The following is a 72,089-nucleotide window of genomic DNA, read 5'->3' on the forward strand; positions in this document are numbered from 1 at the left end:
CTATGAACTATAGCATGCTAGGCTTCTCTGACCATGGGATTTTCCAGGCAAGAATACTGGAGTGGTTGCCATGTCCTCCTCCAGGGGATCTTCCCAACCCAGGGATCAAAGTGAAAGTGAAGTTGTTCTGTTGTGTCCAGCTCTTTGCGACCCCATGGACTGTAGCCTACCAGGCTTCTCCGTCCATGGGATTTCCCAGGTAAGAATACCAGAGTGGGTTGCCATTTCCTTCTCCACCCAGGGATCAAACCTGCATCTTTTGGGTCTCTTGTATTGGCAGCCAGATTCTTTACCACAAGCGCCACCTGGGAAAGCCATTTAGTTACCTAAATCTAAAACCTATTGGGGTCTTTATGATTAACTTTTGGAAGCCCAGAATGTCATATTCTTTTACATTTGGCCTAGTCTGACTCTCACATAGCTATAAAAACCCCAGAAAGGGATAGGTATGGGCATGACATGTAAGGACAGTCAGCTGAGGTCACTTGAAACATTGCCCTGCCCCCCATCACCTTGCCTTTTCCATGTAACCTTCAGCTGATTTAATCCACAAACACTTATTAAACATCTCCCATGTGCTGAGCTCTGGTGATGTGCCCATTAATACAGCACAGCCCTATTTTTAAAGGGGTTAACTGCCTGATGGGTGAAAGTCCCCTCTCATCAGGCTGGCATGTGGTCACTCTGCACTGATGCATAGCAGCCAGCTTGTGTCCTGATTGGCACTGCCTGGACTGCACTGGTCCTTGTGATTTATTTTGAATATCATTCCCCAGTACACAGATAACCGTGGTTGATGTATAGAGAGAAGGAACTTGGGATGATAAGAGTGAAAAGGAAGAAGGCCTTGAACCTGGGGTGAGGGGAAGAAGAAGACCTCTACGCTGAGTCTCAGAGGAAGAGCAGGAGGCTGCTGGCCCATGCAGGGTATGTTGCATGTATGAACTTGGAAAAAAAAATCAGAGAATCAATAATGATTTGGAATTAGGTATCTACACAAATGTCAGCGAGGGTTTGGAACATGAATGTGAATCCTAGTAGTAGCGGTGACAGAGGGAGGGGAACTCTAGAACTGGAGGTAACTTCCCCTCTGTGCACAGATGACTGGACTAGGGGTCTCTCGGCCACATGCCCATGGAGGCCTGTCTCAGTGATTGTCTCCTATCCCCAGACTCTCATCTCTAAACCAAACCACTTGAGACTGAAAGTTTGAATGAGGCCACTTTCTGCTGCCACCCTTTCAAACTGCCACTCGGTTTGAAATTCTAAACTAGCTACCGTGTTCCCTGCTCAAATACATGGATGAGTAGGTAGTGAGATTTTTTTCATTACATTTGCTGATTTATTCATTGATAGATATAGCCGACCACTTTTTAAGTTAAAAACTCTTTTACCTTATACTTAAATACTATCCAATATTTATATTTCATATTGATAAAATGGCCTAATCATATATTGGGAAGCATAACTGTTCACTCAAGAGAAATCTCTCTAACTTATGGTTGAATAATTTCTTGTGATAAATTCATGAAAAGCATTTACTGATAAAGAGGTTATAATTATTTACTGTTTATTTGTTTTAAAATATGGAATTTTGTAGAGACATGTGAAAAATTTACAAAATACAACAGGCCCTCCCCCAGATAAAACGCAACTCACCTGTTTTTAAGGCAGGTGTGGGCAAGAGGAGGAAGAGGTGGTGTTGGTGAGGTGTTACCTGGTTAGTTCTGGGAGGCACTTGGAAGGATAATTGGGGCACAAAATCGTTTTAGTGGCACAGTGACCACAGTTCCCAGCCCCCGGCCTGTGCTGGCCTATTTTCTGTGAGCGAGACCAGAATTCACTCCTCAGGCTGACAGGGCTTCCCCTGTGATATTTAACAGGACTAGAAATGAATTTCATGGCAGTTTTTCTTAACTCTTCACTTTAAAATATGCCATAGATCAGCTTTCAGCTAGATGGATTGACTTATTAATATAAACAAAGTTGTCAAGAGGAGGAATGGATTTCTATGTGCAGTAGATGAGCCTCGGAAAAATATCTTAATTCTAAGGAAAGAGGAGAAAAAGCAGGGGAGGGGGTTTGCACAAATGGAAATGTCAATGTTCACCACAGCTCACCCACTGCTTCACATCAGGCAAGCTCCAAGCTGTGCTCTGATTCTGAAAGGTGGAGAGAGCCACAGGAAACACTGGGACTCCTGATCACTGAATGTGTGCCGATTTCTTTGCTGAATATTTCCCTCACAGTGCTTTAATCATCATGACAGTCCTCACGAGAAACCCAGCATTATCATCATCCCCGTCGTAGAAGGATTAGACTGAAGTTTAATGAATAAACTGATCAAAGCTACAAGTGATGGACGCAGTGTCAGGATTTGAATCCAAGCAGATCAATTCCAGAGCTCAAGCTCTACCTGAAGATAGGCAAAGAAAGTGTACAGGGCCTCTGACTGGCAACCAGTGAGACAGGCAACCAGCTAGGACCGTGCCTGTGAGGACTTTGTATTCCTGTTGGTAAACATCATCTTAAAGTGTTCAAATACCATTTTAGCATGGAGACCAGCTTGAATAATAAAGTCAAAAGAAGAAAACAAAAAATAATTATAGAGAAATTTAACAGGTTCTTTCAAGTTATTAATAAGAATATCAAGACCTCTTACTCTCTAAATGGAGCAAAAAAAAAATGGTGACTTATGCCTGGACTGAGAAGGGAAGCCATTTGCAAGTAAAGAATCAAATCTATGATCTAAAATAAGAAAATAGCAGAAAAGTGATTTCAAGAGGCAGTTGCAGGATGTGGCACTAAAAAGCAAAAACCAAATCATTACAGTAAATGCATGCTTTGGATTGCAGCCATTTGCAAAGTGGAGCCCTGCGGGTGTCAGTCTTCGGAGCGTAAATGGCATTGTTTCCAATCATCCAGACTTGACCGTGACATGCAAATGGTGAATGGTAGAAAGTGGGGCAAAGACTTTCTGCTTTCAAGGGATTTAGGAAGCATGGTGAGCCTGGGGTAACTGAGTCCATTTGATGGTTTCTGAAGCAGGCCAAGAATAGAAGTCAACCAAAATGGACAGTAACTATAGATTGTAGAGGTGAAGGTAGCAAAACTTAAGAATAATAAAATGTCAGATCAAAATAAAGGTCTTACTGATCTGATCATCTTAAAGATTACAAGTTGGAGTTGGGGCTAATTCACCTGGGAGCTCAGATCATTCCCTGTGTGTGAGGCCTGATAAGACCTGAAGGGAAGATGTTATAGATAGAGAATAAACAACTCCGCATGTAGGTGTGGTCTGATATAGGCTGGGGCTGGGGAGACCATGGGTCCTTAAGGCTAATTTACTGAGTCCAGTCTTTCATAAAAACTCACAGCAAAATGTGAAAAATACCGTTCAGTCACTGGGTTGTGTTTGCTGCTTCTTATTCATTCTGGGGAAACTGGCTTTGTGACTGCTCAAGTATCATGCCTGATTTATTGCATGTTTTCATTAGGATCATCTATAAGTCCTTGTCTACCCAATAGGATTATGACTGTCAACTGCTGGACCATAGCAGTGTCTCTTTGGAAGAGTGCTTGATACTCTGGGAGTGCACCGCCCAGGATCAAGTACATAGAAGGGGATGACTTAGGATGAGAAGCTAACTTCTGGAAGCACTGTAACTTACTTTCCAGGGGAAACATTGTGATTGGCAAGAAATGACTCAGTGTAGTTTGTTGTTTCTCAAGTCAAGGGAAGCTGTCTTTCTTGGGATCTCAGGAGACACAGCCAGGGAATTGTTTCTGGTATCTGGGACAATAAGGCCTCCTTAGGGTTTTCTTAGTTCTTTCTGCTGGTGGCAAGGCAGCATGTTATCTGTTGATAGGAATGGGCAAGGAGACCCTTTGGGATGGAGTTTAGGAGATGAGGGGGCAGAACTTAAAGGAGGGAATCTAGAAGAAAGTAAGGGCAGTGAAATATGAGAACTTACACCTGTCTGTTGATGGTCTCTCTTCCTTTAGTTATGTCACAAAGCCCAGCAAAAATACCACTGAAGTTACAGAAAAGATGCTCCTACTATTTGGTGCGGGTCCTGGATTGCTCATCGGGGCTAACCCTCAGGGCAGTGCAGGCATGCAGACTGGGCACAACTTCTTTGGTCCACACAGTGCTCTACAAAGGTTTCTAAATTTTTACTTTTAAATATTTGCAAAGTAAATTAGCTTCCTAAATTCTCACTTCTCTTGGGAAAAAAAAAAAAGATGAATTAAGCAACACTTGGCCCAAGCATAGCTAAAGAGCAGCTGCCGCCTTTAACAGGGTCTCCTTCCCCCACCAGCCCCTACATTCCTGTGGCATTGCTCCCACTCAGCTTCATTCAGGCTCTTTATAGGTGAGTTTAATGTGTTCTGAGAAACCAAAGAGGAGCATGCATCTTGGAGGGGTGGGGAGGGGAAGAGACAGGTGGAAGCCCATGCTCTGGGACCCTTTGTTGTTTGGGGTATGAGCTGGTATCCATAAGAGAGGCAAAATATTATGTAGCCAAATTTCTTTAATTAACATGACAACTGTCCAATGTAATACCTAGTCTTTAGGAGTTTAAAAAGAAATTCAGTTCAAAATACAGTAGGGCACAAAAGGAGGCCCTATTCCTCACTGTTTTTGAGGCTGGGATAGGGCGGAATGGGTTTGTTTTACAGAAAGAAGGATTTTTAACTAAATAATTAGAAGAAAATTGCTAAGAGTATAATGCATTACAACTCTGTTTTTTGGTTAACTGTCTCTGTTGCTGCTTTGAAAATTCAGAGGTGTGGCACCTGGGAGTTTCTCTGTTCTGGTTGGACCCCCATGGTTGAAAAAGACTGGGGTGAGTTTTTAAATGTGTTATCTCATTCTGGACTTTCCCCCTCCTCTTTAAAGCAGGACATCTGTCCTTATGAGGGAAATGAATGTGTTTTCATTTCCTCAAATCCTTTCCCTCTGAAACTATGCAATATAAAAATTCACTCAAGGAAAACATTGGTTGAAGCCTTCAGAGTAAGTCCTCCTTTTGTATCAGCTATAAATGGAATCTGAATCAAACTAGTAGAGTATCTGAAATTGACTTTTGGATTATAATAAAAGAGGAAAAATTATTTCATTGATGTCTCTGGTCCACATTGGTAACATTTTCAGTTTTAACCAAAAAGGAAAGAAAAAGTGTTCTAGGTTAGACAGAAGGTTAATTAAAAGTACTGTATGGAATATAAAAATGCAAAATATTCAGGAATGTTAACCTAAGGGCAAACTTTGCCAAAGAAAGTAGAGTGACTTGGGAGAGATAGAAAGCAGAATCTTATTCATTTTGCATAAATCCAACATTCATTTATGGAAATGAAAGATTAGCATATAACTCACATATGAACCTGTCACTCCTTACTGTAAAGCTTTTGATGACTCCCATTTGCTGTAGAACAAAGTCCAAGCTGCTTAACATAGACTTTAAGGCCCTCTATTATCTGGCTCCAACCTATTTCCCTAGCCTGACATTTCCCATCCTTCCCTCCCCCGTTCAGGGATCTTGTGTTCCAGTCTCTTGGACTAATTGCTACTCCCACTCCTTTGGACCTGCTGCTATTACTTACTCCACTGGGAATGTTGTTTCTACTTTGACCTTCCATCAGTCTCAGAAGCTCATCAGTTTCCCCAGAAAGCCTTCCCTAGTTTCCCCAGTAGGAGTTACTCTCTTGCCTCTCTCAAGTCCTACAGCACGTAGCTTAGATTTCTGTTGTAGTTTTTTTCCTTTTCTGTTTTATGTTATTTATGTGCATGGTTGTCTCCCTCACTATACTCTCTAGATCATGCCCACATTTTATTTCTCACAGGGCCAGCGACAGGGTTTTGTGACTTTTGTTGTTTGATTATTGCCTATTGACCTGCACTTCCAATGTTTATTTTTAAATAGTATTTGATTGGGTTATGATAACATTCCAACATATTCCATGTATAAGTTCTAACCAAACACCTTTAATACCAAATTCATCAGCTTCTCCAAAATGCTCTATTCATACCAGTGGCTTCAAAATATTAAAAAATCATTCCATTTTCTAATTTGGGGGTCATTTTTGACTCAGTTGTTTTCTTCTTCTTTTTTTTTTTAAATTCATAATGTAGAATGACACCAGATTCTACTGGGTATTCTTTGAGATTATTTCCATTTTCTCATTTCTGCTGCTCTTTACTCTTAGTTCAGGACTGGGTCATTTCGCAGTTAATTAAGTTCCAGAGAACTTTGCTGAATTACTCTTCCAACAACAAATCATTCTGAAGACAACTGCCAGGAAACTCTTAAATCATGTATACTGAAATCTCCCAGGGTCCAAGTTTGCTACCACATAAAATCTAAACGTCTCTGCCCTGCTCTGGTTCTACAATAACTATCAAAACATAGTGGTTAAGAACACAGCTCTAGAATCTGACAGAGTTAGGTTTGTCCCTTCACTTGTGAGGTCTGTAAACTAGGGCATTTCAGAACTCCCCAAAGTCTGTTTCCTCTTCTCTAAGCTGAAGATAAGTGTACCTACCTCATAAAGTTGTCTTGGGTTTGGCAAGAGATGATGCCTATAAAGCCTTTAACAGAGTGCAGAGTAAGAGCAAGAGTGCAAAGGATATGCACAACAATCATTGCATTTCCCGTGACTCTATGGGATGCTAGCTCAGCTCTGCTCAACTGTGCCTCCTTACTATGAAGGGGGTGAAGAGCAGGCAGCAGAGCCACCCTGAAGTGAAAGCTGCTCAGTCGTGTCCGACTCTTTGTAACCCCATGGACTATACAGTCCGTGGAATTCTCCAGGCCAGAATACGTGAGTGGGTAGCCTTTCCCTTCTCCAGGGGATCCTCCCAATCCAGGGATTGAACCCAGGTCTCCCACATTAACAACAGATTCTTTACCAGCTGAGTCACCAGGGAAGCCCAAGAATACTAGCCTATCCCTTCTCCAGCAGATCTTCCCGACCCAGGAATTGAACTGGGGTCTTCCATATTGCAGGTGGATTCTTTACCAACTGACAAGGATCCTAATGGAGACTGAGCTAACTCTACATATGTGGTAGGAGTCTATGTATAGTGCTAAGAAAAGGAAGTTAGGGATGGCTAAATGGAGGTGGCCAAGAAGCAACAGTTAAAAACCAGACATGGAACAATGGACTGGTTCCAAATTGGGAAAGAAGTACATCAAGGCTGTATATTGTCAAGGCTGTATATGCAGAGTACATCTTGAGAAATTCCAGGCTGGATGAAGCACAAGCTGGAATCAAGATTGCTGGGAGAAATATCAATAACCTCAGATATGCAGATGACACCACTCTTATGGCAGAAAGCAAAGAGGAACTAAAGAGCCTCTTGATGAAGGTGAAAGAGGAGAGTGGAAAAAGCTGGCTTAAAATTCAATATTCAAAAAACTAAGATCATGACATCTGGTCCCATCACTTTGTGGCAAATAGATGGGGGAAACAATGGAAACAGTGACAGACTTTATTTACTTGGGCTCCAAAATCACTGTGGATGGTGACTGCACCCATGAAATTAAAAGATGCTTGCTCCTTGGAAGAAAAGCTATGACAAACCTAGACAGCATATTACAAAGCAGAGACATCATACTGCCAACAAAGGTCCATATAGTCAAAGTTATGATTTTTCCAGTAGTCATGTATGGATTTGAGAGTCAGACCATAAAGAAAGCTGAGTGCCAAAGAACTGATGCTTTTTAACTGTGGTGTTGGAGAAGACTCTTGAGAGTCCCTTTTGGACAGCAAGAAGCTCAAACCAGTCAATCCTAAAGGAAATCAACCCTGAATATGCATTGGAAGGACTGATGCTGAAGCTGAAGCTCCAATACTTTGGCCACCTGGTGTGAAGAGCTGACTCATTGGAAAAACCCTGATGCTGGGAAAGATTGAAGGCAGGAGGAGACGGGGACAACAGAGGATGAGATGGTTGGATGGCATCACCGACTTGATGGACATGGGTTTGGGTGGACTCCAGGAGTTGGTGATGGACAGGGAAGTCTGGCATGCTGCAGTCCATGGGGTCACAAAGAGTGGGACACAGCTGAGCAACTGAACAACAACAACAACAGAAGGGAGGTGAACAACTGGTGAAAGATCCTGCTGCCAGTAGTGAGTGGTTTGAATTCCATAAACTGGGCAGTGATTGGTCATCCTATGTCAGGCAATATTCTGAGTAGAGATGGAAATGAAGTTGTTTTTTGTGATTTATTGATTTCGACATAGAAAGCAGAAAACACAAGGCCAAAGGTTTCTCCTACTGATGGCGATGAGTGTTCTTGTACTACTGGGGTTTGGAGGCGGGTTTCTGTTCGTACCTCTGACCCAATGTTGGGATGCTACTCACTGGAGTCCTATGGTAGAGCTGCACATGCTCCCTGGGGAGGGCACGGAGGACAAGAGCAGCCCACGTGGGCATCTCATGCGTGACCCCAACATGGCAACCATGCTCTTCTGCATAGTCAGTGGTGACTATTGGCAGAAACTAGGTACCTGTAACTGGTCTGGGGGCCATTAGACACCAACAAGGGTGGTTGGCCTTGTTCTAAAGGACCCAGTTCCAGCCACTTCTTACCAGTTCGAGAGTCATTTGTCTGTCCAGTGAGGACGCTATGTGTACTTTGCAATTTTGTTTCAGGGTAGAGTGAGAGCATTTGTTTATATAATTAGAATTTTAAATGCTTTTTGAATATTTTTTAACTTGTGTTTGAGTGTTTACAGGTAATTGGTTAAAACAAAACAAAACAAAAATTCACAATTTTATGTGAAGGATGGTTTAGTCATCAGCTGAGATGGTGTGGGCTTCTCTGGTGGCCTCCATGATAAAGAACCTGCCTGCCAATGCAGGAGTTTGATCCCTGGGTGGGGACGATCCTCTGGAGAAGGGAATGGCTACCCACTCCAGTATTCTTGCCTGGAGAATCCCTTGGGCAGGTTATAGTCTATGGGTTCGCTAAGAGTTGGACATGACTCAGTGACTAATACTTCAGAGATCACATATTTACACAGTATACAGTATATTTTTCCTGTTTGCTTCAGAATGTGTGGTGAATTGGCCAATCATATTGTTTTTAAGGCTGGAACAGACAATGGCACCCCAGGATCTCCTGCACTGTGCAGAAAAAACCTGCAATCATATCAACTAAGGAAACCTTTAGTCCTGCGGGCTTCCTGACATAGTCATGGCCGGCAGCAGGGAAGAGGGGAAGGACCGCTAACTGCTTCCAGGGCTCTGGAGGGTTCCAGGTGTTTCACTAGCCACCCAGGTGGCTTTGGCCAAGTCCCTCAGCTGCTGTGACCTCAGTGTCCTTCTCTATAAAATGAAGTGAGGAGAATTCATCTTACTTGGCAGATTGAACATATGTGTTTGGCTACATGTGCTCTGAAAACACCACTACACTTTGCAGTAGCTAAGTAAAAAGACACTAAAGTTGAGGGCAGAGAGAGGAGGAGAGGACACAGCACTAACATTGAAAGCAGGAATGGTGTGAATGAGGGGTAAGTGAGCCGACTCGAGGAAACGGAAACCTCAGCCTTCCTGCAAAGACACGCAAGGCTCAGTACTCTGAGAGCCCAGGCACTTCTAAAACAGGGGGGCACTCTCGGATCGGAAGCAGAAAAATTGGCTAAAGATGTGGATCAAAAGCAGGCAATCAAAGATACCCTCGCTGCCCTGCCCCATATCTTCAGCTGGGAAAGCTGAAATGACCCACCTCTTGTTCATAGGGCCTTTCATCTTTGAGCAGGCTGGGTTCAGGATTTTCCCTTTGGCTGAGTGGGTTTCTAAGAGAAACCTGAAATCAAAGCCTGAAGGGACACTTGAGGCCTGGACTGAGAATTGACACAGTGTCTCTTCTGTACATTCATCTAGGCAAAGCAAGGCATAAGGCCAGTTCAGATTCAAGGGGGACAGAGAGAGATTCTACCTCTTGATGGACAGGGCTGCAAAGCCATGTGAGCTCCAATGGGGTATGTATAAAAGAGAAAAAGCTGTGGCCAGTTTTGCAAACAGGCTACCATAAGACGCAGTAAGTATGGGATTCCTGAAAACACCCATAGGTTTCAGGTTTGCACTGTAAAAATAAAAGGCCATATGGGAGAGAAAAAAAAAAAAAAAGGAATGGGGCAGAGAACTCAAAACTTATACAAAACATTAATAAAAACAGTAATTGATACTCAGGGAAATAACTTGGACTCTGAAGCCAGGCAGCGTATTTGTGGCTGGGGCCTCTTGTGGCTGGTACGTAATATGAAGTTGGAGAAATAATTGAGTGGGAATGTTGGCAACTCTTTCATGATAGCAGGGCTGCTAGTAACTTACGCAGTGTAGATAGAAGTGGCATTTTAAGTCACTTTGGCTGCTCTTAAGGTCCCGACAGGGAGTACAACCTGCCTGGAGTCAAAAGCCACACAGGGCTGAGGTGCAGCCTCTTTGGGGTGGGAGCCCAGGTGGAAATGCTTGTTTTTAATTTTCAGAATACAGGCACAGCAGTTCCTGTGGCCAATGCAGCAAGCGATAAGAAAGCTTTTGCTTTTTTTCTGCTGAAATTTGGAATTCCATTCCACAATCTATTCTCTTGTGCTTAGGAAATATTGCATGTGAATCAGTGTGACTTTTGCATTATACTGATCATTCTTCTATGTGCCAAATGCATAGGGGCCATCTGTGTGGCAGAACCATACCTTGTAGGGGAATGGACTCTACTGAGGGGTTAAGTAAATGTCTACATTGTTCACAGAGAGATTCTTAGCCTCTTTTCCCAACTTGCCTTCAAAACCAGGCTTCCGGCCAGGCTCGCATCACCTGGACATGCGGGTAGAGTGTAAAATGAGCCCTGGAGGGAAGATCTCCGACCCTTATCAGTCCATCCGCAGTGCAGTCCATCAGGTTAAGCATGAAGGGCCCCCAGTCAGTTTTTTATTGCCTCACTTTAAAGTTTTTTTTTATCTAAAACATTTTTATGTTTTAGTGGCTCAGTGTCTTTATATGTTACAAGATGATCACCAAGTGTCTCACTTCTAAAGAATGAGTGACAGCCAAGAATACCAGTCATCTGAAAACAGCTTCTAAAAACAGACCCTGACAAGACAATGGGGACAAAAGGGCCATGGGAGAGGCCAAAAAAAATAAACAAGAAACAGAGAAAACCCTGCAAAAAGCAAAACTATGAATAATATCCTCAAGGAGATAAAAGGTGATATTGCATCTGTAAATCAAGAACAGGATGACGTAAAAAGAAATACTAAAAGCACCAAAAAGAACGTTGAGCATTTAAAAACAAGATTGCACAAATAAAAATTTCAGTAGCACAATTGGAATGTAAAGTTGAGGAAATCTCCCAGAAAGTACAATAAAATGATAAAGAGGCAGAAAAGTAGGAGAAAAGAAATTCAGACAAAAAATAAAATGATTAATCCAAATGTAGAAAATCCAGCTTTTTTTTTTTCCATAAAGGAAAAGAAAATGGTTTCTAGAACTGAAACATGTAAAATTCCAGATTGAAATCTTAAAGTTACAAATAGATGGGAGAACCTATCTCATAACTCATGTCATTGTAAGGCTTAAAAATACTGGCATAGAGAAAATGTCATAAAAGTTTTAGGAGGGGAAAAAAACACAGATCATAATCAAATAAATGAGAATTGGAGTGTCATCAGGCCTCTCAATAGAGAATGAGAAATTCTGGCAGAAATTGATATCCAAGTTAGAGTTTCATACCCAGCCAATCTCATAATTAATCTGAGGAAACAATTAAGCTTTTTTCCAAACATGTAAGATTTCAAAATTTTATCTCCCATTTTACCTCTTCTTAGTTCATACTGGCATATATGCTCAAGGAAAGCTGGAGGATATATTTCCGGAAAGAGGAAAACAAGGGATCCAGAAAATCAGAAACTAAACTGAGGAGACAAAACAAAAATGTCTCCAGGATGGCAGTGAAGGGAAATCCAGATACAATAACAATGGAACAGGCTTGGAGAGCAACACATCCAGAGGGAATGGGGGCTCAGAAGGCTCCAGACAGGCCTTATTAAAGGGATGGATGACGCTTTTAGAATTCCTGATGTACGTGATGCATTGAGAAAAGATTTATTTGTTTGATAGAGATTGGAGAGACAGGAACATAGAATAGTAAAGAAAAGAGACTGTTATTAACACTAAAATAACATGTAGGTAGAAATGTGGGTGATACTGAGATGGCCATAGTGTTGTAAATACTGAATAATGATTCCATAAGAAATAATGATATAATGATACTGGAGTTTGGGGAACAGGGAATTCATGAACATATGGAGGCATCAAGAGTGCTAAATCTTCCTCTTCCTTAATAGGAAGACACAGATAATATCTAAATCTGGAACATCAAGAAATAGCTATATAAATATGTTATTTAAAAATAAGGAGACAAAACCCAAAACAAATGTCTAGAAGAATTATTCATTACCTCTGAGGAGAAGGACTTGGTGGTAGAAAGAGGTGATACAGGGAGATCCATTTTTTTTTAAACTTTTACTTTGCATTGGAGTATAGCGATGAACAATGTTAGATAGTTTCAGGTGCACAACACAATGATTCATTCATGCATATGCATGTATCCATTCTCCCCCAACTCCCCTCATACTCAGACTGCCACAGAACATTGAGCAGAGTTCCATGTGCTGTACGGTAGGTCCCCTGTTGGTTATCCATTTAAAATATAGCAGTGTGTACATGTTAATCCCAAACTCCCTAACTGTCTCTTCCTCCCAGCTGTCCCCTCAGTACCGATAAGTTCATTCTTTAAGTCTGTGAGTCTGTTTCTGTTTTGTAAATAAGTCCACTTGTATAATTTCCTTTTAGATTATGTCGAAAGGGATGTCATATGATGTTTGTCTTTCTCTGTATGACTTACTGCACTCAGTGTGACCATCTCGAGGCCAACCCATGTTGCTGCAAGTGGCATTACTTCATTCTTTTTTAATGGCTGAGTAATATTCCATTGCATATCTATGTACCACAACTTTCTTATCCATTCCTCTGTCGATGGACATTTAGGAAAATCTATTTTTTAAAAGGTGGCTCAGACAGTAGAAAGTTACAAACCTCTAAAATATGCATATATAACTTTGATAAAAGAAGCAAAAGGTTAAAAAGTATTGGACCCTCACTAGAAGCAACTTTCTAAACTTGCATCCAGAGATAATCTTTACTGTTATTTTCATGTATTTTTCCTATATATTTTGTAATATATAATTTATTTTTTATTTTCCTTGCATATTAATGTATCACAAACATTTCTCCCTGTTTCATATAAAACACAAACAATAAATAATTAGATGAAGAAGAGCTTCCAGTAGATATTCTGGGGTATCTTCATAAGATGAAATAATGAGCTAGGCTAGACACAAGAACCACATTTCTTGGACTTGAGTGGGGGATATTCCAATTTCAAATTATTCTATTTATCAAATCATGTTTCCTTTTTTAGAGGCAGGGAAGGGTAGTTTAGTGTATGTGATCTTTGGAGGAATAAGCATCCTTATCCTCATCCTTGGATACACGCGCTCACCTTCAGGAAAACTGACTCTGTGACATACAAGTTGCCTCAGTTCAGTTTTACTGTATTTGACAACAACAATGACATCTTATATATGCATACTGTCCTTTAAGAGCTGCCTTTACTTCACTTGATTTCAGAATAACTGTGAGATACATAAACAGAAGATTTTTTTTGTACAGTCCATATTAATATTTAATACAATGTAAACACTAATAACAATATCTACCCTAAATAAAACTGTGTTTGTCTAAGAAAGGACTTTTTCATGTAAAATTGCATGAGATTCTTGACTGTAGAAAATTCATGAATATGCTGAAACTCCAATGAAATTTTGTGCCTTGCTCACTGCTGTCCATCCAGCCATCCATCTATGGCTGGTCTGGGGACTGTAAAAGAGATAATCACACAGATAACCATTTTTTTTTTTTGCTCAATTACTCAATCGTGACTGAGTTATAACATGAGTTTCTCTTTTCTTGGTCTAATAGTAGTTTCTCTCAAGTCTTTCCCCCTTGAATAGAATAAGCTTAGGACTGTGGTATTAAATGGATAACCAGCAAAATCAGAGGCAGGATATGGGCAGGGCTGCTCCCTTAAACAGTAAGGAGGAAGAACCATCTCAATTTATGTAAGCACCATGAACTATGAGCTGGTTTGGGAACTAAAGGACTGGGTGGGTCAGGATAAAATGTCCTAGTATTAATAAACCAGCCAACCACCATTTCTTTGTCTAAAAACACAGAAATAGAGTTCAGAATCCCTTCAAAAGGCACATTGTGAAGATCACAATAAGTTTTCTCATTAAGATGTTTAGGAATCTCCATGGTGATGGAGTTGGAAGCTTTCTACCTTTGGCACATGAAACCAGTCAAAGCTCAGTCCTTCCAGCCTTGGGAGAGCTGGATATAGAACACCAGGAAGAATGAAAAGGGAGCCTACAGTTCTGGGTAAACTGCCGTTCTCCAGCTTGGGGTCTGATCCTCTGGAAACTGCAGGGAAGGTGGTTCCACTCTTCTCAGACTTCTTAGAGAGGTTCTTTCAACTGTCATCTTTATGGACTGTGTGTGTGTGGGGGGGGCGGGGGGCAGTGTATGTGTGTGTAGGAGCAACAGTGTGGTTGGAGAAAGACTTCTGTCTATATTCTAGTTCTTCTTAATTTTCATCTCATATAAAGCAAAGGAATTCCCTTGATTTATGATTTGCTGAGAACTTACCACTGTCTTGCTATGATCCAGGGAAAAGGGTGAGTAGAAGGGAAGGTCCTACCAGAGAGTTCTGGGGTCACTGAGGCTGCCTCACCCCTCTACACCCCAATTAACTGTGAGAATAAAAACAGCCACCGAACACGTGTTATCAGAAACCTAGACCTTTCATTTCGTATCACACACATGAAATGGAGAAAATAAACTGAAGGTACTAAGTTAATTAATTAATTGAATACTCTGAGTCATGTATATTTTTAAAAAATTGTGAACAATTGCTTGCCATGCAAGTGAAGGCTTTTTTTTTTTTTTTTTTTTTTTTCTTTTCAGTGTTATGGACACGGAAATAGGTGCATCCTATGCCTGTAGACCCCGTGGCTCCTGCCATTGGGGCCAGGAACGGTGTGCTGGTGAGGATCCCTTTCCATCCGCTAGGTGGCAGCAGCGTTCTTTCTGGCTCACGGGGAAATAGCTCTGTGGCACCCCACATTTCTACTAAAGGGAGAGGCTGCGCGTAAGTCTTTATAGCCAAATTTATTTACTGCGGTTTTTGAGGCTGTTTGACTTAGTCTACTATTTACTAATGAGAAAAAAGGATTTTTTCCCTTTTGTATGGAAAAATAATGGTTTTGTATTTCTAGAGTCATTCATACCTCTAGACCCCCGGGCGGGCGGTGGGGTGGGGTGGGGCGGGGGGGAGGCGGTTTCCTCAACAGTGGCATTGAAATTTTGGGCTGGATAATTCTCTGTTGTGGGGGCTGTCCTGAGGAATGTAGGGTGTTTATCAGCATCTCTGGCCTTTACCAACTTGATGTCAAGAGCACCGTTACCCAGCCTCCCCATTTGTGCCAACCAAAGACATCCCCTGGGGTTCTCCAGGCGAGAATGCTGGAGTGGGTTTGCCATTTCCTTCTCCAGGGGATCTTCCCGACCCGCGGATCGAACTGCATCTCCTGCATTGTCGGGTGGATTCTTTATGGCTGCACCACCAGAGAGGACTGTAAAGATGTCCCCAGACATTGCCAAATGTCCCCTGGGGGAAAAAATTGCCCCTGGCTGGGAACCACTGAACTGGGTGGTTTTAAGTCTCTCCAAACCATTGGACCTTGCATTCCTCCCCATTTAAGTTTATATGAGTGGATAAATTAAATCATATATGCTTACAATTTAAATATATTTTATTCTTTTGTTTATTTTCTTAGAGGATAATTTTTCTAGAGAGGAAAAATAAAGTAGAAAAGAAAGTTAAAGGTTCAAGTATAGATGTTATGCATCCCTCCCCATGAAAGGATTGAGGTTTTAAAATTAGAGTTTCTATTAATAATAATCACCACAGACATGTGGTTCTGTTACTCTTTATTCCTTTTGATTTGAACCAACTTACCTGAAAGTGAATCATGAAAAGGAGAAACACCATAAGAAGCTATACTTGCAAAACATTTTTCAGTCAATGAAAAATTTTCAAAGAATTATAAAATCTCAAATTGGAAAGGGCTTTAGGAGTAGCTTGGTCCAGCCTTGGAATCTCTTAAATCTGGGGTGCAGGGGTGGGGTGAGACCTGAGTGGAAGGGTGGGGAGTGTTAATATCTATCTCAGCTCCTGGTCTCTTCTGGGTGAGCAAGGTGAGGGCCAATTTAGAAGTAAAGATAAATATTTGGTTCTTTGCAAAACAAAAGCAAGCAAAGCAAAATCCAGTCCTTCCTTCACCCAGTCTTACACTGCAAGTTCCCAGAAGAAGATGGCACTAGGATAGGAGACCCCTATTATGACAAGACCCCCAAATCAGGCCCACTTGAGACAGTGACAGGACTCAGGTATCATATCAAAAACTCCACTAAAGTAAGAACTTCTTTTTTTCTATTTGCTCCAGAGACTCCTTACATTATCAGAGCTTTCCGGTGAGTGAGTGGAAGGAAGACATGCGTGTGAGGCTAGAAGTCAAATATGAATAAATTCTAAAGGTGTATGCTCCACCCTTTCCCTCTTTGGGCTGCGTCCAGCTTTGGAGAAGGGAGATATTTCTTTGGGCAACCAACCAAATCGGGCTTGGACATGTATTCGGAGACCCCTGTCAGCTGAGAGAGAACCATGTTCCCATGTTCACAACAGACATGATTTCCAAGTCCTGTGTTCACAAGAGATACAATTTCCAAAATAGAAGGGGTGCTTTCACTGGTGAAGAAACAGGCAACGGCCAGAAAATGAAGTCCATTTGGGATCATTTGAGTCCTCTTCCTCTGAGCACGTAGCAACTGTGATGGACTCACAGGACAAAGGTATCAAAGGGTTACCTATTAAATGAGGCCTGGGGAAGGGTCGTGTGGGAAAGCAGAGGGCAAGTCCAGTTCAAATGTACAGGAGGTATCTGTTGTTTAAAGGCATAGTTACATTTTACTAGAATTTTGCTACACTATTGGGTTAAGCTCTGTCAAGAATGTCAGTCCCACTGGGGAATGAAATATTTCCTACAACCCATTTTTCCTCCCATGGATCCCGATTGTTCAAAGACTGGCATCCAAGCAGTGGCTGAGATGAGAGAGAGCTGGATCCCGGGGAGAGACACAGCTGAAGAGGTCTCCCATCAGTGACTTTGTGGCCTCCATCCAAGTAGCATCTCAGTGGTGTTGGCAGTGCGGGATGGGTCACAAAGCCCTGTGTGTATGCTGGGAGGCTGGGGATGTGAGAGCAAGCGAAGGTCAGCCGTGAACTGGGGCCAGGGCCAGGGCTAGAGCTTGACTCCCTAATTCTTGTTCCAGGATCCCAGCAGCTTGGCTCTGCTGGGGCCGGTCTGCTCCTGTTCCTAGAGCTGTCTTTTAATTTTTGGTCACTTACACACCATTTGCTAACTGTTCATAATTCCTGTGCAATTTTTCTCATAACATGGGAAACAAAGACAGCAGAACAAGGGGCCCTTATACTTTTCTCTGCTGTCGTCAGTGGGTAAAATTGGCTGAAAAAGCAGAGCAATGAGCTGTCCCTAGCTACACTGGATGGAATTTTTTTTTTTTTTTTTAGTCTCATGAGCATTTTTTAGGAAGAAAATATATGTGTGTGAAGTAAGTGTAGAATGTCTGGTGAGGTGTATAAAATATAGCATTTATCCATCTGTTTTGATAGGGAGATGGATTAGAGTTAACAAATTAATCTTTCAGTCAGCAAATATTTGAATAGATACAAATCAGTCATTGTTGTCAGAGCTGTTGCTAGCCTCCGCTGAATGGTGCAGAAAGAGGCCTGCACCCAGCCACATGCTTTTAGGCTTCAGCCTCTTTCATTTGAATGACTTTGTGCAGTGTACAAACTGTACAACCGTGCATGACTGTACCTTGAGGCAAGAGACTGGACCATCCATTATGCCCTTGGACTGGCAAATTTTCTGAAGAATTAAGTCTTGAGCAGGGTTTAAAGGAAATAGCTCTGTCTTTTGGGCATGATATACAGGAAGCAGGTAGATTGTTTATTCTGAGGGGAACACTATAAAGACCTACTGGGATCTTGCCCCTGAAGTCTTTACCCCTGCAACTGAGTTAATGAAGCCTCCTCCTTGCAGCTGTAGGAAGCATCCAGACTGTAGGGAAAAAGAGAGAAGAAGCTGAGAAGTTAGCATTGAAAGAAGTTCCTCACCTTTGAGTTTCAGGGTGCTACCTCATGTCCATCAAGGACAGCTCCTTGTTGTTTTTGACTGCTGCCCTGTCTTTGGAGGGAGTTTTGCACGTGGTCTCTGGCCTCCTCCCCGTCACCCCTCACTGCTGCCCCTCCCCTCCCCTCTGCCTCCAGATGTCATGACTGGCACCCGTGACCCACAGGCCGTCCTGACTTCCTGGCAGCCTGCATGCTTCCAGGGCCCAGCACGTGGACTTCTGACCACTGGCCTCACCTGTCTGGGTGATATCCTGGATCAAGTATTCATTTTCGACCTCTAAATACTATTTATGATTCTAACCCATGAATCTCTCTCCTGGCTTTGAACTGAAGTTTAGAAGAATGGTTCTCAAAAGGGACCGCTCATTAGAATTACCTAGGGAACTTTGTAGAATTTGGATGCCCATGGCATACCCTGGATCTATGAAATCAAGATTCCTGGGGAATGTATAGGCATCAGGAATGTTAAACCTCCACAGGTTAACCCAATGCACCACTGTTTTTGACTACATGTCCTGTCTATCCATCCACAGATTAGTCAGCCTCTTCTTTGCCTCCATGTTTAGACCTGTGGCTTTTGTCCAGCCTCGTGAGTGGATTGTATCCCTGGTTCCAGTTCTCCCTGGAATGGCTTGGCTCACCACCAGACAACCTTAGATTATGATTATGTTTTGGAGCCAGGAGGCTGAGAAGGATATCTGGAGACCCAAAGTAAGCCTTTTGTGGTTTCCTTAGCCTGTAATTCTAATAAATGCAATCCATCAGCCTTGTCTTGCCTAAGAAAGAACATCCTTTGTAGGCAATCCTGAGTATATAAATGGGTTGTGTTCCAAACTTTGTTTGTGGTCAGTTGTTAGGGATGTAGAACAAAATTCCCATAGTAACAAAGTTACAAAGGAAAGTGGCAGGTTGCAGTAGTCATCTGAACCTTTAACAAGCTGAACTTTATTTTTTTTTTTTTAATTTTTAAAGATTTTTTTTTTTTTTTTTTTGATGTAGACTGCTTTTGAAGTCTTTATTGAATTTGTTGCAATACTGCTTCTGTTGTTTATAACTTGGTCTTTTGGCCTCGAGGCATCAAACCTGTACTTTCTACCTTGGAAGGTGAAGTCTTAACCACTGGACCCCCAGGGAAGTCCCAGAAAGCTGAACTTTAGAACTAACAGATTCAAAGAATCAAGTCACTATTATTAGATTGAGTCATATGAAACTCACATTTTTGCATGTCAAAAAAGATTGACTATTGGTAATTTTATGTGTTATGTTTTACTTTAGGCAGGGGAAGAAAGTTTTAAGTGCTAGGTTAGAAAATTCAAGGCACAGTCACCCTTATAAGGATTCTAAGAGGATCAATAATGCCTTTCTTCCTACCTTCCCCCCTCCTCGTCTCTCCCATTCTAGCCAAGTGGACAAAGAGCACAAGTCTTCCAGGGGAGAAGGTATGCAAATACAGAGGGCTTTCCCAGGTGTGGACTTCTCGTGATCCTGCTGGTGGCTAGGGGTGAGGCAGGGGAGGTGAGAAGGGGAGGTCATGGCTCTGATGTCAGCAACCACTAGGGAAACAGACATTCCTACAGAAACCATTTAGGTACCGCATGGAAAATGGAGCCTTTCTTAGAGCTGTCTTCTGGGAGTAGCAGCAGCAGCTAGGATTTTGCCAGGAGCAGGCAGACTGGAGATATGGACAAGCAATAGCATCAGTTTCACATACATGGGCCACATGTCACATGTCTGTAGGTGAGGCCAGTGAATGTTACCTACCTTGATGAGTGATGAGCATGTTCCACGGATGAGTAAAACCATCTGAACCTCCCTCTGTGGGCATCGTCTTACAATAGAAGCTGTACATTTAGACAATGTGCTTTATATGAGTCACAGAGTGGCAGTGTGTCCTTTTTCTTACTAACACAGGAAAGACCATTTTGTTTTCAGAGCTCAGGATATGTGTCTGACACATAGTAGGTATATGGTAGGGGTTGCCTAGGAAACAAGTAGCGCTGATAATTTTTTCTGTCTGTTTTCTATGATCAGCTTGAAGATCATGAACACGATTCCTCTGGAGGGAAATGTAGCAGTTCTCAGAAAAAATTTTATGTATTTCGTATTACCTAGGAAACTCATGACTTTATGAGAAGCTGTATGTTCATTTAGGAAAGAGTTGTTTTCTTTATTTCAGTGCTGGGTATTTTATAAAGGAAAACACCATTTTTCTTTGATGCTTGTTGTTTCTCTGATAATCCAAGTTCCTGTCTTCATTCCATGTGAATTAAAATCCTTTTTATATCCAACACTCATTCAGTAAAATGGCTTGAGATTAGTGCTGCTCCAAATGAATTCTAGTATGAGAGGGGGAAATCTCAGAGTCCTACTGGAGCTGGCTGTCTGAAGACAACTGAGGATTGACACTCAGAACAGATAATAATAGAACTGGGATATAAAAAATGAAAAAGATTTGATTGCATGGACTACAAAGATTATGGAAGCTGTTTTTCTCTCCTTAGCTAAGCGTTAAGTGAGTAAAAAAATGTCAGAGGCCATGTATGGGAGCCTTCACAAAATTCTGGGTCACATCTTTCAAAAAGAATGAACATAGCAGCAAACAAATAATGATAAATACCATGGACTCTGAAAAGCAGGCTGATCTCTTAGCTTTTGCAAGTGATTTCCCTAATGCATTTTCCTTCACCATCACATTTTAATGCCATCTGTTGCCTGTTTTCATGAGTGAGGTCAATTCTGAGTCACTTTATGCAATTATGCAAATATGGTTTCTATGAAGTACAGGGAAAGTAATGTTGCTTTCAATCATTTTTGAAAGCCTTCCAGTGATCAAGTCTTACTCTAGACTGGTAAAACTGTATTGTTCTTTCAATTGTTTAATATAGTTTAGCAGTAAAAGTTTGTCAATGTCTTTTAGAAGTGGTTTCTAATATACCTCTCTCAGAGGTTTGCTTATTTTTAAGATGAACTGGAACAGTCTTTCATTTTTTTCGTTGGTGCGCATTGCTAATTGCTAGTCCCAGACTGGGGCCAATCTGACTATAATTGTATTTCTGCACACTAGCTCCAGCAAAACACAGACATATCCTCTTATAGACACTGTGATAACCTTCTGCCCCAGCCCCAGTCAAGGGGAAGAATCATGTGGGGTTTTCTCATTATCTTTCTTCTGTGATTAGACAGCTTACACAGCAGCAGACATAGACTGATCCACAGCACCATGCAGGAAGTGACATCAGACCAGGACTGCTGTCTAGTATTTGTGTGTGTCTAGGGCAGAAGGAGGGGCTGGGGGGAGACAGAGATAAGGAGGGAAAATGTTTTCTCTCTAGAGCCTAATCAGCAGATTATACTTGTATCCAGAGGAACGTAATAAAAATACTCTTACCATTGAGGGTACACAGGCTGTATTTGGACTACTCAGAGATCAAGAGTATTTAGGTAAAAAAGGCAGAGATGTAGCATCTGAAAAATAGAGGAGTGAGTCTAGCCTTAATTAGGAAATGGGTAACTGGTACTGAAGGGATAAAAATTCAGTATAGGATCTATAAACAAAATGAACTTCTGGCAACTATATAGGAAGATACTAAAGATAAAGGCTATCTTGGGAAGAGTAACAGAGCATCTCAGAATGGCATTGGGCATCCAGAAAATTCAGTTATTCAATTATCACATTTATTGAGTGCCTGCTGTGTTTCAAGGACCATGGTTAGCACTGGAATATAGCAGTGAAAAAAAAAAAAAAGAGAGGAGATTACGTTCTAATTGGAAAGCAGAGAATAAATGAATAAACAAATGGGTAAATGAACCCATTTATGGAGAAATGTACCTGGACAAATAATAAGATAGTTATGACAGTTATAATTAAAATAATTCCAGGTAAAGGGCTCTGAAGAGGTTAAAGCAAGATAGAGGAATAGAACCAGGGGTGTTTGTGTTTCATGGTATGAATTTAACTGGGACAGTCACGAAAGTCTTCTCAGAAGGGGTTACATTTCAGCAGAGAGACCTGAGTTATGTGAAGGCATGGGCTATGTGAACACTGGGGACATAATGTTCCAGGAGGAGAAAGAGCTAGCGCAGAGTTCAGAGGTAAGAATAAGCTTGAAGAATTCCTGGATGTAGCAAGGATGCGGGTCAGAGTGAGTGAAGGGAGAGAGGTAATTGATGAGGCCTAAGAGGTAGGAGGATCTGGCTCACGTAAAGCACTGAAGGCCATTGGATTTTATTATAAGTGGGAATACAATGAATGATTTGAGCAAAGGTGGGTCACATAATTTGATTCATCTTTAAGAGTTCTGACTTATGGCTACATCAAGGCTAGACTGAAGGAGACTAGACAAGACTAGACATGAAGATTAGACTAGACTCCTCTCTAGGAGTCAAAGTTGGGAGACTCTGTAAGCTTTAGCAGCTATGCAAAAAAGAGATGTTGGAACTTGGACCATAGTGGTATCAATGGAGGTGGTAAAAAGGTTTGGACTTGAGACACATTTTGAAGATAGAGTCAACGGGTTTGCTGATGGCTTGAATAAGGGGTTAGAGATAAAAGAGGGTTCAGAATGACTCCTGGGATTCTGGGCTGAACAGTGACGTGAGAAGGGATTCAGTTTATTAGGAGTGATGTTTTAGATATGTTAAGTTTGAAATGCCTGATGGAGGCCAACTGGTAATGGCAAGGAGGAGACTGGATATATAAACCAGGTGCTCAGAGGAAATGCTGAACTAGAGATATACATGTTGGGTCCATGAGTATAAATGTCATTTAAAGTCTTGAGCCTGGATGAGATAAATGTAGCGATAATGTGAAGAGAGGATGGGGTTCCAGAACATTTCGACATTTAGAAGTGAGAAGGAGCAGCAGCAAAGGACACTGAGAAGCAGTTGTCCTGTCCAAGGTGCAGCAAAGGGATGGAGACCGTGTTTCAAGACTGAGGTCATGTTACCTGTGTCAGCTGCTGCAGAGAAGAGAGGCAGGATAGTGGGAGAGATGCATCGCTGGATTTGGCCAGATGGGTGGGCAACTCTCTCTGTTTCTTCAAGTTTGTATATATATGTACACCCGTAGAAAAACTGAGTAAGGTTGTTAGACTACCTCCTTTAAACCTGCTTTTTTTTTTTTTGCAGACCAAAAAAGAAAACTTAATTGTGCGTTGACAATGCATTAGTTGTTTCAGAATAATTCAGATATTTACATATTCATGGGGCACCTTGTACCTCCTACTTCTTGAAATGTCAAAGACCTTAGGAGAAAAGCACACATGTTTATTAAAATTTTATTGCAATACCTGATGAGTTGAATATGCTTTCATTTATTTTGATCTCCTTTGATAGCAGTTCATAGGGCATGTGGATACAATTTTTTTCCTATTAGAACTCAACTATTTTTGCAATATAAACAGATTTCAAACCACTGTGTTGTACACCTGAATCTAATATAATGTTATGTGTCAGTTCTATCTCAATAAAAAATAAAATAATGAATCACAGAAAGGAAGAACTCAATTGTTAGGACTCTATCCAGAATCAGAATAATAATAGTATTTTAGAGCTAATGGGGATGAAAAACATAGAGAGGTCTTAATATTTAAATAGAAGAGCAATTTCTATTTAATAAAGAGTAATAAAGAGTATTTTTTATTGGAATACAATTCCTTTACAGTCTTGTGTTAGTTTCTGCTATACAAGAGCGTGAATCCACCATATGTATATGTATATCCCCTCCCTCTTTAGTCTCCCTCTCACCTCCGCATCCGCCCCTTAAGGGCATCACAGAGCACTGAGCTGAGCTTCCTGTTACAGCAGCTTCCCACTGGTTGTCTGCTTGGCATCTGATTTACACATGGTGGTTTATATATGTCGGTGCCACTCTCTCAGTTCGTTCCACTCTCTCCTCCTCTGACCCCATGTCCACAAGTCTGCTCTCTGCATCTGTGCTCTGTTCCTGCCCTGCAAATAAGTTCACCAGCACCATTTTTCTAGATTCCATATATATGTGTAGGGGCTTCCCCAGTGGCTCAGTGGGTCAAGAATCCACCTGCAATGCAGGAAACACAGGAAACGCGGGTTTGACTCCTGGGTTGGGAAGATCCCCTGGAGGAGGAAATGGCAAGCCACTCCAGTACTATCACCTGAAAATTCCAATGGACAGAGGACCACGGCGGGCTGCTGTCCACGGGGTCACAAAGAGGCGGACACGACTGAGCGACTTGGCACAGCACAGCACATGAGTTAAAACCTGATATTTGTTTTTCTCTTGCTGACTTCACTCTGTATGACAGGCTCTAGGTACATCCACATCACTACAGTTGACTCAGTTTTGTTCCAAAAAAGGTTTTTTCCCCTCCCATTCCTTTTTATCCTATTACTTGAAGAGTATTTATTGGTTTTGAAGTTAGAAAAATTTGGATGTGAATTCTAGCTTCACAATTTACTGTTTGATCTTCCATAAGTTGGTGGAGACTTGATTTTCTAATCTATAAAATGGGGATAAGTAGCACTTACCTTATATGCTTACACAGAGGATTGAGTAGTATAAAGTACACAGGGCCACGCAGCACATGCCTGGACTGGGTTAGGAATTCACACCGTGTCAGTTGTTCTCCTTTACCAGGCCTGAAGCCATGGAAACAGAGTAGCAGGGATAGAGCCAGAGGGCCGGTGTCCTAGCTTGGTTCCCGAACTTGTCACTTTTCCAGTAGTTATCGACCTTGCTCACATCGTGAAAAGTGTGAATTTCTCCAGTAAGCCATCACCGGAATTGTGTGGGGTTGAAGGAAGGGAGGCATTAAGCTGCCTACGTCTTGGCTCCCATCAGAATGATCGGGACCCTCTGTTGTTGCTATTGTTCAGTTCCTAAGTGGTGTCCGACTCTTTGTGACTCTGTAGACTGCAAGACACCAGGTTCATCTGTCTCTCACTATCTCCCTCTTAGGGGAGTGGTTTGTAGCCTGGGAACACCCTGAAAACAACCCGAGAGAGGCTGCTCTGTCCTGCAAGGAACTCTCATCAAATATAAGCATCATTGCTCACTTGCATAGGGAAATTTAAGTGATAATCAGTGTATAACTTGCTCTCTGTTCCAAAACTACTGGTCTTGGCTGTTGAGGGGCCTGGGCTAGCCTTTTGGCATTTATTCACAAAGGAAAAAGGATGTTATCTCAGCAGATACAAGATCTGATCAAGTTCATCCTGTCTGTCATCATTCTTTTCTTCCACCTAAGGCAGACTACTTGTATATATTTTAAAGTCATGCATTTTATACATTCTCATCTCTACATTTTCAACTGTATCTTTTCCTTTCCCTGCTCCTCTCCTTTCTCCACCTGCTGGAGATCTTCTCGTACTCTCATTGACACTACGTGATACGCCCATCCTCAGAGGCTAGTTGTATTCCATAGTTTTTATGGAAATTCCAACATGGAAGAATGCTCTCCCTCCTCAGAATAAGGGGCTACCCTTCAGTCTATGGGACTTCCCTGGTGGCTTAGATGGTAAAGAATCTGCCTGCAGTGTAGGAGACCTGGGTTTGATCCCTGGCTTGGGAAGATCCCCTGGAGGAGGTCATGGCGACCCACTCCAGTATTCTTGCTGGGAGAATCCCATGGACAGAGGAGCCTGTTGGGCTACAGTTCATAGGGTCACAAAGAGTCAGACACAACTGAGCTACTAACTGAACTACTCTCACACTTCATTTAGTCTATAGAATAAAACTATGCAAATTTGACAGAAAGATCACCACTGCCCACAATTTACTTGGGACTGGCTGTTTTTCTAAAATTTATACTGATCACACACAGGCCTCTTCACAGGTCATCTTAGGTTCAGTAATGGCAGAAGTAAAACTTAAAAGCCTGGATTGCTTCTATCCACAGAATATATCCAGCATCAGAAATGACATGAAAGCATGAACAAAGGATGACTCTGAGCCACCCTGGCCCCTGAGTAGGGTGAAGGCTCAGGGATGGTGCAAGTGGTGCTAACAGCCCATTGAGTGAGAAGACTATGAGCCACAGGGTTTCCCTAGATAAAAGCTTGTATCCTCTTCTCACTGGAAAGACCAGATCATTTCAGAAACAACTCCTGCTCCCATGTAAATCAACAAATCTGGTGTTCAGTAAACCTAGAGACCGACGTTAAAATTCAAGTTTGATTATGAGACCTCACTAGAGAGTGTGGAGTCCTGCTCAGTGCCTGAACCCACACGTTGACTAAGCCTATAAGAGTCATCATGAACGCGGATGCAGAGGGCTCCTCTGCAAAGAGCAAGTGCAATGGGAACAGGGAGGTTCAAGTTCACTTTCCAACCCTTGACCCAGCAACTAGTTCTGTGTTCTTCAGTGAGAGGGTCCATCTCTACGAGTCTCTATGAGTCTCACTCTCTTCATCTGTAAAACTGTGGCAGATCCACCTTCTGCTTGGTTTCATCTGGATGCACGTTCAGCTGGCTCATCAGCTGATGGCTAGCTTATATGTTCAAACTTGCCTTCTTTTATTCAACCTTTTTGTGAGAGCAAAACCAGACATGGAGAGGATAAAAGCAGAAATGGAGTCTGTATGATGTTCTGCCTGTATCCATTTATTTGGACCCAAAGAACTGGATGCTCTTAAGACACATGAAGATGGAGGAAGGCTTCATTGCTAGTAATTGAGTTAGAATCAAGCTGACCTGGGTCTGCAAACTGGAAGTGGCCCCTGTGGCATCACCACACTGAGTAGCCGTGAAATTATATCTCCCAAGACAAACTGATGGTTGCAGGTATGTCAGAAATGTTTCCTCCTTAGATATCTAGCATTGATTAAAAAAAAAAAGGAATCCTTTTACACCTGAGTGTCATCATTTATAAAAAAATAAGTAATAATACCTCTCTCTCCAGATGACTGTGAGGATTCAGAACTGTAGGACTGAAATGCCCTGCATATATTAGATATTCAGTAAATAATGGTTACTTTGTTTTATCTAGGGGGATAGGGTTGAGTCTGAGAAGATATTATGGTGCTGGAAAATATTGTGGTGCTGAGAGCCCCTTGAACTGCCAGGAGATCAAACCAGTCAATCCTAAAGGAAATCAACCCTGAATATTCACTGGAAGGACTGATGCTGAAGCTGAAGCTCTAATACTTTGGCTACCTGATATAAAGAACTGACTTATTGGAAAAGACCCTGATGCTGGGAAAGATTGAGGTGAATGGAGAAGGGGGCAACAGAGGATGAGATGGTCTTAGCATCACTGACTCGATGGACAGAGTTTGAGCAAACTCCGGGAGACAATGGAGAGCAGAGCAACCTGGTGTGCTGCAGTCCACGGGGTCACAGCGAGATGTGACCCAATGACTTAAGGACCGAACAACAACAATGAGAAGATATAATGTATGCCAGGAGGTACCAGAGTTCATCGGTGTTTTTGTTTTTTTTTTTCTGTTCATACAATAACTTTTTTGTAGGAGTGTTGATAGGATTAGCCCAAGACAGTTTTTCCAACGGTGAAGGACCTGACTTTGTGTGTTTGACTACTATTTATTCCAATAACTGATATGATCACCTGACCCACAACATTGCAACTAGTCACTCCTGTCATTAGGACATTTGCCTGGGCAGGTGAGGGATGAAAGCAGCTTGGTACTACTGCTGCCTCTCCTGTTTTCTTGCCCCCAAACCAGAGCTTTGGGTGTGGGCTCTGATACAGTGGAAGCAGCGGTGGGTGTAGGAGGGCGTGCCCGCTGTGGGTGAGTGGTTCCCCATGTGCTTCTGACCCTCCCTTAGAGGTAAGTGGAGCCACATTTCTTTCCTGGCAGCTGTAGCGCCTGAGCGTCAGCAAAGAGCTTTGAAGTTTCCTGGGGAGAAAAGGCGTTCTATAAAGAGAAGGAATTATTATTGCTTCCTGACTTTGGTGAGTTAGCAATGGTCTGGTGAGTTTGGAAAGCAGCAGTTGGCTTCACATTCAATAATTTTTTGATGTATTTTTAATCAAAAATAAAAACTCCTCTTAGTTAGATATGATTAGCAAAAACAAACAAAATAATATAAACAAAATCCTGACTTCTTTTTCACCCTCCGGAACCGTATAGATGTATATTTGTGAATCAGAAAGTACATAAAGGCAAATGAAAAATGGATGTGACTTTATAACTCTCTCAGAACATGCAGCAGGAGTTTAAATAATATTAAATTTACTGACATGTTTTCTTCAGTGTGTCTTCAGAATATGTTTTGAAACCTTTCTTCTCTCTTTGAATAGGCCTCGGGGTGGGGAGTGTTTATTTAAGAATGACGCAAATTCAGCCCTGCAGCTTCCCTTCTTCCTGTTGCAGCATGGCTATTCTCCTTCCTCCTCCCTTCTCCTTCTCTTTCTCTTAGTATTGCACATTTCCTTCTCTTTGTCTCTGTGTGAGGAATAGCTCTCTTGTGCATTTCTGTGCACAGTGGAATCTGCATTGCTTTTTGCCAGCAACAAGAATGATCATGTGTAGAAATGGGTTTATGAATGTGAATATATGCTGTGCTGTCTCTTCAGCTGTGTCCTACTCTTTGAGACTATGAACTGTAGCCTGCCAGGATCCTCTGTCCATGGGATTCTGTAGGCAAGAATATTGGAGTGGGTTGCCATTCCGTCTTCTAGGGATCTTCCCGACTGAGGGATACAACCCGCATCTTCTGCAGCTCCTGCGTTGCAGGTGGATTGTTTGCTACTGAACCACTAGCAAAGTCCAGTAAGCCTTTAACTGACCTAAGGGAGACACAGTGGATATGGCTGATGCAGCTGGCATGTTTGATTAGAACAGTAATGTTAACCTCAATGTATCAATCTTCTGTTGTATCTAAGGCATTGTGTTAGGTGAGATGGGATATTTCAAAGTATAAAAGACACTCCATGAAAGTTTGCAGGCGTGTCGCAAGCAATACAGACCATGGACACCTAGAGGGATGACCTCTCTCCCCACAGGAGAAAACAGAAGAGGGAAGTTTCATACAGGAGCAGGATTCACTATTTTTTTTTTTTTGAAGGGGGGGGTGATTTTTTATTTTTAAATTGAAGTATAGTTGATTTATAATATTGTGCTAGTTTTAGGTGTATAACCAAGTGATTCAATTATACACAAACACACACACACATATATATGTTCATTTTCAGATTCTTTTTTATTATCGTTATTACAAGATATTGAATATAGTTTCCTATGCTATACAGTAGGTCCTTGTTGTTTATTTTATATGTAATAGTGTGTATCTGTTAATCCCAAACTCCTAGTTTATCCCTATACCCCTTTTTCCCCTTTAGTAGGTGTAAGAATTTTTTTCCCTATGTCTGTGAGTCTGTTTATGATTTGTAAATAAGTTCATATGAGTTATTTTTTTAGATTCCACATATAAGTGATATCATATGATATTTGTCTTTGATTTACTTCACTTAGTATGATAATTTCTAGGTCCATCCATGTTACTGCAATGACATTATTTCATTCTTTTTGTGGCTGAGTAATATTGGAAGAAAGCTATGAAGGGCAAGAGTCCACAGATGAACTGGGTGAGAGTGAGTAGACCCGTGAAACTAGAGCAGAGTTGAGCAGATCTTGGAAGGTGTTGTAGAATAGTGAATTAGAAAAAGCAAGCATTGAAAGCACATGTGGAGAGAAAATCTGGGGAAAGGAGACCCCAGTCAAACATCCAAAAACAAAAGCCTAATTTAAATTAAGGGGTCAAACATTCAGGGGGAGACTTCCGTGGTGGTTCAGTGGTTAAGAATCTGTCTGCCAATGCGAGGGACATGGGTTCGATCCTTGGTCTGGAAAGATTCCACATGCCAAGGAGCAACTAAACCCATGTGCCACAACTACTGAGCCTGTGCTCTGGATCCCATGCTCTGCAACAGAAGAAGCTACGGCAATGAGAAGCCAATGCACTGCAAATAGAGAGTAACTCCTGCTCGCTGCAGCTAGAGAAAGCGCCGAAGTAGAGATAGCCTGTGTGCAGCAAAGACCCAGTACAGCCAAAAATAAATAAAATTATATGCAAAGAAAAAATTCATGGAGAATAGAGCCAGCAGGTTAGAGAATTGGGCTGAAGTGAAATGAAAAGGTCGAGTTACATTAAAGGCAGGATTGAGGAGGAAATGGAGGGATATTTCCATTATGACCTCAGACACTGGCCTCCTCTTCTCACCTTCAGGCTGGTGGTCTTCTGGCCCCTTGAGGGCAGTTTAACCTAATGATTAAGCACTGAGCATTTTGTTAATCCCAGTCCAGCACATTGGCTCTGTGACCTGGGGCAAATTACCTTTCTGGGCTTCAATGTCTCTGTCAGCAAAACGGTAGAAAATAATAGTCCGCACGTCGGGGTTGTTGAGACACTTGAAAGAGTCAAAGCATGTGATGTACTCAGCCACTGCCTGGGCATTGCTACTCCTTGAGGCTCTCCTTTGCTGCAGCATTTCCTGGAAACTAGAGATTGGGACTCTAGCATGCACCGTGCATGGTGATCCTCTATTGTGTTAGTTTCCAGGTCACAATAGAAGAAAGTGTGTGAGTTAGCGTTTAGCTGAAACATAGAGACCGCATGAAAAGCTTTTTAGGCTACTCATGAACGGAGAAGATACTGCTCGTTTTCTGCATGCAGAATGCGGCACCACATTTCTGCACTTCTGCCAAGGTGAGAGGAAATTAAATTCAGTGACTGACAGAGCACTAAACGGCTTCCCCCATATTCTCTCGTTTGGTCCTTACCACTAGCCTGTGAGAAAGGCATCGTTATTCTCTTTGCAGACAAGGAAACAAATTGAGAGCTATTAGGTTAGTCATCTGTTGGCAAAGAGCAAGTATGAGATGTCTAAACCCTGTCTCCTGATGAGGACAGTGAAAGAAGTACTTCGCCCCTCTCCCTCCAAGAGAAACAGGGATTCTTCTCTTGAAATATTAGAGGACTTGGGTGATCACTCAGCACGTTTACCTCACCTTCACTACTGTGATTATAGTTCCTGAATCTCTATTGATCATGGTAGATGGCAGATGAGAAATGTTCATAGGCTCGTAGCAAATCACTCTGAAGGATTTAGGAAGCAGGTTCATAGATTAGGGCATGGATGTCAACACTGTCCTTTCCTGTGGATTGGAGCAAACAGATTTCATCAGGAGGAAAACCAGTGTGTGAAGGTACGGTGCTTACACCTGTCACCGAGCTAGATTGGAACGCAAGGGAAGGTTTCTGGAATGGTTTTTGTGGCCAGTTTGAATGGCGACATAGGCTGCCCTGCCCAGACCCTCACATGTCAGTGGTTTAAGGCTCCCACTTAGGTGCCGGCCTCGTGGGATTCCCAGCTGGTCTGTGTCAGCCGTCAGGGGATGACATCCTTCTAGCCTGTCACTGTACGTGTCGGGGGAGGGGGATCCCCGTGTCTGGGGTTACCCTCCGGGGGGCTCATGTCCCCTGTGCCCGAGGGGAGTGAAGGGGCCCACGGTCCTGTCTGCAGCTTAGTTCTGTGGTTTGCCCGCTGCCATGCCCCTGCTGAAGAGAAGAGGAGGGAGGCCTGGCGAGGGTGTGATCTTGGGCAGGCAGTGTGAGGGTGGGGTCCTTCCTCCAGTCCTCAGTCTCCGTCATGGCTGATGTCCTTCCAGACGCGGAGTAGGCCTCGAGTTCATGGTATGAGGTACCAAAATCTCATTTCATGCTGCAAAACTCTGGCCAGTTACTACCTGTTCAAGCTCATAAGCTGAAGAGTTTTCTTTAAAATATCCATTCTTAAGATTTTTTTTTTGGTAAGGAATTCTTAGTAAAAACATAGTAATTTTTATTCCAAATGTATTTGTTTGAATACACACATTTAAAGAAAAAAGCTAAAGACTACCAAAAGACATCCTGTGAAAACTGCATTTTCTATCTGCCCCACCATTGCCCAGACCTCTAATTTCTTTCTCACTCCTGAGGTCATCACTGCGTCTATTTTCTAGAGATATTCTGTATATATAAAAAAAAGACTATATGGATAAAGATTTTGTTTTTGTTCTTGTTGATTTTCATTTCTTTTCCTTTTTTCCCTCCTTTCTTCCTCTTCCTTACTTCCCCCTCTCTCTCTTCATGTGAGTCTTCTTTAAGTTTTTTCATTTATCAAAGTATCTTCTTTGGTGATTCTTGTAGACGTATGTATTAATTAGGGTTATTCAGAGAGACAGAACCAATAGTGTATACTATAAGGGATTACAACAGTTTATTGTAAGGAATTGTCTTACATGATTATGGAGGCTGACAAGTCCCAAGATCTGCAGTCAGCAAGACCCAGGAAGCACCAGTGATTCAGTCTGAGTCCAGGGGCCAGAGGAGACCAGGGTGCCCACCCATATACTCAGGTAGGAGGAGTTCCCTTTCTACGTGAGAGGCTCAGCTTCTTCGTTCTGTCCAGCCTTCAGCTGACTGGCTGACGGCCTTCCACATTATGGAGGGCATTCTGCTTAACTTAGTCTATCAATTCAAATGTTAAGCTCACCCAAGAACATCCTTCAGAATACTCAGAATTATGTTTTGACCGAATAGCTAGGTACCTTGTGGCCCAGTCAAGTTGACACAAAAAATTGGCCAGCACAACCTCTTTTCTTCTTCTTTTCTTTTTATGGTAGTGAAAAAATAGACAAGTTTTTAGATTCATAGAAAAATTTAGTGGAAGGTATGGAGATTGCCCATGTATTCCCTGCCCCCACACATGTACAAACAGCCTACTTGATAGTGGTATCAATATCCTGCCACTAGAGTGGCATGTTTGTTTTAATCAAACCTGTGTTGGCACATTATCACTCAAGGGTATATACTTGGTAAGCTATTTCCCTTACCTTACCTATAGTTTTCATTCAGTGGAAAATAACTTTCCATTAGAGACTTCCAAACGTGGAAATGGCTGCTTCTTGAGTATGTTTCTGTCTCTGGAGATTTTCAAGTTGGGATTGTCTTATGGATGCTGGTAAGGGATGCTTTTCTGCACTGGCTGGGATACAATCTAGAGCTGTGAAATGTGGGCCATATAGTTATTTTACCTTTTCAAGTAGCAGGAAAGTAAAAAGAAGTAGGTGAAATTAATTTTAAAATATATTCTATTTTAACCCAATACATCCAAAATACTATTTTAATATCTTCCCTGGTGGTTCAGACAGTGAAGAATCTACCTGCAGTGCAGGAGACCTGGGTTTGATCCCTGGGTTGCAAAGACCCCCTGGAGGAGGGCATGGCAACCCACTCCAGTATTCTTGCCTGGAGAATCCCTATGGACCGAGGAGCCTGCTGGGCAACAGTCCATGGGGTCGCAAAGAGTCGGACAAGACCAAGTGACTTTCACTTTCAAATAAAAATGCTAATAAGGTATTTTATAATCTCTTTTGTATACGAAGTTTTCGAAATCCAGGGTTCATTTTACACATACAACACATCTCAATTTTGACCACTCGCATTTCAAATGCTTAAGCTCATGGTTTTTTGCTCCCACACTGTGTATCACAGGACTAGATCGGACCTATTCCAGTGATGAGCCTTGTTTCTGAAGTTATTTACAGAATAGCCCAGAAACTCAGTTCAGTTCAGTTCAGTTGCTCAGTTGTGCCTGACTCTTTGTGACCTCATGGACTGTAGCACGCCAGGCTTCCCTGTCCATCACCAACTCCCAGAGCTTACTCACGCTCATGTCCATCGAGTTGGTGATGCCATCCAACTATCTCATCGTCTGTTGTCCCCTTCTCCTCCTGCCTTCAATCTTTCCCAGGATCAAGGTCTGTTCAAATGAGTCAGCTCTTTGCATCAGGTGGCCAAAGTTTTGGAGTTTCAGCTTTAGCATCAGTCCTTTCAATGAATATTTAGGACTGATTTCCTTTAGGATGGACTGGTTTGATCTCCTTGCAGTTCAAGGGACTCAAGAGTGTTCTCCAACACCACAGTTCAAAAGCATCAATTCTTCAGTACTTAGCTTTCTTTATAGTCCAACTCTCACATCCATACATGACTACTGGAAAACCATAGCTTTGACTAGATGGACCTTTGTTGGAAACTCATGTTGGACCATTTATGATGGCCAAGTGTGGATGAGTGGAAAGAGCTCAGAGCTGAAAACAGGAGACCTGAGCACTTTTCTTGCCATCACACAAACCAGCAGAGTGAGTGTATGAACTTTGCTTAACTCCTGCACTTCAGTTTTTCATCTTTAAAATGAAAGTCATAACACTTGTTCTACTTGCCTTGCAGAATTGTTGACAGGCTCAGAAGAGATAAAAGGTCTGAAGGAGCTTTAAAGAATTGAAAGCACTTTAAATGTGATATAATTGCTTGACAGCAGAGTCAGTCACTCAGTGGTTGCTCTGTTCCCAGCCCTACCACAGGCTTGTTGAACACCCTGAATCTCTTTATTACTCGGTTTTTCCAAGTGTTAAGCAGGAAATATTTGAAACAGTCCTTTAAAGTGAATGATATAATGGTAGTAGATACGTTATATTGTAACAGTGTGGTTTCTGGGTGGCCCATCACTGCTCCTCACCCCATAACATATCAAAATACAAGAGACATGTGAATAGTGAACATTGAAGGGTAGAGGTCAGACCAACAAGCTATGGCTTGTGAACTGCTTTGCTTTACATTCCATCTCTGTGCCGTGTTAATTGTATGACATAGTAAAAAACCATGTCAAAAACTATAAAATGGGGATGTAAATAGTAATTCCTTCATAGATACTCTGTGAGATTTGAAAGCACCAATACACATAAGGGACTTACAACAGAGCCTTGGTAAATATTCATTATCATCAATGTTATAGGTCCTGCCAAGAGATGATACTTATATATGTATCAGTTTCCTATGACTCCTATAATAAATTACTGCAAACTTGGTGACTTAAAACAGGGCCACACCCCCTTGGAGATTCTGGGGGGAAATCTGTTCCTTTGCCTTTTCCAGTTTCAAAAGCTTCATTACTCGCAGCGTGTGCCTCACACCCCGCATGCCCCTTGACTAGATGGACCTTTGTTGGGAACTTTTGGACCTTTCTTGGCACACCCTATGTGCCCCTTCTTCCATCTTCAAAACCATCAGTGAGATCTTCAGATCTCTCTTTACTTTGCCATTACATCACCTTCTCTCTTGTTTCTGTCAAATCTCCCTCTGCCTCCCTCTTAGATGGACCCTCATGATTATATTTAGGGCCACCTGGATAATTCAGGAGAATGTCTCTATCTCAAGATCCTCAAATTACACTCACAGAGTCCATTCTCCATGTAACATCACAGTCAGAGCTTCCAGGGGTGAGGACTGGATATTTAGCATACTGCATAATCTGACTTAATTTTAGTTTTATAATATCATCACTCCACTGCCTCAACTCCTCAATATGATGATGTTGATGTTGCCTAGAAGAGATAGAATGGGACATAGTTCACATCTGATTTTATAGACTCTCATGTTGTATTTGCTATCTCAGTTTGGAGAGTTATAATGCTTCTCTTCTCTAGGATTTTCATTCACCCTATAAATATTTTCTGGGGCTCCAAAATCACTGCAGGGGGTGATTGCAGCCATGAAATTAAAAGACGCTTGCTCCTTGGTATGAAAGCTATGACAAACCTAGACAGCATATTAAAAAGCAGAGAGACATTACTTTGCCAACAAAGGTCCATCTAGTCAAGGATATGGTTTTTCCAGTAGTCATATTTGGATGTGAGAGTTGGACTATAAAGAAAGCTGAGCGCAGAAGAATTGATGCTTTTGAACTGTGGTGTTGGAGAAGACTCTTGAGAGTCCCTTGGACTCCAAGGAGATCGAACCAGTCCATCCTAAATGAAATCAGTCCTGGGTGTTCATTGGAAGGACTGATGTTGAAGCTGAAACTCCAATACTTTGGCCACCTGATGCAAAGAGCTGACTCATTTGAAAAGACCCTGATGCTGGGAAAGATTGAGGGCAGGAGGAGAAGGGGACGACAGAGGATGAGATGGTTGGATGGCATCACTGACTCAACAGACATGAGTTTGAGTAAACTCTAGGAGTTGGTGAAGGATGGGGAGGCCTGGCGTGCTGCAGTTCATGGGGTCACAAAGAGTCAGATATGACTGAGTGACTGAACTAAACTGAACTGATAAATATTTGAGAGCCTGTTATGGTGCTAAGAATTGAATAAAATAGACAGAAACTCTACCTAATTATATGGGACACATAGCAGAAAACACTAGTAAATCAACCACAGAAACAAGGGACTATGCAAAATAATTTCACACGATGTTTTATTTGTAATGGGGATATTATAATATTGGGGAGACATTATGCTATACACGCTGCAGAAGTGTTTTACATTTGAACATAAATTTATCTAGGGGTAGGAAACACACCTAGGTATGTAGGAAAAGGGTTACTAGTGGGAGAAAAGAAGTTTCACAAGAGCTTTCTCTCAACAGGAATCAAGCAGAGGTGAGCACCACTCTCTAAAATGAGAAAGTATTTCAATCAATCAAGATATTACATTTCTTTAGAAACTTGGAGCAGAGGATTAAGATTGGTTTCTGTTGCTTCATATGTTATAAATTTAAGGAATGGGCCATGCTGGGGCCAGGATTAGTGTCAGAGAGAAGAGAGCTGAAATCAGAATTTATGTTTTAGGATTAATGCTGTTGGGAGAAAAATGATATTTTAAAACCATGTTTCTAAGATTGCCTCAAGAAACAAAACTGGTACCTTCATGCACCATTGCTATAGATGCCCAGTGAAAAAGAATTTTGTTATTTACTTGTCTTCTAAGACCTGACTGCCAGGTCAGAGCAGATTTATGTTGTTTCCATGCCTTATGGAATAAACACATTTTCAGGCCACAGTAGTTTCATGTTGGAGGAAGGGAGTAGTCAGTTATATTTGATTCTTTATTATTATTATTTTTTAAATGAAGGCTTCTCATGCCATTTTTTTCCCCTTTATACCATCCAAAAGTATGCAGTGAGAGTGTCTGAGACAGCACCTAATGTGTGTCTGGTGACACACACCAAATATTTGAAGGTAGTTACATCCTCGTTGTTTTATCTTCTGCAGATTTACTAACTCTTGTTTATTTCAACTCACAGTTTTAAGCACCTGCTGTATGCCAAGCAATAGGTTAAGACTTAGCATTGACTAAGAAAGACTTCCCTGGTGGCTCAAATGGTAAGGAATCCCCCTGCAAAGCAGGAGACCTGAGTTTGATCCCTGGGTTGGGAAGACCCCTGGAGAAGGGAATAGTACCCCTCTCCAGTATTCTTGCCTGAAGAATTCCATGGACAGAGGAGCCTGGCGGGCTACAGTTCATGGGGTCACAAAGACTCAGACACAACTTGAGTGACTAAACATGCCCATTGACTAAGAAAGACATCACGATAGAGGATATAGGGAACTGGCCTAGAAAAGGGACTCAGGGAAGCATGTATATGTAGGTAGATCAAAGTAATCTTCACTGAGGAGAGGTATCTGGGTCTGGGTGTTGAAGAGTGAATGGGATGGTTGGGTACAAAGTGTCTCTTACCGCAGCACAGTTCTAAGAAAGCTTCAGGCAGGCTGATGGAGAGACTTCTAAAGTGGCCCTTTAGAGGATGATGCTTCCCTTTGGGATGGGTCTGCCTCAGTCCCCTCACCCACTTAAGCGGAGAGCAGCTTGCGGGGATCGTGGCCTCGGCAGGAATGAGGTCATGGATTTGGAAGTGCAGTGGCAGGAGATTCAGTCAAGTTCTACGAGCCATGGTTCCAGCCTTAGCCACTTGGCCTGCACCTCACACTCCAGACTCACGCCTCTGATGGTGGAACGAATGTACAGTGCTGGTCGTATTCAAGGGAAGTGCACAGACTTCAGTATGTTTGGCATTTGGTGTAGACTGAGAAGAGACAAGAAGTGGGGTTGGCCACGGGAAAATGGTTCAGACAGTGGGCGGCCTTGGTGACCATGGTAGGGAGTTTAGACTTCATATTATGGACAATGTGGTTTAAAGTAGAGGAAAACATTTCTGTTTGCATGTTTATAAAATTATGCGGCATATAGTGAAGAGGTGGGTTAAAGTGACCCAGGACTGAAATGAGGGGACATGTTGGGAGGCTTTTGCAATAGTCTAAGTAACAGATGTTGGAAAATAAAAAAGTCAGAGTGAATGGAGAGACAAGACAGAATTTATTATAGAAATTGTCAGGACTGAAGGATTAACTCTGTAGTAAGATGGTTGGTTAGGAGGTGATATATAGGTTTCTAGGTTAGGAGGAAAGATGGGCAGATCATGTCATTAGCCAATATGGTACCACTGGAAGAGAAACAAACAGGGTGAGGGGAATATGCAGTTAAGTGTTTGGATACGTGGAATTACAGGTTCTATCAACTATGCTTCCTGATGTGGTTTTCTAGACCCTTAATGATACTGGTAGGTCTCCTCTTAGATACACTTCAACGAAGCTCTCAAATGTGTTGTAAATCTCAATAAATCTAGTTCTGGGTGTGATCAGAGCTCAGGGCAATGACAGCTACATTTTTAAAGCACAGCCTAGGCCTGCATTAGCTTTCTCAACAGCAGGACCATACTATGGGCCTATTTTGAGCTTGTCATCTACTCAAGCCCTGAAGTTGTTTTCCACATGAACTGTTTTCAAGGCAATCCTTTATTCTGGAATTTATGTTTCTTTAACTTAGGTGCAGTATGTTTCATTTGTTACTTTAAATTTTATCTTGTGAATTTGGTTATATTATTCCAGCCTGTCAAAATTATTTTTGAATATTGATTCTCTTTGCTGTTCTCTTAGTGATACCTCCAAACTTTGTGATCTCTTTGGATTTGAAAAGTGTGTTCCATCCTAATCGATAGAACAAATCATAATACAATACTTACAATAACTCTAAGTTTTACGTCACTCAAGACCTTCTTATTTGATAGATATCTACTTGTCAACTCTCTTTGGGAATATTATTTTCAACTAACTGCATTTATCCATTGTTAATTTAAAAATAGGTAAGAGAGACATTGTTGATGTGTTGTTGAATTCAGATACTCTTCATCTGTAGAATTTCCCGAGCCTGCTGTTTTAGTGATCGTATTAGAAGGCGTGACTTCTCTTTAATGAGCCTGGGCAGCTACTTAGTACTTACTACTTTCTTTGCTAAGCTCATAGACTATCTGTTTAGAAATACATTTTCTGGGATTTGATGTCAGACTCGTGGGCATATCATGTTCATAATATTCTGTCTGTTTTTGAAAATAAAAACCTTTGACCTTTTCACCTTTATCCTAGTCTTATGTATTTCTCCACCCCTGAGATTAGGTCTTAGTTGTCATATCTGCACGTTCCTTTGTAACTTAGTGTAATATAGTGGTTAAGAGTGCAGTTAACCTGCCTGGGCAAGAATGCTGGCTGTGAAGCTTCTGGCAACTTATTTATCCCTCTGAACTCTGATTCCTTGCCTGTGAAATACAGTTAATAATAATGCCTATCATTTAATTTGTTGTAAGATTAAACAGATTAAACCCATGTAAAGGATTTAGAATAGCAAACAAGCTCTATTATTACTTTAGGATGTCATTTCGTCAGATTCAACACCTGCTTTCTTTTTTTTTTAAATTTATTTACTCTTTGTTAAAGGATAATTGCTTTACAGAATTTTGCTGTTTTCTGTCAAACCTCAATATGAATCAGCCATAGGTATACACATATTCCTTCCCTTTGAACCTCTCTTCCCACCCCACACTTCTAGGTTGATACAGAGCCCCTGTTTGAGTTTCCTGAGCCATACAGCAAATTCCGATTGGCTATCTATTTTACATATGGTAATGTGAGTGTCCATGTTCCTCTTTCCATACATCTCACCCTCTCCTCCCCTCTTCTCATGTCCATAAGTCTGTTCTCTATGTCTGTTTCTCCATTGTTGCCCTGTAAATAAATTCTTCAGTACCATTTTTCTAGATTCCATATATATGCTTTAGAATATGATATTTATCTTTCTCTTTCTGACTTACTTCACTCTGTGTAATAGGTTTTAGGTTCATCTACCTCATTTGAACTGACCCAAATGCGTTCCTTTTTATGGCTGAGTAATATTCCACTGTATATGTGTACCACAACTTCTTTATCCATTCATCTGTTGATGGACATCTAGGTTGCTCCCATATTCTAGCTACTGTAAATAGTGTTGCAGTGAACAATGGGATACATGTGTCTTTTTCAATTTTGGTTTCCTCAGGGTATATGCCTAGGAGTGGGATTGCTGGGTCAGATGGTGGTTTTATTCCTATGGTGGTTTTATTTTTAAAGGAATTTCCATACTGTCTTCCATAGTGACTGTATCAATTTACATTCCCACAAACAGTGCAAGAGTGTTCCCTTTCCTCCACACCCTCTCCAGCATTTATTGTTTGTAGACTTTTTGATGATGGCCATTCTGACTGGTGTGAGGTGATATCTCATTGTAGTTTTGATTTGCATTTCTCTAATAATGAGCGATGTTGAGCATCTTTTCATGTGTTTGTTAGCCATCTGTATGTCTTCTTTGGAGAAATGTCTGTTTAGGTCTTTTTCCAGCTCTTTGATTGGGTTGTTTGTTTTTCTGGTATTGAGTTGTATGATCTCTGCTTGTATATTTTGGAAATTAATCCTTTGTCAGTTGTTTCATTTGCTATCAACATCTGCTTTCTTAACCATTTTCTCAATCTGTCTTCTCTCTAATTCCCGTTAATGATGACCATTCTCTCTTTAGAGTCTGATAAAGAACGTGGAGTTTTAACTATGGCATTAAACTGATTGAAGGAAGATAGATTTTAATTAAATACCTTGGCTTTCTTTTAGCTTCTAAGGTGCAGAATAATTTATTATCTTTTTTCATTAGAATGGCCTATTATTTGAATTTATTTTGGAATTAAACTCTTTCCTTTCATTTTTGACTGTTGGGAACTGTTTGCACATGTACTGTGTCACCCCTCTGGAAGACATTACTGAGCATTGGAGAGTGGTGTTTGGGATTGTCAGTTTCCACATCTGTAAAATAAGAGCCACAGAAGATTCTAGTATGTGGGGATCCTGTAGATTGCTTGGTGTTTCACTATAGGGTCTCAATACAGGGAAAGGTTTAACCACAAAGGTGCTAATTCTAGATTTTCTAGGGAGAAAGACATCAGGGCTTGAGAAGCAGGAAGTTCTCCCATGGAGTCCGAGAGTCTCTTGAAATTAAGGGGTTCTCAACTGTTTGCTCTCATCTCACAGCACCCTATCTAGTCAGTGTCAGGGATCCTGTGGTTGCTTCTAAAACACAACTGAAACAATTAACTGGTTCTGTGGAACTCAGAATCAGTTTCTGTGAATTCTCAACATATAAAACCATTCTGTATCAGATTGCTGTAAAATCATCCATTGGAAGTAAAATCCCTTCCATTTAGTGAATAATCTGATGGCCTTGTCAATAAATAAGATAGTCAAGGTTCCTATGCGTGAGCCTCATGGAAGGGATAAGTTTTTCAAAGACAAACCCGACTGGACAGGATTTAAAGTGGTAAAAGCAGATTTTATTCAGGACTATGGCAGTAAATGAAAAGAGTCCTTAGTATAGATCTCCTCATATGGGCTCAATACAACATGGGCAACTGGGGATTGATAGCCAAGGAGGGAGGTGGGCATTAGAGGACAGAAAATTACCAAGAGGAAGCACCATGGTTTGGGGATTCTGGCTAAGCTGACTTAACAAGATTCTTCCTGAAGGCAAACTAGGGTGATTAGATACCAAGGGCGGAGGATGAAGAACTGGTCACAGATTGAGGATGAAGATTATCTCTAAACTGACTTAGAAGGATTCTGACTAGAACCGGGTTCTTGAGAATATGACCAAAGACATATTGAAAAAGGATGCTCAGAATATCCCCAAAGATTAGTTTAAAAAGGAGGCTCAAAAGAGCTCAACTGAAATGCGGTTAAGGAGGACATCTTACCAAGCTCTGAATGAATACTCCTTTGTTTCAAAATAGTTTTAATGAATTTTCCTTTTTCCTTTAATTGCATTCAATATAGGCTTGTGGAATCTGACAACCATGGAGATAAGCTGGCTAGACAGGGTTTTTTAACTGATGCAATATTCATGAGATGAGATGATAAGGATTTTTTTTTTCCCCGATCTCCCCAGTCCCCCGACCCCTTCGCCCATGAGCTTATACTACTGCTTTGAATTAAAGCTCAGGAGAAATCCTTGGAATATTAGATTAAGTCTAAACTGAACTACAAAGGTTCAATGCAACACAAGAGACATTAGAGGAAAGCTTAGTGAGCCTTAACATTTCATTTTTCTTATTTTTCCCTTGTACAGTTCATTTAAAGGATGAAATCAGATGCTTCTCTCCTCTGGAGAAATAAAGACATGACAATTTTTCCCTTTTGTCTCTTGCTGAGACTTATTCAAGGGCCCCAGGAGAGGCAGAACGTGAGGAGTGCAGTAACACTTTGTTAGGTAAATGTTCAGTTCCATTTCCTTATCTCTACACACCTCCACTGGGGGACCCCTTCCCCCACGCCCCCAGCTCAGCCTGTCCTTAGTGTTCATTCAGAACCCAGACGGAAACTCCTGCTGATACTGCCTTTTGTAACTGGAGTCATAAAACACCTTGAAATGTATTGTTCCAGCCACACCCAGCTCTGCTCTGCAGAATTCTGCAGATACCTTTTTAACTCTGTTTTCCAGAGGGCATCATCATGGCCGCCTTTATTAAATGTAGATTTTTGTCATTTCAATGCTTGGATGGGAGCCAGCTATTGTCTGAAAAACCTCTGAACTTATAAAGGGTTTATGCAGCTGGAGAAGCTTATTCCTAGAGAATTTGAAAATGATCTTCTATTGCCTAGTACCTGAGACAATTTTTAAATTATGATCTCTACCTTGGCTGGTTTTAATTTGAATAGAAAGGGAATTTCCTCCGAGGGATTTGCAACAGCAACTTCTCCGAACCCCGACTCAGCCCAGTTTTTCTGTTTTTCTTTTTTTAAGTTCCAATGCTTCTATTTGACAAGTATTTGTTCAAAACATAGTATTTCTTTTTTAAAAAAATTTTATTTATTTATTTTAATTGGAGGTTAATTATTTTATGGTATTGTGGTGGTTTTTGCCAGACATTGACATGAATCAGCCCCAGGTGTACATGTGTCCCCCATCCCGAACCCCCTTCCCACCTCCCATCCCATCCCTCTGAGTTGTCCCGGCTTTGACTGCCCTGTTTCATGCATCGAACTTGGACTAGTGATCTCTCTCACATATGGTAATATACAAGTTCAGTTTCCTGTTCCACGAAAATTCAGGGAACTCCTGTCTGTGTGCCTTTGTTTTGAACCTTAGAAAATCTGTGATAACCTGTTTGCTCTTAAAGAAGTGAGAGTCAGAAGTCTTGAGAGACATTTCCCCTGGATTGTGTAGAGCCTACTGAAGAATTGTCTGGCGTCTTACTTGGTTCTTATTTATAAGCCTAAATGAGTGAATGCATGGAGCGGATTTTTCCATTTGTTCTAAGAATTGATTTATAAAGTACCGCTAACCAGTTCATTTTTTTCCCTTGTACTTGTCTGCATGGGAAGCCCTGACCTAAGTCTGCTCTTCTTATTTTCCTGAACCCATAAAACATGTCAAATAAAATGAATAAATGGCTATGATTTCATTTCCATTATGTATTACTATTGAGTTAGAGTTGAGATTTTGGGGCTTGTTTTAGAGCCCAATGTACATCATTTATCACTCTTATCTACCCTTCTTATAAACATCTCAATAGACCCTGTCTATTATACAACAGGGGACTGTGTACTTCTTGACTCAGAGAAAGTCACATATGTAGATGTCACTGTGGATTCTTTGATAAAGATGTCTAAATGGCAAATACCCAGGCAGAAAAGCAAAAGAGAATCAGATAAAAGAAAAAAAAAAAAACCCAACAACCTCTAGAATAATAAATGATTGATGGACGGTGTTCTTAGGCAAAAGACTATATTCTAGATTTAGATTTATTTTGACCTCTTTTTTGGTCTAATTTATGCTTCTTTCAGTTTACAAAACCTACTTTCAGACTTTCAAGTAAACTGGTCATTGGATTTCACAGACCATCCTTGAATATGTGCTCCCAGAAACACCTTTATAGAGGATGGGTGTTATTAGTTGACTCCCCTTCAGCTAGACTGTTAGGCAGCCAGTTCAAAATGGCCCCACAGCCAACTACTCCCATCAACATAGTGACCCTAAAGTTGGATGCTTGAATCCAGGGTCAGATGACCCTCAATAAGCTCTGGACATCAGAGAGATACCAGCATTATTGAACTGTTAATGTCTGGGAGTTGATGATGGACAGGGAGGCATGATGTGCTGCAGTCCATGGGGTCGCAGAGTCAGACACGACTGAGCGACTGAACCGAACTGAATGTAAGTTCATTTTTCATACATGAAATATATGGATATGCATTTCTATAGGTACATTACATATTTATAGATACATATATATATATTTACAGGACTTCCCTGGTAGCTCAGCTGGTACAAAATCTGCCTGCAGTGCTGGAGACCTGGGTTCAATCCCTGGGTCAGGAAGATCCCCTGGAGAAGTGAATGGCTACCCATTCCAGTATTCTTGCCTGAAGAATTCCATGGACAGAAGAGTCTGGTGGACTACTGTAATGAAGATATTTACAAGTTCTCCTCCAGACAGCGAATGTAACTCCTAGTCTATCAGTATGATGTCTAGCCAACGCTTTCCAGCCATGTTTCATTGAGTTTACGGACTCTACAGAGGTGCCCCAGGTGTGCCACTTTATGGGTGTGTGCATACCTCAAGAAGGTGGATCTTCAGGCTCTTCTACCACAGCTGATCCAGACCTTTTTTTGTTTTTCCTGTTTATACTGAGGCTGTGATGAGATTCGATTGGAAGAGTTAGGTAGGTCAAATTTTAAAAACTACAGATTTAAAATGTCATTTTGGTGTGACCTAACCATCTCTTCTAGCTAGGACATTGATGAAAGCTTTCTTGTTGGAAGGGTTGCCCCTAGTAGTGATGCTGGTTCTGATTCTTTTCTGCTGATCCTGTCTATTGTATCTCCACTTGTGATTGCACACGTCTGTTATACTGCAGAAATCTTTCACACCTGAAACAGCCCTTGGAGGAGACTGAATGTTTTGTAAAGCCACAATTGTCTTTAAAAATGTTTCTAATAGAAATGGATGGTTATCAGACCACCAACCTTGGGGCAGTGACTTAATTTGGATTCTTAGTTCTAGCTTTCTGTAGCTTCTGGCACTGTAGTCTTTTGTTCAGACTGTATTTATATTTACACATACACATATACTTCTGATTATAAAACCATTAAATGTCACTTCTGGAAAAGGTGGAAAATAAATAAAAGCATAATAGGTTATCTGCAGAATTTATATTGATTTATCTCTTTGGTCCTCTTGGTTTTATCTTTGAAGAACTTTGCTCTTCACTGTTAATTTACCTCTCAAATTCTCTTTCTTGACTTTTGCCTGAACCACATTATTTTTCCTACCTAATTAGAATAACAGAGCTTCCTTATCCCTTGAAGTTTTGGATCAGACATGAGTTTCTTCTATCCTCAAGTTAATCCTCTGCTCTTTATTTTTTTTTAAATGTAAGTTTCAGGTACAGTGCGTTATAATTCAACGTCCACATACTCTTCAGAGTGATCACCACCACAAGTCTGGTTGCCATCCATCACCAAATAGTTGAACCCCTTCACTCATCTTGTCCACCCTCTTTCCTCTCTGGTAACCACTAATCTGTTCTCTATATCTGTGAGTTTGTTTTCATTTTATTTTGCTTGTTCATTGGTTTTGATTTTTCTCTTTTTGGTTTTGATTTTTCAAGTTGATCTTTTATTCAGCTCTGGTTTACTTTCTTTCTTTCATCCCGTATGACCAACTTCTTTAGCTCCAGTTAAGGGAATGATTTTTCTTTTTCTTCTTCACTCATACCTCATACTTCTAGCCCTCTCTAGTGTGTACCGTCTTCTAAATGTTTTGATTTGTCTCGCATTCCTCTCTTGATAAATTACTTCACTCACTTTCTTCAAATCTCTTTTGAGAATTTTTCTTTTCATTAGTGGTACTGAAAAGTTCTTTTCTTTTCTAATTCAATTTGTGGTTTTCATGTCATATACCTCACTCCCCAAATGTTCTGAGGCCCATTAAGACAAATAAACAAAACAACTACTTGTGTAAAGTTACAAAAATATTTACAAAGGGTGGGGACTGGACCCTCAGAGCCCCAGATTGATCTCTCCTCAAATGATGGTGTCTTTCATCACTCCCCAATGGAAAACTAATAGTATATGAGGATGAAATTTTGATTAATCCCAAATAACATACAGTATTGACTCATAAGCATTAAGATAATTTGTTATGAGTTCAATTCAGAAGAGGATTGGAACAGGGTGTTCAAAATGAATAGAGGACTGCCTTGTTGTTCCTGAAATGTACTCCTCACTTATCCAGGTATTTTCTATCTTTGGGGAAGATACAAACAGTGAGATATTTTCAACTTTTTTGACATGTTAGCAGTGAGGACTTCCCTGATCCCTCCATTTGAAACAGGAAGTCACTATCACCATGGCAATCCCTATATCCCTTCACACAACATTGTTTGCATAGCGTTTTTAACATTTCGATGTAATATACATTTTGCTTGGTTATGTGTTTACTGTTAGTTCTTCTGTCCCCTCCCTCCCCCATAGCTGGTATAAGCTCCACAGGGCATTTGTCTCTTTATTCACTGCTGAATCCCGTTTGCCCTCCCTGCACCATACTCTCAAATAGTGGCCAGTATATTAGCAGGTAACCCATAAGGATTTATTGAAGGAAAAAAATCTACCAATGAATTGGTTAAGCTCAAAACAAAATCACGCAGGGTAAAGTAATATGTTATCATCATTTAACAGGTGGAGGAATCAAGTTACCTCAACTATTTGGCCAAGGTCTTAGGACACAGATTCCCCTTTTCATCCTATAAACAACTAAGCTTTGCAACTGATGAAAAGATGCAGTGATTTACATAATTCATGGAAATACCGTGGAATTCATTTTACAACTCTATCAACCCAGATGTTCCATGAGAACACTGTTTAAGACTCCAGCATATGCAAATTGGTTAGATTCTTTAGCCAAATGAGAACCATGAGCAAACAGGACACTTACCCTGTTCATGAGAGCAGTCTGTTGGCCACCCCAGACCTAATGAGTCTGTCAACACTTCTGCTGGTCTGTGTGTTGTGGTGATCCCAGGCAGCATCTGTCATGTGCGAACTTGGCAAGAAGAGTCTCTCCATGGGAATAAACTGGGAGGTTAATTTGGTTTCACTCCAGCTGGTTGAAGCTCCATTACCTGCTAAGTCTGTTTAATGTGGTTGTTATTGTTCCTTTGTTCCATAGCTACAGGCTGGCTGTACTTTCTGTGTAGACTGTTACTATTAATAACCATAGTGAGTTTCTGATTTTGAGCCAAAATTGTTTTTATTTTATCACAGTAGGGATTTACTTTTCTTCTGAAATGTTAGTTTGATCTCTGTGCCAACCATCTCAGGGCTGACTTGTCTATTTAAAACCAGTGAGGATGCCTGATGACCTCCTTTTTTTACTCTTCTCACTTTTTTATTGGTACTGGGCATACTCTAGTTAAATTTTATAGTTCTAGTTTAAAAGTAATACTCGGTAGATAAGAAGCATGGTAGAAGAGAAAAAAGCCAACAAGTGGACTTTTTATTGGTAGTGACAAAATCTTTTTGTTTTAGACGTGTGCTGTCTGTTCTATGGAAGAAAACAAGGCTGTGACATTACTGTATATGGTAGTATTTGTAATTACTTCCTATTAGTGGGGAAATCTGGTAGGAGTCTCTGTATTAAACTGAGACCAGTCAACAGAAAGAGGTTATGAGGACAATTACTATTGTGCAAATTTCCAAAAGACAGGAGAATGGACAAGTTTAGTTCTGGAATAATTTGGAAAAAGTAATAAGACCCACTAAAATTGTGCTAGGTCAATAATGATGTATATTCCTTTTATGCTCTGGTCCTTTGCCAGCTTACGTGTACACACAGACATATACTGGTATACTCTTCTTATTTCCGAATTGTCACAAAATCCCCCTGACATGTTTTCTGAATACAGTTTCAGTTGTGCTTTTTATTTAAACAATTTTTTTTTTCCAGTTGTCCCTTTTAGAAGTAAAAGAACACTGAGAGACTATAGCAGTTCCTGGAGGGAAATGTCCTGACAAAGTGTAGGTCTCAGCTTCTGGTCCTAGCCCTGTGTAAACTCACTCTGTGAGCCAACAGCTCTTCTTAGCTGTAGTGTCGCGGTTGCAGACAGAGTTGATAATCTTCGTTGTACCAGATGCACAGGGGTGTATGGAGTTCAAGTGAGATGTGTTGTAATTGAGAATTGCAGAGTATTGTTCACCTAAAGACATCAGGGTTGTTTGGAGTCTGCTTCGCAACCTGGTCAATGCAGGATGACAAGAAGGGGAAGTTCCACGTTTCCTCTCAGGGATTCAGGGCAGCATTGGGGAATTCCACTCATCACCCTTCTTTTTTGGGGGGAGATCTCTGTGGAGGGAGCATACAGTTGCAAGCAATAGCCAAGTAGGAAACTAAATACCACTTGTGATGGTTAATTTTATGTGTTAACTGTACTGGGCTGAGGAGATGAACAAGCAGTTAGCTGGCAAAACATTCTTTCTGGGTGCGTCTGTGAGGGAGTCTCTGGAAGAGATTAGCATTTGGTTCAGTAGACTTAGTTAGACTGCCCTCATCAATGCAGGAGAGCATCATCCAATCCCCTGAAGTTCTGAGTAAAGCAAAAAGGCAGAGGAAGGACAAGTTTGCTTTCTCTGCTTGAGCTAAGACATCATCTTTTCCTGACCTTGGACACCGGCACTCTCGGTTCTAGGGCCTTCAGACTCAGACTGGGAGCTGTACTATTAGCCTCTTGATTCTCAGGAATTTGGATTTGGACTGAGTTACACCCCTGGCATTCCTGTTTCCCAGCTTGCCATCTGGCAGATCATGGGACCTCTTGGCTTCCTTAGCCACATGGGCCAATTGCTATAAAAAATTTCCTTTTTATATGTCTATATATGTCCTATTGCATCTGCTTCTCTGGAGAACCCTGGCTAATACACCGCCTTATTAGTATTTGAGAAACACCCAATACTCTCATTTTATAAAAGTTGTATTGGAATAGGTGAGGCTCCAGGCCCAGGTGAGGCCTCCTGTGTGGTTGCTTTTGAATCTGACAGCCCCAGAGTGAGCAGGAGAGCTGACTGGTTGTAGCTGTGAGGGGAAGAGGTGAGCCCTGCAGCCCAGCCTCACTTGTCACCCACGTGGAGGCAGGAAAGCAGTCAAGGGCTCCTGCTTTCCAGGCACTCCCTGTATCCTGGTCCAGTCTAAGTCCTGGACTTAGGCGGGTTAGATGAACAATTTCCCTCCCTTGGAGTTGGAGGTGACGGGTATCTTATGAAGCAGAAGGCAGAGGGGTGCATGTGTGTGGCCAAGGGGCGGAGTTCCCTCTTTAGCTGTGTCTGTGCAGAGAAGATATATTCCACCCCAGGGAAATATGGGAGGAAAGGATACGAGGCCACACTCATGATAAGGGTCACTCTATAGAACAACAGTGGAGCTGCGAATGTATAATTCCAAAGAATTTCTTTGCCAGTAATTTGGTACCTTGTCAGGATCTTAATGCTAGCCAATCTCAGAAGAAAATCTTGTTAAGTAGGTGGTGGAGGGGTGTGTGTGTGTGTGTGTGTGTGTGTGTGTGTGTGTGTTTGAGCGTTTATTTTCCTCCTGTCTCCTAAAGATGACACATGTGTGAAACCTTGCTAGTAGTTACTCAGAAATTACATCTTATATTTCCATCTTATAAGCAGAAGGACTGCATTGAAGGAAACTACTCCTGGGGCATGGCTGGAACATATCTAAGAAAACGAAATCTTTCTCAACACCTATGACTTAACACTGTAGCTTTATTTCTTGCCTGGAAAATCCCACGGATGGAGGAGCCTGGTGGGCTGCGGTCCATGGGATCCCTAAGAGTCAGACTCAACTGAGCAACTTCACTTTCACTTTTCACTTTCACACATTGGAGAAGGAAATGGCAACCCACTCCAGTGTTCTTGCCTGGAGAATCCCAGGGCCGGGGGAGCCTGGTGGGCTGCCGTCTATGGGATCACACGGAGTCGGACACAACTGAAGTGACTTAGCAGCAGCAGCAGCTTTATTTCTTAAGTTCTCAGAGATAAAATGAAGAAATCAGACTAAAGAAAACAGGGTTTTTTAAGAATTGACAGGCTGTGTATTTCAGTTTTGGTGTTTCTTCATTTAGAGTTGGCTAATAATGGGTAATTGAAGTTATCTCATTCACATAGGGGGGAGAAAATAGAAGTGACTGTCTTCTATCAGTGAATTTTAAGTCTTGCTTATTTTGGACTTTCAAAAGTTAAACATTTAAAATATCCCCTGGTTAAAATTTGAATTTTTTAAAGTCAGATTTTATGGGACTCAAATAGGAAATGTTCTTTTTATAGTGAATTCTGTTAAATGAAAAAAATTGTGAAAGAGTTTCTGATGAAACAACATCTAATGATTTTACATGGTTGATTCCAGATTTCCTGTGGGGTTTCATGACTTTTTAACTAATTCTATCCCTTAACTCATCTAGTAGGTTATATAGAAATTTAAAACCCTGGAAATGAGGGTGGGTGCCACAAAGGGATTTAGACCAGCATGTTCTAAGCAAAATACAGGTCTCCTTGTCCTGAAATTTCAATTCACCAGTTTTAAAAAGTGACAAAAGTAACAAAGCTAACAGACAGCTGCTGCTATAAACCGAGCATAGGATTTAAGACTGTTACCTAGAGTGGCCTCAGCCCACATATCTTCATTTGTTTAGAATTTTGGATGAGACCCTGCACACAACAGGTACTCAGTGAAGAAAAGGAACCAGTCATCAATTTATGATACTAACTTTTACCTCCCATTTCTTCATCTCATTGTATTTTATTTGAGGAATAAAAGTATGTTAAAACTATTGCTACAACCTAGCCATTTGAAAAATGGCTATCATCTTTATCATAAAAATGGTTGATCATTTTTATTTTTTCCAACATCCCAAAGTATAAGTGAATTTAGATTCTAGTATATTAGTGGGAAGAATGATATACTGATACGTTTATGCAGTATCAATAAAATGAATTAAAAGTTGCTTTTAATTAGCATGTGTTTGTGTGTGTGTATAGTGTTTTGATAATCTAATCACATTCTTCTCTTGAACTGCTTGATTATTTTGGTGTCATATGGACGCTGTGTGAATTTCTCAATATCATCATTAGCCATTTTAAGAATTTATAATATTCTTAATGTGTTCCTAATTATGTACTGCTATTTCTTTAAAGAATTTCTCTCTCTCTCTCTCTCTCTCTTTTTTTTTAAGAGGATACTGTGAAATGACTCCAATATTTGCTTAAGTGTTGAATATTACTGGGACATGAAAAGAACTAGTCGTACATTCTGGCTGTCTCTGTATTGGCCACCTCTGCAGAGTTCAATTAGATGAGGTGCTGTGGGCAATAGAGCAAAGCATGGGGTGGGTCTGTAATTCATGAGCCTGTATGTCCTGAATGGTTTGGGGCTTAAAGACTCATTTTCCCCTAGGCCTGCCTTATGAAGAATTTATAGTCTATTTGGAATAGATAAAGCTAACACACAGGAAAATACTTGATAAAAATTCTTAATTACATGTAATTGCATTAGTTGGGGCTCAAATTAAGCTGTTTTATCTAGTGTCTCAAAAGTGCAGTGACTCAAACAAGAAAGAAGCTTATTCCTCTCTAGGAATCAATTGTTCAGCCCTCAAGGTGAGTTGGGCTTCTAGAGTCCAGGTTTCTTTTCCTTGTTGTTCTGCAGTGGGTGAAGCTGGCTTATCCCTGCCCCCTCCACACTCCAGCTCACAGCAAGGCCAGAGGGACATAGCCGAGCATGAGCAATGACTTCTTTAAAAAAGTCAGTATTATCGAGGTATAATTAACAAAAAGTTTAATGTGCCTATTTTAAGCATACAGTCTAATGGATTTTGACACGTGTTTACAGCCATTTAACCATCATCCCAGTCAAGACACCGAACATTTCCATCACTCCCACAAGTTCCCCTGAGCCTTTTGCAGTAAATTCCATCTACTCTTGGCCTGAGGCAGCCAGAGATCTGCTTTCTGTCACTATGGATTAATTTAGCCTGTCCTAGAGTTTCACATAAATGGAACTATACAGTGAGTACTTTCAGGCTGGGACAAGGGCGATGCAAATGAGGTGCCTAAGATGCAAAGTTAAGCAGACACTCACTCTCAATTTCATGCTAGTGACAGCTCAGAAATGTACCTTGTACGATACTCATTTGTATCTGTTTCTTTTGCTGAGGTTCATTAATTTTGTTGTATCAGTAGTTTGTTCATTTTTATTGCTGTGTAGTATTCTATGTTATAAATATACCGTAGTTTATTTATCTATCCTTCTATAGATGGACATTTGGGTTGTTTCCAGGTTTGGACTTCTAAGAATATAGCTGCTCACTGTTTATAATAGCCAGGACATGGAAGCAACCTAGATGCCCATCAGCAGACGAATGGATAAGGAAGCTGTGGTACATATACACCATGGAATATTACTCAGCCATTAAAAAGAATTCATTTGAATCAGTTCTAATGAGATGGATGAAACTGGAGCCCATTATACAGAGTGAAGTAAGCCAGAAAGATAAAGAACATTACAGCATACTAACACATATATATGGAATTTAGAAAGATGGTAATGATAACCCTATATGCAAAACAGAAAAAGAGACACAGAGTACAGAACAGAATTTTGAACTCTGTGGGAGAAGGTGAGGGTGGGATGTTTCGAAAGAACAGCATGTATATTATCTATGGTGAAACAGATCACCAGCCCAGGTGGGATGCATGAGACAAGTGCTCGGGCCTGGTGCACTGGGAGGATCCAGGGGAATCGGGTGGAGAGGGAGGTGGGAGGGGGGATCGGGATGGGGAATACATGTAACTCCATGGCTGATTCATGTCAATGTATGACAAAACCCACTGAAATGTTGTGAAGTAATTAGCCTCCAACTAATTAAAAAAAAAATAAAGTTGCTTGCATGGTGTGAAAAAAAAAAAAGAATATAGCTGCTATGAACAGTTGTGTACAAGTAGTTCTCTTGAGAAAATACTTTGTAGTAGAATTGCTAAATGATATGAGAAGTACATATTGAACTTCACAGAACTGCTGAACTAATTTCAGAAGTGGTTATAGCACTTGACACTCTCACCAGCAATGTAAGAATTCCAAGTACTTCACAGCCTTGTCAATAGTTCTTATTATCAATCTTTATTTGACTAGCTTTTACTCAATTGCCTTCATCGCAAAATATACTTGTGCCAAACTGGTGTATTTGGGGTGGCATATTCTCATCCCCTCCAATATGAAGATGCTTCCCTGGTGGCTCAGACTGTAAAAAATCTGCCTGCAATGCAGGAGACCCGAGTTTGATCCCTGGGTCGGAAAGGTTCCCTGGAAAAGGGAATGGCTATCCACTCTAGTATTCTTGCCTGGAGAATAACATGGACAGAGGAGGCTGGTGGGCTACAATCTATGGGGCCACAGAAAGTTGGACATGACTAATGCTTTCACTTTCAGTATGAAGACAATACCTGTGTATTGACTTTGTATAATGCAGACTTGCTAATTTTACTTATTAATTCTAATAGCTATTAACACAAAACTTGTAGACTTTCCCATTTAAATGGTTGTGTCTTATGTAAATAAAGATGTTAACTTCTTTTACGGTCTGTACAGGTAAACCTCATTTTATTGTGCTTCACTCCATTGTGCTTTGCAGATATTGTATTTTTATAAATTGAGAGTTTGTGACAATACTGCATTGTCAGATGGTGGTTAACATTTTTTAGCAATAAAATATATTTAAGGTACATACATTTTAAAGACATAAAGCTATTGTGCACTTAATAGACTAGAGTGTAGTGTGAGTATAACATATATATATATATACACACACACACAGTGTAGAAGAAAATGGCAACCCACTCAAGTATTCTTGCCTGGAAAATTCCATGGATGGAGGAAACTGGCAGGTTACAGTCCATGGGGTCACAAAGAGTCGGCTACGACTGAGCACATCAGCGTGTATATACTGGGAAGCCAAAAAATTCCTGTGACTCACTTTACTGCAATATTTGCTTTATTGTGGTGGTCAGGAATTGAACCCTCGGTATCTCCAAGGCATGCAGGTATGTCTTGGCTGAATAGAAAGTGGTGAAAGCAACATCCTGCTTATTCCTAATCTTAGGGACAAAGCATTCAGTTCTTCATCCTTACATGTGATAGTAGTTGTAGATCTACTACAACTACAAGATTTACAAAACTACAAAAACAAGATTTACAAACTACAAAACAAGCTTTACTTTATAAGGTTGAGGCAGACTCCTTCAATTCTTAGTTTCCTGAGAGTGTTTACACAAATGGTTTACACACATTCTGTACCAGTACAACCATTCTGATTTTCACTTTCAGGACAGTATTTAAATTTTCACAATTTTTCAAATGCCTTTTCTGCAACTATTAAGATGATCATATGGGTTTTTTTCATGATTTTGTTAATGTATTGAATTACGCTGATTGATGTTCAAATGTTAAACTGCACTGTAATCCTGAAATATTCCGTGCCCCACCATCTTCCCCAATTTGGTTAAGATATAGTATGGTGGTCCCTGACTTACTATGGTTTGATTTACAAAGGCAAAATGCATTCATTAGAAGCTGTATTTTGAATTTTGATCTTTTCCTGAGCTAGAGATGTGCAGTTCCATACTCTCTCAGGATGGTAGGCAGTGCCTACAAGTCTCCACTCCCAGTAAGCCAGAGGATCAGGATGGTAAGCAACCATTATACCTACACACATTCTGTACCAGTACAACCATTCTGATTTTCACTTTCAGTACAGTATCTAATAAATTATGTGAGATGTTCAACACCTTATTATAAAATAGGCTTTGTTAGATGATTTTGCTGGTTGTAGGTTAATGCAAGTGTTTTGAACATATTTAAGGTACGCTGTGCTTATCAATGGGCTTCCCTGATGGCTCAGACATTAAAGAATCTTCATGCAATGTAGGAGACCCAGGTTTGAAGTTTGGTAGGTTAGATTTAATAGACGCATTTCAAGTTATGACGGGTTTTTGGGGACACAACCCCATTATAAGTTGAGAAAGATCTGTATCAATTTTATATATTATGAGATTCAATTTACTAATATTTTGTAAAGACTTTTTGTGTCTATAATCATAAGGGGCTTTGGTCTTTTTTTTTTTTTTTTTTTTTCTTATGATGTCTTTTTGGTATCAGGATTATTCTGGCCTCATAAAGTGAATTTTGACATGTTTCTTCCTTTAATTTTTTGAGATACTTTTGAAAGATGGTATTATTTCTTTCTTAAACATTTTATAGAATTTAGCAGTAAAGATATCAGGAACTAGAGTTTTCTTTATGGAAAGTTTTTTTATTGTAGATTTAGTTTTTAGTATAAAATAGGATTAGTCAGATGTTTTTTCACTTCTTGTGTCTATTTTAGTAATTTATTTCTTTTGATAAATTTGTCCATTTTATTCAAGTTGTCAGATTTCTTGTCATAAAGTCATTAATAATATTCTCTTATGTGTCCCAATAGTGTTTTAGAATCTATAGTCATATCTTCTGTGTTATTCCTGATGTTTTAATTTATTGATATTTTCAAAGAACCAACATTTGGTTTTATTGATTTCACTATTATTTGCTTGTTGTATGATACATTTATTTCTACTCTTTATTATCTACTTCTTTTTATATAGTTTAGGCTTAATCTGATATTCCTTTTCTAGCTTCTTAGGGTTATTGTTAGGTTATAGATTTTAATCTTTTCTTCTCTAATATATGCATTTAAAGCTCTATATTTTCCTATAAGCACTGTATTAGCTTCATCTCACAAACTATGGTATATTATGTTTTATTTTTATTCAGTTAAACATACTTTCTAATCTCTTTCTTGATTTATTCTTTGACCTATTGTTATTTAGAAATGTGTTGATTCAGTTCAGTAAAATTTAGTCACTCAGTCATGTCCAACTCTTTGTGACCCCATGGACTGCAGCATGCCAGACCTCCCTGTCCATTACCAACTCCTGAAGCTTGCTCAACTTCCTGTCCATCAAATTGGTGATGCCATCCAACCATCTCATCCTCTGTCATCCCCTTCTCCCTCTGCCTTCAATCTTTCCCAGCATCAGGGTCTCTTATGAGTGAGCCCATCGTGAGTGAGCTCTTCTCATCAGATGGCCAAATTACTGGAGTTTCAGCTTCAGCATCAGTCCTTCCAATGAATATCCAGGACTGATTTCCTTTAGGATGGAGTGGTTGATCCTCCTTGCAGTCCAAGGGATCCTCAAGAGTCTTCTCCAACACCTTGGTTCAAAAGCATCAATTCTTCAGCGTTCAGCTTTCTTTATAGTTCAACTCTCACATCCATACATGACTACTGCAAAAACCATAGCTTTGACTAGATGGACATTTGTTGGCAAAGTAACATCTCTGCTTTTTAATATGCTGTTTAGGTTGGTTATAACTTTTCTTCCAAGGAGCAAGCATCTTTAATTTCATGGCTTCAGTCACTGTCTGCAGTGATTTTGGAGTCAAAAAAACTAAAGTCTCTCACTGTTTCCATTGTTTCCCCATCTATCTGCCATGAAGTGATAGGACCAGATGCCATGATCTTACTTTTTTGAATGTTGAGTTTTAAGCCAACTTTTTCACTCTCTTTTTTCATTTTCATCAAGAGTCTCTTTAGTTCTTCTTCACTTTCTGCCATAAGGGTGATGTCATCTGCATATATGAGGTTATTGGTATTTCTCCCAGCAATCTTGATTCCAGCTTGTGCTTCATCCAGCCTGGCATTTCACATGAAGTACTCTGCATATAAGTTAAACAAGTAGGGTGACAATGTGCAGCCTTGATGTACTTGTTTCCTGATTTGGAACCAGTCTGTTGTTCCATGTCTAGTTCTAACTGTTGCTTCCTGACCTGCATACAGATTTCTCAAGAGGCAGGTCAGGTGGTCTGGTATTCCCATCTCTTTCAGAATTTTCCACAGTTTGTTGTGATCCACACAGTCAAAAGCTTTGGCATAGTCAATAAAGCAGAAGTAGATGTTTTTCTGGAATTCTCTTTCTTTTTCAATGATCCAACGGATGTTGGCTATTTGATCTCTGGTTCCTCTCCCTTTTCTAAATCTAGCTTGAACATCTGGAAGTTCATGGTTCACATACTGTTGAAGCCTAGTTGGGAGAATTTTGAGCATTACTTTGCTATCATGTGAGATGAGTGCAATTGTGCGGTAGTTAGAGCATTCTTTGGCATTGCCTTTCTTTGGGATTGGAATGAAAACTGACCATTTCCAGTCCTGTGGCCACTGCTGAGTTTTCCAGATTGCTGGCATATTGAGTGTAGCGCTTCAACAGCATCATCTTTTAGGATTTGCAATAGCTCAGCTGGAATTCCATCACCTCCACTAGCTTTGTTCGTAGTGATGCTTCATAAGGCCCACTTGACTTCACATTCCAGAATGTCTGGCTCTAGGTGAGTGATCACACCATCATAATTATCTGGGTCATGAAGACTCTTTTTTGTATAGTTCTTCTGTGTATTGTTGCCACCTCTTCTTAATATCTTGTACTTCTGTTAGGTCCACACCATTTCTGTCCTTTATTGTGCTCATGTTTGCATGAAATTATCCCTTGATATCTCTAATTTTCTTGAAGAGATCTCTAGTCTTTCCCATTCTATTGTTTTCTTCTATTTCTTTGCATTGATCGCTTATCTCTCCTTGCTATTCTTTGGAACTTTGCATTCAAATGGGTATATCTTTCCTTTTCTCCTTTGCCTTTAGCTTCTCTTCTTTTCTCAGCTATTTGTAAGGCCTCCTCAGACCTTACAAATGTGTCGATTAATTTGCAAATATTTGGAAATTTTCCGTATTTTACAATTTTTAAAATTCTCTTGTGGTCTGAGAACATATTACGCATAACATCAATCCTTTTAACTTACTAAAACTTCTTTTTATAGCCAAGCTAAGTGGTCTGTCTTGGTGAATGTTTCACAAGCATTTGAACTGAATGTGTATTTGTTTGTTATTTGGTTTAGTACTTCAATTGAAGAAGGAATTCATAGAGCCTGGACTCCATCTCAGGTCTGTTCATGCTGATCGTGCTCGGCCACCTCTCCAATGGACTCTGCACTCTGTGTTTAAGTGTCTATGGAAACGACAACAGAAGGATAAGACCCCCTCCAGACAGGGAAATCTTGAAGATCGTATCCAGGTTACTCCTCGCCTAAGAGAACACATACAGTAATCACCCCTTCCTCCAGACACGCCATAAATTTTTCTGTCCTGTTGGAGTGTAACCTCATGCTTATTGATTATTGGCTAATTGTTTAACTGAGCACATGGCTCATGAGTGATGGGGTTATTGGGATTGTATTTACCCTTCCTTAGTTTATGTAAGTCTCAAGGAATTTGGAGTGGTGGGTTCGGACACGTACACATGGGGTATAAAAGATTTTCACAAATGCTGGTCGGGGTCCTTGGCTAAGAGGAGACTCTGCCTTGGGCCCGCCGCTGTAATAAACTGCACTCCACTATCTGCATTGTCCTTCTGAGTGAGTTTGTTTCCCAGAATGCATGGCTAAAACAACACAATAAATATCAATTGGGTCAAACTGGTTTACAGTGCTTTAAAAGATGTTCTATATCCTTACTGATTTTCTCTGTGATAGTCCTACTAATTGCTTAACAAGAATTGAAATTTTCAAAAAATTTAAGATAATATCTTTTTTTATAAGATGTATAAAGTTTGTATAATTGATTTCAGCTCACATTAAGTTGTATGTTTAGACAGAAATGAAGAAATGTAGTCCCCAGATGGGCCTCCTATGCTTAGATAAAGAAGAGAATGCTATTACTTAAAAGAAAGAAGAGAATGATGAGAAACTTGGAGAAAAATTACTCCCTGCCACAGTAATTAATTGCAATCTACCTCGAACAGACTATATATTCTGCAGGAATTCAGAGGAAGGGGTCCTCAGTGTGAGAGGAAGTTGTCGGGTGATGGGGCTTCAGTGCTGGAGTAGAGTTTGCACAGACAGTGGACTTAAGGCCGTTATTAGAAGGAAAGTTACAGAAGTAGAAATGAGCATAACGTGTGTAGCCTACAACAGAGAAATGTTGAGGAGTGAATTGGGCTTCGCAGGTGGCCCAGTGATAAAGAATCTGCCTGCCAGTGCAGGAGATACAAGACACATCGGTTAGATCCTTGGGTCAGAAGGATACCCTAGAGTAGGAAATGGCACCCTGCTCCAGTATTCTTGCCTGGAGAATCCCATGGACAGAGGAGCCTGGCAGGCCCTTGTCCATGGGGTCACAAAGTCAGACACGAATATGCACACATATTCTCATTTAGGAGTGAATCTTGCAAATTACTGGGAAATAAGATTGGGAAGGCATATTGGAGTATCAAATTAGGGACACCCTTAAGTACCCAGCTAATGGACTTTAGACTTGCTTCAGCAAGCAGGAATTTACGTTTTTGAGTAGGGAGACCATCTGATTAAAGAAGTGGTTCAGTTCAGAACTTAACTGAACTGAACAACTGTATTCTAATATAAGAGAGCCTAGCAGGTGTAGTATTCCAGGAGTGAGATGTTGAGGCTTCAGGGGGAATGGAGAGAATGCAACAATTAATGCTTTTATTCTTTGCTGGGTATGTGGATATGTGCATCAACTCCTATGCCCACTGTGGCTACGAGGGACAAGTCACATGGATGAGAGAAGTCTATGGGACAAGCGTTGGTAGGACATTTAAGAGCCCATTATCTCATCTTCCTAACTGCTGGAAGGGACTAAGTCTTCTTTTAGGGGAAACAAAGTTCTTTTGGAATCACAGTTGAACAAACACATCAGAAAGATTTCTGTGACTCAAAGTCCAGTTCCTTCCAAATCATCAGACTTTTTTGACTTCTGAAAATGCAATAAGTCACCTCAGAACAGTGAGTAAGCCATCAAGAACAAAAGCTGAGTTGTCTGCCCTGCCTTTTCGTAGTAATCAGCATCTGCTCCCGGGAGCTCGTTTTCCTGGGGAGGGTCATATTTCCTTCCATATGTGGCTGCCGCTCTGTGGGCTTCCCAACCTTCTCTCCACTGGGTTTTTCCATGTGGTAGCTGAATATCTCCAACTCTCTGCTTATTATTCTGTGCTGGAGTTGCCGTGGAAAATAAGGGAAATGTGAAGCAGCTAATGACTACATCATGGATGAGCCACAGCCATTTGAGTTCACATCTCGTTCTTTATAGAGTCTCTGAGGGTGGGTATGGTCTCAATTAGGTTAGGAATGAGGTAGGAGAGATGGAAGAAAGACACAGCCTTTTCTTGATCTATGGCTTCTGGGTGGGATTCAAACCCACATCTCTCTACAGACCTGCACACTAAAGTCAAAACTCTACATGAGTCATCTGTGGGCTGCTTATTTTGTTTTCCAGAGCTTAATTCCCAGGTTGCATTCCCCCCTCACCCTCCTTTCTTCCTTCCCTTAGCTTATCAACAGATAGAAACTGCCCAGGCACATATGGGAGTAAAGAAGGAAAAAAGAGGACAGAAAGAAGGAAAGAAAGGATATTCTCTCATCAAGGAAACTGCAGAAGAGAAACATTGTGGGCAAAAGATGAAAGTAGATACAAACACATTGTGTTCCACTTGTTTCCTTCCCTTGCCCCAAAGATTGTCCTAACCCTAAATAGAAAACAGACAATGTGCTCTGCTTTTCCCTGTCTCAACTCCTAGCCTGGCAAAAACTGCAGCATGAATTTTCGGGTGCAGCTCCTGTGGTTAGGGAAGGTGCCCAGGAAATCAATAAGACTCCAGCATTCCACTTTTGACTCTGATCTGACATAGAGCCACTTCTTTCATATGAATGCTGTTTGGTCATCATGAGGTTTGTTAGGATATGAATTTCCCCCTAAATGACCACTAGTCTGACCAAAATTATCTTTTATGAACAAACATCAAGGGCAATGAGCTAATGAGAGGAGCACATTTGGTTCAGTAAATTTCATTTGGTCTTCAGGAATCTGTTTTATAGATAGATGTGAAGGAGTTCACTAAATACCCTGTGGTTCTGATTAGCTGGCTTTTGGTTAACCCAAACATGCAGTTAAGCAAATGTGATGCAGCTTGCCCTCTAGCCCTGAGGCCAGCTTCCCCAAACTCTGGTGTAGGCAGTAAATCAGCACACTCACAGGGCTTCCATAATGTGGAGTGAATTTGCTTAAAAAGGGGTTACTGCAGATGGACCTCCTCTCCCGGTAATGTGGAACTAAAAGAGAATCCAAGTGTTGACCAAGAATTAAACACATTAACATTTTTTCTCAAATCTGAGGTTTGTGGATGTGAACAAAGCCATATGATTTTATTAAGTTGATGGGATAAAACATGTCTTAAAGTGATTAAGAAAAAGTGCTATATACTTGTTTTTTTCCTGGTGATGTAAACTAAAGCACCTGGAAAATCATACAATTGACTTTGTGATAGTTGTGCTTGGGGTGGAAAGTTCATCCTCTTTGGGGATGTTAACACCCTTCTTAAATTCTATGTTATTGTTTTCTGGTGAATATTGGCCCTTATCACATTCAGCTGTGATGAAGGAAACTGGGCAATCCCCAACTTCTGCCTACCAATACCTTAAGCTGTTTGGGGATTTGTACGGTGGCCACAGAGGCACAACTGTATTAGTGTGAAAGTGGAATAAGCTGAGAGAAAGAGTTGCAGTTTGCTATGGTGAAGTTTGGAAGTGTGAGATCTCAGAAGGGTTGGAGATAACTGATGAGGATCAACTATTAAAGTATGTATGTGGACTCCATTCACCCTCACCCCACCCCTTTTTAACCTGGGACTTCAGTTAACTATTATAAATAGGTTAATGCCTTTGTCATTTGGGAGAGCAGGGTGGTGCAGGCCCTGGAACTAGGTCAGCATGGGTTCATTTCTTGGTTTTGAACTTAGTGGCTTTGGGCAAGTGCTTTAGCTCCTGAATTTTAGTTTCTTCATCTGTAAAATGGATGGAATAATAAAACTATGCTGGCAGGCTAGATTAAGACTGTACTCTATATAAAGGGCCCAGTGCACAGTAGGTACGAAATAAATAGTGGCTGTTATCTGAGGGGCAAGCTGGAATTGCCTCTCTTTTACAGAACAATTAACCTATTAACTAGGAAAGAAAAGTTAGGTGGTCTGTGGTGAATCTGCAGTATTGCTGAGAATGCCTCAAACATCCTTGAGAGCAGTGGGCTGTGATAAAGAGAATAAAAGAGAATGTTTGTATTAAAGAGAATAAAAGCATTAACACAGTACTGTTTCAGGACTACTTAATGCCTTTCAGCTGTGACAGAAGTACTGTCCACAGCAGAGTGCGTAGGACCTGAGAGGCGGCTGTGCTGGCTATTTCGAGGCAAAAATATCTAAGTGCACGTGAATTACAACTGTTTTTTTTTTTAATATTTTATGTATATTTGGGTCTTGTGGAGGCAGCTTTAACACTGCTGATTTCAAATTTAAGAGAGAAACCATTATTCCTTTGTTTGACCCTCACGTGCCTCGCGTGCGCAGTCGTGTCTGACTCTTTGTGACCCTATGGACTATAGCCTGTCACGTTCCTCTTCCCAGGGGATTTTCCAAGTAAGAATACTGGTGTGTGTTGCCATTTCCTGCTTCAGGGGATCTTCCCAACCCAGGGATTGAACCTGCATCTCCTGGTCTACCTGCATTGGCAGGTGGGTTCTTTACCACCAGCGCCACCTGGGAAGCCCACCAAGGGCTGTACTCAAAGGTTTTGTTTCTCCCTGCCCACTCCCTTCGTAAATTCTCTAGATTCTTGGTGTACAAAACAAGGGTTTTCCTTTGTTATTATTTCGAGCAAACTTGCAGGACACACACAAATCTTAATCAAGTTGCCTTGTGCAGGCCAGTCCAGCTCCTCTCAGAAAGCTCTTGAATTTCATTTGCCATTTAAAGAGAAAAGGCTTAAAGCTGTGTGAGGTGGTATGACTTAAGTGTTTAAGAAGTCCGCCTTGGCTGACTATCTGATACTATGAACTAAGGGGAATAAAAAAACTCCCTGTAACTGGAACAATACTGACTCAGAGACTTGTTGGATGAAACACGACCACTTATGCAGCAAATGTGTTGGGGATGGCAGACCCCAAAGTGCTGGGAGACAGTTTGCTAGCGAGGGTCTTGGAGGCCCCAGCGACCCTTGAAAGTGAAAGTGTTAGTCACTCAGTCATATCTGACTCTTTATGGCCCCACGGACTGTAGCCTGCCAGGCTGCTCTGTCCTTGGGATTCTCCAGACAAGAATACTGGAGTGGGTTGCCATTTCCTTCTCTAGGGGATTTTCCTGACCCTTAGATGGAAGTAATTCTGGACAGAGGGAGCTGGTGCAGCCAGAATTTTGGGAGGGCCACTTGTGTGGTATGGAGGAGAACTTAGGGGTTAGAGTTTGAAGACATTTGAAGGTAGAATTTAGCATGCTAGTTGGTGTGGGGTGATGCCTAAGGATATTTTCTCTATCCATCCATCCATCTGAATCCTCTCTTTGGAGGGAGGTAAGACACTTTGCCACATTATTTTAAATAAAAGGGGGAATGTTTTATGAATGTACTTGTACTTGAAACACTGTGGTTCTCCTGAGACAGGCTTGTTTTGTCTCTGACTATTCTGGAGCGCTTGGGTTGGACCTCAGAAAATGCTGTTTTAGGACAAGAGGGAACTTCTTAGAGAAGTTAGGTTTGGGGTGAGCTCTGAGGACACCATCTAAGCTTCTTGAGATTTGTGTGGGTGGTAAGAACTAATCTTACTTGTGATTGAAAATGACTGCCCCTTCATCCCATCGCTGTGGGGCTCTACAGAGTCATTCGCTGATGAGTCTCTCCAAAATGAGGACAAACAAACCTTAGAAAATCACATATCACATGGACACGTAGATGCTTAAATGGACATTTTACCCTTGAAGTTTAGACAAAAAACTCACCCAGGCCTGTCACATTAAGCCCTTGATCTTCCCAGTCACAAGCTTTGCTTCTGAATCTACAATGATTCTTCTACATCCAGTATTGGCCCAGCGTCAGTCATGAGCAGCTATGGTGCTAAAAGTCTAGTTCTGATCTTGTCACTGCTCAGGAATAGTTGCTGTCATTCCGGTTTTTCTTTCTTTTTTTTTTTAAATATAAATTTATTTATTTTAATTGGAGGCTAATTACCTTACAATATTGTATTGATTTTGCCATACATTGACATGAATCTGCCACGGGTGTACATGTATTCTAAGTTTCTAATATCTTTAATTGGTATTCGAGAGCTTCCCCTTCATGAACCCTGTCCTCCAAGTTAATAGAACTACTCACACTGGCCCCCTATGTACCACAGTATTCCGGTTCTATTTTCATTCATTCTAGTCTTGCTCTGGAATGCTTGCCTCCACAGCCTGCTAGAGTCAAATCTCGCTCATCTTTTAAGGCCTATTTTACAGGTTGCCTTCACTGGGAAGCATTTTTTGACCTCTCTGTTAGAGATAATCTCTTCCTAGTCTTAATTCATAAAGAATTTTGTTTCTACCTCTATAATTTGCAATAGTGATTCTCACACTTTTCTAACAATGAGACTCACCTTCAGGTGTTTGTTAAAAATAAGCAACCTAGGCCCCATCACAGACCTATTGAATGAAAGCCTCCAGGGGAGGAAACTGGGAAGAAGTATTTTTAACAAAACACCCCAAGTGACTTCTCTCATCAGAGAAGGGAAATATCTTAGAATACCTGTCACTCAAACTGGCCCTGGGCTAGCAGTGTCTGCATCATCTGGGTGCTTATTAGAAGTGCAGAATCTTAGGGTCCAACTCAAATCTCTGAATCAGGATCTGCCTTGTAGTCAGATCACCAGGTGATTCCTGAGTTTGAGAAGCACTGTCTTATCATACTGTTTGTTTGCTTCTTTTGTAGCCCAGGTGGCCCGATGGTAAAGAATCCACCTGCCGATGCATCAGGCACACGACATGGTTTCGATCCCTGGGTCGGGAAGATTCCGTGGAGTAGAAAATGGCAATCCACTTCAGTATTCTTGCATGAAAAGTTCCATGGACAGAGGAGCCTGGCAGGCTACAGTCCATGGGGTCACAAAGAATCGGACATGACTGAGCATACACACACACACACACACACACACACACACACACACACACGCAACCAAAACCTTCTTATTATCTCATTGATTACTCAAAGCAACTATTATTTCTAATTTTTTTTTAATGGATTTTATAGATCCTGTTAAACTGAATTATATAGAGTGGTGATGATTCATTTTTTTCCCCCTGCCTACAAAGATGGCAATTTCATGTTTCAATTTAATAGTAAGTATTGCTAGCACTAGGATTAGAACTTGGGTAGTTTGACTCTGGAGCCCTCTAGTAAACTTTATACTATTATTATAAGTATCATACTTGCCAGTAAATGTTGGTTTTCAAAAAGAAAACCTCCTAGATTAAAATACACTATTAAATTCCAAGTTTAGTACATGGTAGGGTTCTGGAAATGGAAATGTGCTTATATAAACAGTATGAATATGGGATGAATATGGAGGAGGGGATGAAAGAGAAAAGGAAGCAACTGAAATTACATACTTTTACCTCCACCTCGTCCATATGGACCTGGAGACTACAGGTATTATTGCTAATTTTCTTCCAGACATAAGGGACTGAACTATCCTTTGTTCTGACTTAGAGTGTTCAGCTTGGTTCCAAATTTTAAGAACTGCAATTTCAGACTGTGACTGGAATACAAAGTTGTTCTGTCTATTAATTTTCAAGCAGAGTAAGTTTACAGTAATAGGCTTGTATGGTTTTGTGTGTTCAAGGGCCAAAGTTTGTAAAATCTGTGGGAAATTGGAAAGGGAAGGAAAGATTTCTTGCCAAACTCTTTGATACGTCTGATCCTTTCGAGTGACTAAATACACAGTGAAGACACAACAAAGAAGACATTTCCATCAGGTTGCCTCCCTCCCTCCCAATCAGGGTATAAGAATGTTTCCTATTTGAGAGCTATAATCAACTAATTTTTAGTGTGTGTGGTTCACAGAAAGACTGAAGTTTCTTCAAAGGAGTATTTGTTTCCTTGTGATTTTTGCTGACAACCCTTAGCATGCTACAGCTCTCAGTCTTAACAAAAGGGCTTTATGTGAAAAACCTTTGCTGTATTTTAACACGATAAATGAATCAAGGTGGTGATAACTTAGGCATAAGAGGAAAAACAAGGTTGGCTCTAAAGATGCTTAGATTACCGGTCTGGGACTTGGCAGGAGCAACTGGAGATAACAACTTCATGGCTTGTAGTTGGAAAGGAGTCTGTGAGAATCCCACTGTGGAAGTGGATCAACTTGCTTTGTTAATACAGTGGGGTTATGGAGTGCGTGTGCCTGAGCTGTGGAGCTGGCCCTTGGTATCGAGTGGCTAGTTTAAAATGAACCTGTGGAGAAACATTATTCTGGGCTTCCATGTATTTTTTCCAGCATGTTCTTTCCTCAGTAAAGTTTCTCATAAAATATCTTGCAGTTCCAGAAAACTGGTGTGAAGGTTCAATCAGAAACCATTTATCCCAGTATCATACCTTCTCCTCAACATTTGCTTTGTATACACTGCTCATATACTTTCAGAAGATGATGAATCACAAAGGAAATGTCAAAGAAAATGACAATTTCTTTAGTGACTGAAGCTAGTAGTTACTGATTGCTTTTTCTTTTGAGATGATTGATTTCTTTGCTTCTAAACATGAGACGAGTGGCTTTAAATTCAGATTGCTTTAGGGATGTGTTCTTTAGGAACTGTGACTGAAGCAACTTTGATCAGGTTAAAAATGTTTCTGCATTTCTGTTTTATTTTTCTGTAACTGAGAGAAGGAATGTGTTCTGTATGTTCTGTGAGCATGCCTTTGTATACCAATACCTATCACCTATAATCTTATTAACACAGACATTTCTCTGGGCTTCAAATTTTCTAGTCCTATACTTATATAGAATTTAAAAAATATTGTTCTTGAAAACTCTATTTCTAAAAAATATTCTAAATAAATTGTTCCTAAACTAAAGAATGAATAAAACGTAGGAACATACATTATTTAAGGACTTGATTTCCTGTTCAAATATAGTCTTAGGATGAAAAAGGATCATACAGCAGAGTGGTTCTAGTTCTCCCTTAATAATGTGATATTGGAGGAAGTTTTCCTCCATGTACAGTCTGTTATCACTTCTTACTTCTGGTATATAGTCTTGGAAATACCTTACCTTTGTTCTGACATCACTTGATTAATAGGAATATACAACCAGATGTCATTAGGTCATCAGGATCCTTAATTTACAAGTAATCATAAAAAGAATGCAGAGCAGACTCCTCTAGATGTCTTAGTGTCCTTTGGATTAATAAGAAAAATTTCTCAAAGTCAATCTTGCTACTCCCATTGGAAAGAACATTAACATGAACAAAAATAGTTCATTGGGTTAAATGTGTTTTATTTGTGACATTGAAACAAGAGAAACCTGTGAATACTCTAAAAGTGAAAGGTTGAGGCATGTGGACTGTGAACCCAGCCCACCAGAAATAAAACCATGAGGAGCAGAAGTCTTTCCTTGGAGAGTAGCTGCTATGGGTTAAATCCTGCTCCCTCCCCCACCAATTCATATGTTGAAGTCCTATCCCACCAGTTCTCTAGAAAGTGACCTTATTTGGAGACAGGGTCTTTTCAGAGGTGATATGTTAAAATGAGGTCAGTGTGGGCCCTAATCCGTTCTCCTTTTAGAAACGGGAAATTTGGAGACAGATATACACAGAGCATCATATGAAGATCAAAGCAGATGAAAGCAATGCTCCAAAAGCCAAGGGACACCAAGGATTGCCAGATTCTCCCTGCCAGATCTCAGAAGGAGCCGACCTTAGCAACACCTTGATTTTGAACTTCTAGCTCCAGAACTGTGAGACAGTAAGTTTCTGTTGTTTAAGATGCCCAGTTGGTGGTATTTTCTCTAGCAAGTTAATGCCATAGGGTACTAATTAGATCTTGAGATTCTGTTCAGAGGGACGAGTGCTATTGTCTCTGAAGACCACCATTTCTCGGACCTTGGCAAATAAAGCTCAAGAACTAATAATGTATTGAATTGTTCCAAATGATGGCCTCATTGAGCAATGTCTTAAATAAAACCTTGCCTGATTGCCTCAGCTGCAGCGATAAAGCTAAACAAAATTGACAGGAATGATCTTTCGGTTCACATACCAAAAAATGTGCCTTCTAATGTACTAATGAAATTTAGGCTGATTGAACAAGAATTCCTTATAGAACATAGTTGCTCTCATTTTTCTAGGTCACTAGATTGTAGAAAGAGGCTGATTGATTCACACCTGAATTATGCCAATTTGCATAAACTAATGAAACTGCAACTCAACCGAGATTGTGTGGAATTATCCAATTCATTATGCTGACAGAGGCAGGGCATGAGGGGAGGGGAGTGTCAATCCCCTGGAAAGCCATCAACATTACTCTGCCGTGATCTAAAAAATATGGAGAGAATTAAAGGTAGGAGTCATCTCAGCCACTGGTGAACCATCGGCACTAGTACAGGAAAACAGTGTAAGCAGACATTAGGAACAGAGCTGGTTCTTGAAAGGATCCAGCCAGGAAAACATAACTCACATTAGATACTTTAATACAGAGAATTTAATGTGATAAAATTCACTATAAAGGTGTTAGAAGGGCTATACAAGCAAGCAGAGGAAGGTGAGGCTACCCAGAGGTAGGGCTGAAGGGACGAGGTGAGGTGCTGGTATTTCTACAGCCTGGACCCCTGGGGTTAATGACAAGAAACAGGAGACCAAGGAAAGGAACCAGTGATTGCTGGAGACCTTGTTCAGAGCAGGAAGAGGGGAAGGTAATACCCTGGCTTCTATCATCTTGTCAACCTCATCTTGTTCTTCTCATTGATGAATGGAGCATCATTCAGAAGCATCACGATGGCCAGGAGGTGTAGTTGGCTGGAATTAGGTCCTTGAATGAATGAAAATGGGAACAGGTGGGAGGAGGGGAGAATATCAGTTTCCCTTTGTTGCTATAGCCAATCACCACAAACTTGGTACCTTAAAACAATGCAGTTTCATTCTTTAATATTTCTAGAGTTCAGAAATCCAAAATCAAGGTGTCAGCAAAGCTGTGTTTCTTCTGAGGGAAAATCTATTTTGTTTCCTTTTCTGGCTTCTAGAGGTTACCTGCATTTCTTGGCTTGTGGTCCTTTCCTCCATCTTCAGATTGCATCACTCTAACCTCTGGTGCCTTTGTCACATCTCTTGTTTTTTGTTTGATTCTTTTGCTTTCCTCTTGTGGATTAAGGAGATTCTCCTGTATTATATGAATGGGCCCATCTCCAGTTTCTTAACCACATCTACAAAGTCCTTTTTGCCATGGAAGGCAACATGTTCATAAGTGTCAGGGGTCAGGATGTGGACATCTTTGGGAGCCATTATTCTGCCTATTACAAGACAGAAAGTAATGAAGCTGGGAGGTCAATGAACAAGTGAGTGTCACGAAAGTCCTCTTGCCAACACTTAATAGAATCTTTCTATAATCTCCAGATGCTCCTTTGCACATCATACTGTAGTATTTCAGTTAGCCCAGTTCTTAGAGAATAGTTTTTGGATTGGTTTTTGGAGGCAAAGCAAGTTTGCTCATTTACAAGATTCTGCACTGAAGGATAAATGAAATGTTATCTTAGAATACCTTGCTGGAAACTTCTATTTAATAGAGTTACTTTCAAACTAGACAAATGCTAAGATAGAAGCAGGGTGTGGAGAAGAAAGAAATGAAGTTTACTCTAGTCCACAGGCCTCTGGACATTGACCACGCATATCATCAAATAAGAACCCTGGACCTCAGCTGAGTTGTCAGGAGAAAGGTTCTGGTGTCTTAGTGTACCTCTCATTTATTTATTTCTAATTTTGTGTATGTGTGTGTATCTTTGATGGGAAGAAAACTATTCAATAGTAAGAGCCTTCCTGCCTTTGGTCTTTAAAATGTTCCCTTGGGATGGCTGGAGTAGCATGCCTCACCCACTCCTCCCACCCATCCCAAGTGGGCCACACACAGAGATGAGCTATTTGCCGAGGAGGGCAAGACCCAGTTAGACAATGGATCTACTCTAGGCAATGGGAAGTATTTTTTTCAGAGAAAACAAAACCCAAACTCTGGTAACATAAAATCTATAAATAATTGCTTTTCTCCTTCTTCACTCTTCCATCCTCAGAGAATTGCCTTGCACTTGAATTTACCTCCCATGGGGTAAAAGTGGCAAATGCGGTGCTGCTGTTTAGTCACTCAGTCGTGTCTGACTCTTGTGCGACCCCACGGACTACAGCCCGCCAGTCTCCTCTGTCCTCCATGGGATTCTCCAGGCAAGAATACTGCAAAGGGTTGCTATTTCCTTCCCCAGGGGATCTTTCCAACCCAGGGATAAAACCTGCATCTCCTGCTTGGCACACGGATTCTTTGCCACTGAGCCACCTGTGAAGCCCCCCAGATGCGCTACATTCTCCTATTAACTCTACCTAGAAATTTAGGAATAATGATAACTCTGAGATGAGCTCAGACCCAACTAGGACCAACCTCTTTTTGACTCATTGAAAACAATCTCTTCATTCTTCATCTTCATAGTTGTGGTGGCCTAAACTGTACCAGAGTGTGTTATTTGGGGCTTCCCTGGTGGCTCAGCAGGTAAAGAATCCGCCTGCAATGCGGGAGACCTGGGTTTGATCCCTGGGTCAGGAAGATCCCCCGGAGAAGGGAATGGCTACCTACTCCAGTATTCTGGCCTGGAGAATTCCATGAACTCTATAGTCCATGGGGTCACAAAGAGTCGGACACGATTGAGAGGCTTTCACTTCCACTTTTCATGCATGTGCTGTAAGCAGAGATAAAATTTCTCTGAACAGGGTAGGTCCCCGAGTTTCAGAAACATGATCAGCACTTGCCCAGTCCACCTTCTGCAGGAGTCCCTGTGGTCCCTCTGTCTCATACTTGGTGAGGCCTGACAGAGGGAATGGTGCTGGTCATGGGTACATTTATCATCTGTCTTGGTCTTTGGAAATGGAATTTTGAGAAGAGGAGAGGGGGTTGGGATCATGAAAGTGCTTGGCCCGCATGTGATAACTTGGTGTTTCTATTAGACCACGACCTCCTGGCTGTGGCCACTGGGCTAGGGCAGCCTCTTCTTGATTTCACTTAGGATTGTGAAGATTCATGAGGCGCTGGCAGCACTGTGCAATAACCGAGGCAAGAGTTCTGTTCAAGGTGTGCCACCATCCTACCTTAGAATGAGAATTTTAAAAAGCTTCCCTGGTGGCTCAGATGGTAAAGGGTCTGCCTGCAATGTGGGAGACCCAGGTTTGATCCCTGGGTCAGGAAGATCCCCTAGAGAAGGAAACGGCAACCCAC

At 41.0% G+C, this 72,089-nt stretch overlaps 1 long non-coding RNA gene across 2 annotated transcripts; it reads left to right on the plus strand.

Annotated features, from left to right (window-relative positions):
• The first annotated feature begins 4,298 nt into the window (after positions 1 to 4,298).
• Positions 4,299 to 27,513, plus strand: LOC136146311 (uncharacterized). Of its 2 annotated transcripts, none has more exons than XR_010658971.1 (4): positions 4,299 to 4,376; positions 4,790 to 4,850; positions 15,101 to 15,180; positions 27,377 to 27,513. It is a non-coding gene; the product is annotated as an uncharacterized lncRNA (long non-coding RNA). The 2 variants fall into 2 exon arrangements; XR_010658972.1 differs by lacking the exon at positions 27,377 to 27,513 and adding an exon at positions 15,689 to 15,783.
• Positions 27,514 to 72,089: the final 44,576 nt, after the last annotated feature.

This window comes from Muntiacus reevesi, chromosome 14, assembly GCF_963930625.1.
Source record: "Muntiacus reevesi chromosome 14, mMunRee1.1, whole genome shotgun sequence".
Taxonomy (NCBI): Eukaryota; Metazoa; Chordata; class Mammalia; order Artiodactyla; family Cervidae; genus Muntiacus; species Muntiacus reevesi.